Source organism: Mya arenaria, chromosome 12, assembly GCF_026914265.1.
Source record: "Mya arenaria isolate MELC-2E11 chromosome 12, ASM2691426v1".
Classification (NCBI taxonomy): domain Eukaryota; kingdom Metazoa; phylum Mollusca; class Bivalvia; order Myida; family Myidae; genus Mya; species Mya arenaria.
In genome coordinates, this window is record NC_069133.1 from 48,842,225 (window position 1) to 48,913,835 (window position 71,611).

Sequence of the window (71,611 nt, forward strand, 5' to 3'; positions counted from 1 at the left end):
TGAAAGATATGTACAATAAGTTGTTCAATATTGTGTTAAGCACAGGCATTATTCCAGATGATTGCACTGTCGGTGTCATTAATCCTATATATAAGAATTAAGGAGACGTGTCTGACCCGGCCAATTATCGCCCAATAACGCTGCTTAGTTGCTTCGGGGAGTTATTTACATTGATACTTAATAATAGACTTTTGAAATTTGTTGAAAAACATGATCTGATAAGTAAATTTCAAGCTGGTTTCAGACCTACGTTCTCGACAGTTGATAATATGTTCGTATTAAAAATGCTTATAGATTATCTGCATGTCTCACGCAAAAAGCTATTATGTGCGTGCATAGATCTGAAAGCTGCATTTGATTCTATTAATAGAAGTTTGTTATGGTTAAAATTAGAGAACTATTGTATTCATGGAAAGTTTTTTAATGTTGTAAAAAATATGTACGAAAAGGCCAAAAGTTGTGTTCGAGTAAATGGAACATGCTCGGACTTCTTCCCATGTTGTATAGGGGTCAGACAAGGAGAAAGTTTATCCCCCTTATTGTTTTCGTTTTTTGTAAATGATCTACATGACTATTTTCAAAATAGCACAGTTGTTAATGGCTTGATTATTACAAAACACGACGATGATCAAACATTAATAGATTTCTTAAAATTGTTTGTACTGCTGTATGCTGACGATACAATTATCATTTCAGAAAGTGCTGACGATTTACAAAATGCTCTACATGTATACGAAAATTATTGTAACGAAAATAAACTCAAAGTCAATACTTCAAAAACCAAAATTCTTATTTTTTCCAGAGGTAGATTGCCTAGATACAAGTTTACTCTTTGTAATGCTTAAATTGATGTAGTGTCTGAATATAAATATCTAGGAGTGATATTTGGTAGAAGTGGTTTCTTTTGTAAAGCTAAAGAACATATTGCAAAGCAAGCAACAAAGGCCATGTTTAGTCTATTAAAAAAAGCAAAAACATTATGTCTATTTATTGACCTACAGATTGATTTGTAAAACCAATTTTATTTTATGGATGTGAAGTGTGGGGCTAGGAAATAATCATATTTTAGAAAAAGTACAGTTGAAATTTTTGAAGTATGTACTAAATATTAAAAGCAGTACACCAAACTGTATGGTATATGGCGAAACCGGTGTAAAGCCATTGCAAATAGATATTGATACTCAAATGATCAGTTATTGGTCAAAGCTTATAGCCCCACACTGTACAAAACGTCCAGTATCTGTTTATTATGTTATGCTAAGTAGATATATGTATGACAATAGAATTCGAAACAATGAATTTCAATGGATAAAACATATACGAAACATATTTATTAAATGTGGTATGAATAATATTTGGGAAAGTCATGAGTTCCCAAACATATTTTGGCTTAAAGGATCCGTTCAAATGAAATTATTTGATCTTTTCAAAAACGAGTGGTATTCTACTTTAAATACGTCAAGAAAATGTTCTAGCTATAGACTGTTTAAAGAGAATTTTGAAGTCGAAGAATATTTAGTTAAAACGCCTGCTAAGTTTTTAAAATATTTAGTAAAATTCAGAACAAGAAATAATAGACTACCAATTGAAGTAGGAAGCTGGAACAATATAGAAGTGAATGATAGAAAATGCGAACTTTGTGATAAAAACAGTATTGGTGATGAATTTCATTATTTATTAGAATGTAGCTATTTTGCCGAATATAGAATAAGATTTATTGACAGACAATTATACCGATATCCTAATGTTTTAAAATTTAAAGATATTATGAATATCAATCCCAATGATTATATAAAATTCATAAAATTATGTAAATTCCTCAAGTGTATTGTTAACAAATTAGTATAAGAATGTAGCACTATGTTCTCTTCCACATATATTTATATATGTTTGATATTAAAGTTTCAATAACTTAAAAAATACTCATATTTAGAAAATCTGTATTATTATGTCCAGTATATTTTGTAATGCCTCATTATGTTGTATTGTATATGTACCCATGCTCTTTTTGTCATGTACTTAAACCATGAGTGATGTTAAATAAACTTGAAACTTGAAACTTGAATCTTGAAACTTGAAACTGTTCATCTGAACTAACAGATCAAATATATGAATATATATACATGTACCTAGGTAAGCAATACATTTCCATATTGAGGCATAGCATTATACATATTGCAAACATTATGCATAGTACGCATAAAATCAATATGTTTAAATTTAATATATTTAAATTCTCTCAACACAAGCATGTACTATAAAAAAATATTAAGGTAAATACCCGTGACAGTTTTCAAAATTATATATTAAAACCGAGCATGTACAGTCAAACAAATACATACTCATGGAGTAGTACAATATGTTACATTCTCGAAACTAAATTTATCAATAACTTTATTAAGAAGTTTACATAACGTTATGAATTTGCTATTATCGCTATGATGAGGTTTAATCTGTAATATTTAATTGAATTTTTAAATTTTTGAACAATTGGAGATCAATATTATTGCCTTGCATTAAATATTTTTTTCTATTATTTAAGTAAAATAACTGCATTCAAGTACATAATGTTATTTATCACCAAATAATTACAGTTTTTTTATCGCATTGTATTACAAGCAATATTATGCAGTTTCGCAAATTTGCAATTTCATAGCTTTGAATAACAAATTTAATAAATGTGTGGAATGTTAATTTTCACTTAATTATTCAAGTTCTGTTTATTTCTGTTTCAAACGTTTGCTAAAAAGTTTAGACTGTCCGTAACTTGAGCAATTTATATACGCATATTTTCCATTAATTTGAAAAAAAATATAATTCTTTGAAGGACATGCATACTTGGACAATTTTTGTTTTCTTAACCCATGACTCTAGACTTTATAATCAACCTCTTGTATAATCCCGTGTACAGGTGTTTATCAGGTAACCAGACCCAAACTTAGGTGTGTGCAGTAATGTCAAATGATTTGGCAATGTATAGAAAGCTGGGAGGCTGAATGCATCGATAGTTTCTAGAACGAGAGCTGTTATATTGGCCAAATCATACAATTCGATTTCGTTTTTATTTTCGTTTATCTAATTTTTAATTATAATAATTCAGAACGAGAATAAACGATAGTTTTCCAACATTTTTAGAACCAGGCAAAACGTAAGTGTCCTGATATTTTGTGTGGTGACCAGCACATTTTTTTTTATTTCAAACATTTCAATTGCAGCACAAGAAACAGTAAAACAATTCATATAAACCATTGAACATAACATAACATAACATAACATAACATAACATAACATATCATAACAAAACATACTGTTTATTCTGATGTAAGCATGTACAGCTTATTATTAATTATACTATACTTTCAAACACGCATGTTTGTAAATGGTATAATAACATAAATCATGAAACATAATAGAATGTCCTGCATGAGCCTCTATCTATGCCAATGTTTAACTCAAATAAAATGCTTTTATTGTCAATTAATGGTTACTAATGAGAGTAAATACCCTTAAAACGTGAATATGTGTAATAGTTATATGATATGAAGTAAATTCTTATTGATTAAGAATGGGCGGAGTGAGCGTACTTCAGGTAATCTAACTGACTTAGAATACAATCGCATTAGCTGATACATTCTGAACGCAAAATCTGACGCAGGGAGTGTGTCTCGGATAAGTGGCAGTATGCGTATCTTAAAACACTCATGGAAGATGAATTTCTTCTTGATCAAGCCGTATACATAATGATAGCTGTGTGAAGTTAGCTAAACATACGACATTGGACATTGGACATTCAAAATCGAATGTTGTGCTGGCACGACATTGGACATTGGACATTCAAAATCGAATGTTGTGCTGGCACGACATTGGACATTGGACATTCAAAAGTGAAAGTCGTGCTAGCACGACATTGGACATTCAAAATCGAATGTTGTGCTGGCACGACATTGGACATTGGACATTCAAAAGTGAAAGTCGTGCTAGCACGACATTGGACATTGGACATTCAAAATCGAATGTTGTGCTGGCACGACATTGGACATTGGACATTCAAAAGTGAAAGTCGTGCTAGCACGACATTGGACATTGGACATTCAAAATCGAATGTTGTGCTGGCACGACATTGGACATTGGACATTCAAAAGTGAAAGTCGTGCTAGCACGACATTGGACATTGGACATTCAAAATCGAATGTTGTGCTGGCACGACATTGGACATTGGACATTCAAAAGTGAAAGTCGTGCTAGCACGACATTGGACATTGGACATTCAAAATCGAATGTTGTGCTGGCACGACATTTGACATTGGACATTCAAAAGTGAAAGTCGTGCTAGCACGACATTGGACATTGGACATTCAAAATCGAATGTTGTGCTGGCACGACATTGGACATTGGACATTCAAAATCGAATGTTGTGCTGGCACGACATTGGACATTGGACATTCAAAAGTGAAAGTCGTGCTAGCACGACATTGGACATTGGACATTCAAAATCGAATGTTGTGCTGGCACGACATTGGACATTGGACATTCAAAAGTGAAAGTCGTGCTAGCACGACTTTGGACATTGGACATTCCAAATCGAATGTTGTGCTGGCACGACATTGGACATTGGACATTCAAAAACGATTGTCGTGCCGGCACGACATTGGACATTGGACATTCATGACCGAATGTTGTGCTGGTACGACATTGGACATTGGACATTCAAATGTGAAAGTCGTGCTAGCACGACATTGGACATTGGACATTCAAAATCGAATGTTGTGCTGGCACGACATTGGACATTGGACATTCAAAGGTGAAAGTCGTGCTAGCACGACATTAGACATTGGACAATCAAAATCGAATGTTGTGCTGGCACGACATTGGACATTGGACCTTAATAACGGTTTGAAATCATCCGCTGGACACTCATTCATTCTCTGAGGTTTACTTAGATCTGTTCACAAAATGGCCGATTCCTTTTTAATATCAGGTTTTTTGATTGGTCACCAAAAGTATGCAGACCTTGTAAAAGTCTTTGATGATTATAAAAGTAATAAAATGTGAAATGAAAGAGCTAGTTAAAGCGCTATTGTTTCTGCGGATTATATTGAGCAATTAAAATATAACACCTTTACTGAACATATTCCGGCTCTCAGCACGGTGTCCACCTTTGATGGATTAAAAATATCCAAATTGAAATAAGGCGTATGTTGTATATCAACAATTAAAGCAATAAACACAATTTATGAGTAAAAGAAAACACAATCGATTGCAAAATTGCGTCCCACCAAACAATAATTCATATTGAGGTTATACAATTACAATTGTAAAGGATCATTATTTAGTGATATATCTACTGCCTTTATGTATACAATGACTATATGTACAATTTGGATTTCAATTTATTGGGGCTAACATCTGCAACATTTTATAAATGTCGCACTCAATAAATGTTCAAATATAAAACAAGCAGTTCAATTCGACTACAATACTGGCCACATATTATTCAGCTAATGGACGCGTGAACTGCTCAAATCTATCTTAAAGGACCATTCGAAGTCTCTGTCTATCATGGGTCCAAAATTTATATTTATTACCAAGACAACTAGCCAGCACGACATATTATTTTGAATGCCCAATGTCGTGCTATTTCGATTTTGAATGTCCAATGTCCAATGTCGTGCCAGCACAACATTCGATTTTGAATGTCCAATGTCCAATGTCGTGCTAGCACGACTTTCACTTTTGAATGTCCAATGTCCAATGTCGTGCCAGCACAACATTCGATTTTGAATGTCCAATGTCCAATGTCGTGCTAGCACGACTTTCACTTTTGAATGTCCAATGTCCAATGTCGTGCCAGCACAACATTCGATTTTGAATGTCCAATGTCCTATGTCGTGCTAGCACGACTTTCACTTTTGAATGTCCAATGTCCAATGTCGTGCCAGCACAACATTCGATTTTGAATGTCCAATGTCCAATGTCGTGCTAGCACAACTTTCAATTTTGAATGTCCAATGTCCAATGTCGTGCCAGCACAACATTCGATTTTGAATGTCCAATGTCCAATGTCGTGCTAGCACGACTTTCACTTTTGAATGTCCAATGTCCAATGTCGTGCCAGCACAACATTCGATTTTGAATGTCCAATGTCCAATGTCGTGCTAGCACGACTTTCACTTTTGAATGTCCAATGTCCAATGTCGTGCCAGCACAACATTCGATTTTGAATGTCCAATGTCCAATGTCGTGCTAGCACGACTTTCACTTTTGAATGTCCAATGTCCAATGTCGTGCCAGCACAACATTCGATTTTGAATGTCCAATGTCCAATGTCGTGCCAGCACAACATTCGATTTTGAATGTCCAATGTCCAATGTCGTGCCAGCACAACATTCGATTTTGAATGTCCAATGTCCAATGTCGTATGTTTAGCTAACTTCACACAGCTCATAATGATTGGTTATCTGCAATTTCATTAACTGAAAATGTAGGTTGTATTCTAAACTGTGGTCTAAATTATGGCTAAATGATAAATGAATTTTACACCCCCCGCCCCAGAAGATATTAGAATGGATAACATTATATGATAGCCATATATTTAGTATGAAAAGTACAGTTTTACTTATAGAGGTAAGCAATACATTTTATAACTAGTCGTGCCCCGCGGCTTCGGCTATATTGAGCTGTGTTGTGTGACAAAACCGTTGATATATTCTGTTAAATGTTGTTAAAAAATATTCTTTCACTTTTGGCTTTGTCGAGCAACATATTAGCATGGTATATGCAGGAAACTGCGTAATGAATCATCCGATCTACTAATTGCAAGCTAGAATTGTTGGCAACATAAGGTTTAATGTAAGAATATTACAAATAAGACACGTTTAAGTTTGTTCTGAATCACACATATAACATCGTTACACGCACGCTTAAATATGTCCGACGCACCGATGTGGACCAATCGGAACTCTTCAGCCATTTTCCATTAAAAACAATTTCGGATGTGCATGGATAGATTACAACATCCGAATTCTTTACATTTAAATCTTTGAACTCTACTCTAATGACTGTTAATTATTTATGCAATAATACACTTCATTGGAAATAACTTTGAATGAAATAATACACTTTTAACGTTAAAACACTACAAATCATGAATATGATAAGTATTATCAATTTTAGGAACTTCTTCTAATGATGTACAGGCCTACATCCGAGAATGTTTCTATGAAAAATGACCGAGGAGCACCGATTGGTCGAGAGGCTGATTTGATTATTTGGAGCGAAATAACAATATTTTTACGGCAGACCGGGGACCAAATTGTAGCGGATTAAGCGTTGTAATTAAGAGGACCAAGTACAACTCAATGGTTGTGAGAAAATAGTTGATTCAAAGACAACGATTAAATAACGGGTGTATGTGCACTATTTGACAATAAAAGATTTATATGCGAATTAAGAAATATGAACCGTACAGGCAACCTCACATCCTTTTAAATATATCTCGTTACGTTTTTCCTTAATCCTTTCTTGGAATGAAACCTAGATAGCACGCAATAAAAAACTGATCAGACAAGATTTATATATGTATCGTTACGTTTTTCCATAATTCTTTCTTATAAAGAAATTAAACCCTACATAACGCGCCATGCGAAAACATACTGTGACAAAATTTAAGATAAATATGACAAAGTCTTGATTATCACTATTCAAATATTGGTTTACTTTGAATTTAAGCCATGGTGTTAAAGTAGAAAAAAACGCATTTAGTGACAAAAAGAAGAAAAAGAATTTGCAATTAATTCCCCCCAACCCGAAAATATTTAAATAATTTGCAATAATATTACCGATGAACTATTTACATATATGGATCAATTGGTATAATGTTCTTTTTAAATTACATAAAATGTTTTTACACGGATCGATGACGCAAATGTTTTCAAATGACTAAATGTCTGAAGAATATAGTTCCTGATTCTATTACATAGTGGTTTATATTTCAATTAAACTTAATGCAATATTTTCTTTACCAAGCTTTGTTTATGCAATCATGATAAGAAGTTTAAATATGCAAAAAAGAGGAAGTACAACGAAATTACTCGAGTTTATTTTTTTTTTCTAAAACAACATCTTATTTATTGACAAACGCATTGTATCAACATGTTTCATAAGAAATTTTATCTAACATATAACCATCCAGCCTGGCAATTATTAAATACAATCTAATAAATCAGTTTCTAATAAGATTTGAGAATGAAATTGGGGTCATATCTCTATTTTTGAGTCAATCTGATTTCTTTTTTTCTGTTTTAACAATTTAAAGTTTGTTTATGTTTTCTAAAAAGGTGTATAGATGCAAATAACGATGTCTCACATTCAAAGGCAGACAAAATATCCGGCAAAATGCAATTTAACAAAAAAATGTAATATATTTTTGATTGTTACCTAATTTCTCTATAGCATTTATAAATTATATGAGTATGATTACTGAGACAAATGGATGGCAACATGGACAAATCCCGCGTCGCCGCCCGTCTAGGTTTAAATCAAACACGAAAGTCATAGTCATATAATAATGCATGATACGGAGCAAAAATTGAGACATACCTATCACGTGATTTTCCTTATCATTCAGGTGTATATATGTGTGTGTCTGAGCTCTCTTCTTTGGGTGGAGAGGAATCAGTGTTTGAGGATATCGAAGGTAAACTTTTTTACACTGTTTATAGAGTTATATAGAGTTATAAATTCAATTTATGTTTTGCTTTCTGTGTATTTTAATTTACAATAAAAATGTAAAAAGCATACAGTTTTGTAAACTATTTTCTCGTCATAAAACAGAGAAGCCAAATAGAACAGTTAGCTTCATTTATTCAGATGTTCAGATTCACTCTTACTCCCAAATAAGATTTACCATATTTAACACAATTGTTTAAATTTACCAAAAAGGATGAATAGTTGCCAAAAAAATGGTTCTTATAAAGGATACCGAGTTTAATTTGAATGAAAGGCGCAGAAATCATGGTATTTCTACGTTATGAGACCAGAGAAGATCACAGTTAATCTTTTAGCACTCACCAATCATATAATATTTTGACGTTTTCAGCTATTAAAAACATGGTTACAATTGTATTATTGGTAATTGATAATTTCCATAAATACATTATTTAGTAGGAAGTTAAAGGTTTATCACTCCAAATTTATGTTTGTTATACATTGTGTATGTATTGATTTTTAATACGAGAGCAACTTTAATGTCTCTTAGTATACATTCCTGCTTAAGCAGCACGCTATCATAGTATGTTTGTTTTCCGGCGTTTTCGTTCTTTGTTGTTGTTTTTGTTTTTAAAATTGAAAATGAAAGCCATAAAAATGACGAGTTTAGTTGTTTATTCCTTATTTATTCATCCGTATGAGGACTTGAAATGTTAAACGCGAATAGGAAACTGCCCTATTCCGCTATTTGTTAAACTATTGTTTCACCCTCTTACACTTGTCACAGGTAACAACTGCCGGACCTCCACAAACCGGAATCCAATGCATGTTACTCCCTAGTTACGTGCATGTTACTCCCTAGTTACGTGCATGTTACTCCCTAGTTACGTGCATGTTACTCCCTAGTTACGTGCATGTTACACCCTAGTTACGTGCATGTTACACCCTAGGTACGTGCATGTTACACCCTAGTTACGTGCATGTTACACCCTAGTTACGTGCATGTTACACCCTAGTTACGTGCATGTTACTCCCTAGTTACGTGCATGTTACACCCTAGTTACGTGCATGTTACACCCTAGTTACGTGCATGTTACACCCTAGTTACGTGCATGTTACATGTGCAACAACAGGCAAAAATGTCGCAATTGTTATAATCTGTTACGCTTGAAACTTGTATTGTGGAAACCGCGGTTAGACGGGTTTCTTTTAACTTTTGTGAAAGCTACTTACAGGTTAAAGCTGCACTCTCACATGTTTACCGTTTTTACACTTTTTTTTGTCTTGAAAAAAGTAAATATCTGAAAAACCAATGATTAAATATTGCTGACAAAATATCAGGTAGCAGATTTGCATATTTCTGTTCGAAAATAAATGTTTTACGGCTTAAACGATTTAAGAAAAGTGCATAAAACATCATTTTTGTTCTTAAAAATAAAAATCTGCGATCTAAAATTTTGTCAACAGTCTTATATAAATTAATTGAATACTTTTTCGCAAAAATGGCTCGTTCTTAGACAAAATATAAAAAAAGTTGTCAAAACGTTCAATCTGCAGCTTAAATACATGACAAAGATGGGCCGTTGCCGGTCTGAGTGTCATATAACGACCCGAGATGTTTTCGAGGGACGTTATCGACACAAAAGCTAATTATCACGCAACGATCCGCTTTCGTCATGTTTAATATCTTAAATGCATACGTTTTTTTCGACCTTTCAGTGAACTATGTAACTTTACCTCCAGTCCATTTATATTTCTATCATGTTAACAATTGGTGGATGTGCGTAAACTTAGCCTCAAATCATGGATGCGAAACGGTGGCTCCAGCTCTTTTAGGAGCTTTGGCTCAAGCTCCCTGGCTTTTGACTCCAGCTCAACCAAAAAAAACCCAGTATAAACATGCTTATTCCGATAAACAGGCGGTCAATTTTATTTCCGACAAAATAAAAGCACTCGATAATTCTGATTTTATTTTAAATGTAAGCTTTTCGAGTGAAATTCAGATGAACATTGGTGAAATGTTCTTCTTTCGTTTGTAAACATGCATGTGTTTGATGGGAGAATCGGACTTATAACTCCATAAACAAAACAAAAGCTGGAGCCACTGTTTCGCACCCGTAGAATTGAACATAGTTTTTTTAAAGTAGGACAATCGGAAATAAATCAACACAATATTGTGATGACAATTCGTTTTTCCATCAATTAATTTTTTTTGGACATAAAACCCGTTTTCTGTTAGCTTTGAATTTTCATAAGCCCATAACGATTTGTTTGTCCTTGACGCTCTTTCTATGCATGTCTTGAATATCACAATACAGTATTATATTTTAGGTAATTGATATTATTAATGTCATACTGATATTTAATATCAAAAACATCTGGAAGATAATTAAATCTGTATGGCATGACTTATATCCCCCCTTATCATATCATTCATAGTGATATAATGGTTAACTTCTATTTTGGATGTGTTGATCGTTTCAAATTATTATTTTATTATGGTTTTGACAAATGTAGTAATTAATTCTTATGCAGTGGCATTTTTTCTGTAGGTTGTATTGTCTGCATAAAAAATGATTCATTGCTATATTATGTATGGTCAAACCTTCGATGTCTCATATGTTATGTTTATCTTTTGAAATAATAAATAAATAAAAGTATTGTTTTTTTCCCTCTTTGTACAAATGTAACGAAGCGTTCACTGTGCTGGGCTGAAAATGTTTTAAAATGACGTGACGACTATATTTACATCAGAAATTGTCAGATTAACGCCAACCAAAGGAACGTTTTATAATAGCTTTTGCATGATTTTTTGTTCTAATGTCGGTGTAAATTCGAAATTAATTCCCCTTGTGATCACGGAAAAGTATACTTTGACCATGTTTTGATCTTAAACCAAAATTCAACGACCATCTTTATATCTTCCAAAAGGCTTATACGTTGAAAACATATATATATTTAGATTACGCATCATCGCGTTTACAATATATTCTGTTATTTTTATAAGTGATTCACACGTTATCGTGACGTCATATGATAAACTGTTTCCTGTTACGATCGGGTCTTTCTATAAATTTACAGGATGGGTGAAAATAGGTCATTGCTAGGTTTGCCTTGAATGAAATTAACCATTTTTTAAACAATTTTGGAAAGAATATACATTTTTGGTGTAATTATGGTGTAATGATTGATGTCATGCTTATGGATATGAAAGAAGTTTGGCTAGAAAGATTACGCGTGGAGGATCCAGATAATGACACAATTCACGCAATTCATTCCTTAAATGATCTCACATGCGTTGCGTTAAAATAGGAAAACATATGGGGGTTTTGTAACGAGTTTCATATTTTTTAACTGTTGTTAAGTGGCAACTCATGTCCTGTTCACTGCATGACACATTCGTCGCCAAAAAGGAAGATTTTACCCATTTGAGGCGAAAATATTAATCGAAATAATTCCATCACACAAGTGTTTATAAATACAAGAAAATGTGTAATCTTTTAAACTTCGATTCAAAGGAACGTTGTGTGATAACCAGACCTTTTTATAATATCTAGATTAAAGGGAGAAATAGGTCATTTGTCTTCTGACACAATGTTCTCTTTTCTGATTTGTCTTTTAATCATTTATAAATGGATTAAACACATCAACAAACCATGTTCAATGATAAATGTTAAACCTGCGTTTGGTGATTTACTCTACGCGGAAGAATGTATATTATTATCATTTATTTGTACGAATAAGGTCAAATTATAGCTCTTCTATTAAACAACAAGACCAAAAATATTGGGGCTTTTTCATGCACGATATAACAAAAAAGAACATTTTATTAACACAATTTGGTTCGTTTGTTTCATTTACACACTTTCAAAGGCGTTAATGCAGATATGAAATTATTATTTTTCTTCACTGAAGATATATTTCGAGCGTAAAATATCATATCTCAACGGTAAAGCTGCCCAGACCATTAAAAAATGCATCAAATAAATGTCTGGACGATAATCTTGGACCTGCTACATTTACAACAATAAATGATCCTATTATGTTGAATTTTGTAAACTATATATTTGTGAACCCAAACTATTATATTGATTGTTACAGAAGTATGAACGAATATGTTTCATATCATTGTCAGGAACAACGCAATAAGAATAGGACTGGCGATAAACCCCTCGAGATGTGACACTGCAAGTTTATTTCTTACGCTTTCCGTGGTTGGAAGTAAACGCTGGAAGAATGTTTCTGATACGACTTTAAAAGGGGCCATACAATTACGTTCGACGTAATGTGTTTAACAGGTAAAATTCCTACCTAAAAACAAGAAAAAAGAAGGAAAGACGGTAAAAATAAAAGATTACTACTAGGTTCCTTTGAGTGTAAATGAAATATCATAACAATTTGTCTTTTGTAAACAATCTATTTCATTGACTGGAAAACAATTTACTAATTATTTGTTTTGTATTATTCTCAGGAACAAATTTAGATAACAGTTAAGACCGGCGTTAAACCTCAGCATAGTGATACTGCAAGTGTTTTTCTTACGCTTTCCGCGAAAGGAAAGAAGGCACCGGAAAAAAAGCTGGAAGCACGCTTTAAGAAGGATGTTGAAGGTGGGCAGACGGATACGATCGACATAGGAAACATCAAGGTATATTATTTTCCCAATGTTTTTATTTTTCATTTTTGATAAAAAACAACAACAAATACACCTCTTTATGTGTGTAGCCCTATACTTAAATAACTGGTTTGTAACCTGTAATTATTTGTTGCTGTGAAAAAAGCAAGTTTGTTTTTGTCACAGATATTATTACATGTATTTATAAGGGATAATTAATTGGTTCAGTTAAGTATCGTCACGTAATATATTTCGCCGAGTTACACAACTTTTGGTGTTCATGAGGTTAAATTAATCTCACACTCGATTTTTTTTTATTTTATGCCTAAACTTGGAATCAAAGTAGAATGAATTACATTATAATAGAAAAAAAAACCCACACGCTTCAATGCAAAGTAACGTCATTTTGGAAACAGTGACATATTTTAAACTGATACATTCACTGTTTGGAACACTTTAATATGATTTTTATTCTATTGATAAATTTCTATTAACCATCGAAAAGAATATGATTAAACGTTTATATCATTTAAACATACACGTATAACATGAACATTTTGCAGCGTTTACATAAACACCATTTGTTATTGTTTTCATTATAGTTACCTTCCGAAGCTGACACTATAGAACTGCGCAAGTGTAAGCCAGATGACAAAGATGACTGGTTTATTAACACAGTTAGAGTTGAGAATATGCAAACTGAATGGAGTAGGGAATTTGCAGTTTTTCGTAGAATAACGTCGAATGAAGCATGCATCAGTTTTTCGCATCATTCACGATTATGACACCTACCTACCAAATGACGAGATCTATGAAAACCTCCCAGAGAGGTTTGGTACGTTTTGAACAGTTTAAATATACACATGTTGAGTTGTTCTTGCCTACAAAACAATACAAATGCTTTACTACAATCATTAGCTGTGATCATTTGTTAAAGATTACTAAAATGAAGTTATCCTCTTATGAAGGGGAAAAGTAATATGAATAAGTTTATATTATAGAAAGTACGTAACAGATGAAATTATTATACATTTTAGAACAAAGACAGCGCGAATTAAGGGAAGCGAAGCAGGATTATGTGTATAAATATGAAGATGAGCTGCCGGTTGTTGTGAGGAAATTACCTTCCAAGGAAAGATTTCTTTACAAGTTTTTCCTAGAAGTAGTGCCTGTTTTTAGTCAAGTTTTTCCCTACTGCAGTCCTTAGCAGACAGTGGGGAAAAACCATTGAGGGCTTAAAGAAACTGTTTTGGTTAACAACACCGCCAAGCGATTTAGACAGGTTAGTTTGCTCATTAGTTTAGTCGAAATTTAATTCAAGTGCCTATGTTAACAGGTAATTTAGTTTACTCCGTAGTATAAGTCAATCGCGTGGAATCGAATTCACCTTCAGTGTTTATTTTCACTGCAATGGTAATCTCATATATTTGTTTCAGATGGATGAGCGACGAGAAATTTGGTATGCAACGCCTTCAAGGCGTTAATAGCGCCATTATTTGTCTGGTGAGGAATATGGACCAATTTAAAAATATTAAAGTAGATGAAAATGACGTGGTACTTGCTTCGGAGAAGCTCACATTCAAAGAGGCAGTCGCTGCAAACCGACTTTTCATCGTGGACCACAGAATTCTCAAAGACTGCCCGACGAGCGACGGCATCATTCTTTGTTCGCCAATAGCTCTTTTTGTCCGTAATGAAGATGATAAGATCATGCCGGTGGCGATTCAGCTTTTCCAGGGTAAAACAGAAAATAATCCAGTGTTTTTCCCGAATGATGACGAAATAACCTGGCCATTGGTCAAGATGTGGTTCAACAACGCCGACGCTCAAGTGCACCAATCAATATCCCATCTTGGGTATACGCATCTGATCATGGAAGGGTTTGCAGTCGCTGCACACCGTCATTTATCCACTTCTCATCCGATATTCAAACTACTGGCTCCCCATTTTCTTGACATGATGGCGATAAATAAGCAGGGCTTAAACTTGTTGCTTGGAGAAGGAAGAGTGTTTGATCAAGTAATATCGTCAGGTGGAGATGGCAGTAAACACCTTATAGCTAAATACAAGGAAAAATGGGAAATGGACATCAAAGGAACGCTTCCGAAAGATTTGGAAACTCGTGGGGTAAAGGACAAACATGTAATATCCTGTTATCCGTTCAGAGACGATGCTTTGCTCACGTACGACGTTATCAACCAGTATGTGCGAGACTACGTCAATCTGTACTACAAAGATGACGATGTCTTAAGTAGAGATGGCGAGGTACAGGCGTGGCGACGGGATATGGACCTTTCCGTAACATATGGTGGACTCGGGGTGACAGGTGTCCCAGGATCTGACGGAAAATTCCAAACCAAAGAACAATTGACTCTTGTTTTGACAAGTACCATTTACACATGTAACGTCGGGCATGCGGCTGTAAACTTTAAACAGTACGACGAGTACGCCTTCCCCTTGAACTACCCGTCGAAACTGATGGGAAAGCCTCCTACAGACAAGAGAGAGCGTCATGTCTGCGACATTCTATCAATTCTTCCTCCGAAATCTACGCATCACAAACTTATGACAGTAGCAATGTTTTTGAGTAAACGCTCAACGAAAGGTCTTGGGGATTTCGAAGAAGCCTACATTCAAGACCCCAATGCTTTGAAATTAGTCGAAAAGTTTCAGAACAAACTCAAAGAGTTGTCTGCAAGAATCGAGGACAGAAATAGCACATTACCTGAAGAATTGAAATACCTTTATCTGGATCCCAAACACATACCTAACCCCATCAGCATATAAACTCCATGACAGAAATACACCTGGCCGTTATTTGAACTCGTTTGTGTGTTTGTGTTGCCCTAGTTGTAGATTTTTCGAACAAAGGTGTCATAAAAATGAGAGGTTTATCACAAAATGAGTATCAATTTTAAGGAAAAATACTTTGTACAAATACGTGTTTAAAATGAAGTTTATTGTTTAGGTGTTCTATTTTTATCTAACCTTAGTTCATTTGAACATCTGCTTGTATCTGTAATTCTCGGAAGGAACAACACCTGACCAGTCTTTTGTTCTCCTTCAAACTGACAATTTAAACATTAAGCTTAATTTTAACCTTTTTTTCAATATATTCTTCTATATTCAAATTGGGTGTTACAATTAGTTTGTATATTTTTGTTTTAGTCAATGTACAAAATGACTTTGATTTGTCCGTGTATCGTCTCTCAGCAGCCAATCTAATTATTTTTTTTGATTTGGTACAAAGTAGCCAATTTTTTCATTTAACAAATACAACCAATGTTAATGTGTACAGTGGCGTTATATTATCGAAGAGTGATGCACTTGGCAGCATCTTTTAAATGTAGGCTAAATGTTATTATAAGCTTACACTTGTTTAATGCTTTGTTGTATCTCATAATATACAATCATCAGCGTGGATTATTTCTGTAATATATCATTGTTTTTGTCCATTTGTTTTGATATGCTGATGTAAAATCGATATAATTTATATAATTGTGCTCTGAAAATCAGTGTACAAAATGGCTTCAGGTTGCCTGTGTATTGTGATTTTGTATTTGAGTGTAAGTGTGATGTAATCGCTAACTCTTTCGAAAGGTATCCAACACACTACACTTATTAAATATATATTATTATGAGTAATGTTCTTCTATATTTAATTGGATGATTGCAGAATTTTTGTGTTATATTGTATAATCAGAATCATTACCATTTATGAGAAATCTTTGAAAATGATTTTTATTTGTTCACGTTTTGTAAAGACTTTTTAAAAGTGCGTATGACCTGCGTCATTGTTTTAACAAATATAGATTCAATAAAATCGATATAAAAATGAGGATAATATTACTACACATATGATAGTACGCACCATTTTTTGTTTGTTTTACATTTTATCTAGTATATACCACTTAATGATATATTGTTATATTCTGAATAGTATGTATACTCATTTTTAAGTTGTTTTTGTTTTAATTTGAATTATTCCTAATAACATGAACTATATCATTAACGTAATCGAGACTTACTAATATCTTTGCCCTTTTATGCAGTATCTGAACCAAGCGGTTTAAAAGGCAGAATTCAATCTTGCAAATGTTTGTTTTTAAGGAAGAAGATTTTCATACAGAATATTAACTAATACACTTGGTTTTAGGGGAAGAATTTAGATAAACAAGGCAGTATTTTAAAAAAGCCGGTTTAATGATATAATTCGAACTAAACCGCAAATTCAAAGACAGAAATGTTAGTCTACCAACATTATAATACAATCTTTTGTTTAAATTTTCATCACACGAGGTCTAATTCGTAGTATCTGTTTATTAACAGATATATCTTACTAAATTGTTTTTGAACTCTAAGTATTAATGTTCATCTTAATATTTCTTGGACCTGATTATACATAAAAATAGTCACAGACTATCTTCAAACTAATATGACATTTCAAACATTAGTAATTATGTTTTATCTGAAGAACGGTTTGCAATTGTTGATAAGAATGTCTTAATAAAAGCTTATTTTTTTATTAACGGATTGAATACTTATATTTTTCAAATTATTGCCAATGAAAACGTTTCAACTTTGTATCTTTTCTGAATAAAGTTAGTTTACAGACTTCAAATGTGTATGTGTTCTGCTTAGTCCCCTTCAGCTCGTGACGTGTGTGTCTTGTAGTTATTCATTTCGTTTCTTTCGATATGTTCAAATATATAAAGAATGGTTTACTGAAAGAAAACTAATGACGTGTAATTTCTTTCGGTGTCCATTTACAAGCCAATGCCTAAGTGACGGGCCGAACTTGTCCCTTGGTGTATCAGGCTTATCCATCTAATACACACTAAAAACTACAGGAAAGTAAGTGGTCATGATAACGTTCCTTGGCACATAATAAAAAAACAAAGAAAACAGACAGGAAACACACAATTCGCACAGTAAACAATAAATATGTTGATAAATCGTTGAATCGTGTGTCCCTAACGGAAAGGTGTCAAGGAAAGCACAGAGGGTCACACTGGAATACTGCATTTTAAAGTACTCAGCGTTACATGTATAAGAACCCTTTCAATAAAAGCACACATAAAATGGTTACATAGCATTATCGTTTTTTTTAACCAAGGGAATAAATAACATTGGCTAGGGCAATGCCATTCCTGTTTTTAAAGTCATGATTTTAGATGAAAGATCCCTTCCTGATGCTATGCATATACCCAACTGGCATTAACTTAGCGTAATACAAGGATAGTTTTTAGCCGTCTAATAAAGGGTTAAGAGCCCAGGGCGTGCTACTACCCGGATCACTGAAGCAAGTGAACATTGAGTAAGCTAACTATATTTTTATGTATATTAATAGTGTAACGAAACATATTGCAATAGCAAGGAGTAAAGAATTCAAACTGAATTACTGATAAATGACGATATGCCAATTCATTGCGTTTTCCTCTGTCATAATTATAGTGTGTATCGAAGTCTTAAAGACTTTGGACCTGCATTTTGAAAATATTCTTGGCGATGGCAGAGACTAGCCGGGGTCATCCCTTCAAATGACGGCAGAGAACGTAAGGATGAAATTAGTGAGATTGAGACTCAGCGCTTACAATATAATACATGTCTGCCTGCACCCATGCATAACCGGTGAGAACGGCGAATTAATACAATACATAAGGAACAAGAGATAATGTAAATGACGCCAAGGTTTGGCAAAATTATAACGTTAAGTTATAAGTTTAGGCTTCTCCAAGCTTTTGTGCCCTTACTCGGGTCAATAATATTTATAACACGTATTTGCGCTGTATGTTAATAGTGTGCCAAGGGCTACTCAGACGGATGTCAAATAGAAAGACAGAACTTCATGTTAAAAAGACGCGCAAGCGTTGGTTTCCTCGGCGTTTAACGGCATTGCCCCGCGGATGAAGTCTGTTGCCGAGCCCATACAATTAAATGTTGTTAGTCAGCCTTTTTGGGCACGCATACTACTAAAATAAAATATAGTGGCTAGAACTTCCTGATGCTGTCGAAATGATAAAGAATTAAGAGAGGCATTCCAAACAGGTTTTAAAAGAATGCTTTAAAATTACTACCTATAAGTCCGGAAGAATTTAAGCTACTAAGCTGTAAAGTCAAAGATATGTACTTAAACGCTTCTTAAAGAGGGAATCTATTCACTGTATTTCTTTTGAGCATGTCTCAACATTTCACCAATTGTATGTAAATGAAAACGTTGAGTCAAGAATGCTTATCCATGACCTCGACGATTGATTTGGCGGGGACAAAAATGACTGTTTATACATTACTTAGTGATCATATACCTAATTCAGGATCTAAAAACCTCCACTTGGCCCAGGACTTGTTTTGTTGGTCTGCAAATTAACTTTGATGAAATGGTAGTGAGCATCCCAAAGGTAAACATTAAGACAAATTTGAAAAGCATTTATTATATTATAGCCAAACAGTCTGCTACCCGAAAAGAAACGAGCAACAACTACGTCTCGGATCAATTCCGGGAAAAACGACGCCTTATTTAGGTATCACGTTGCTTGCCTCTAGAACCATTCAGCATGGCCTTTCGATTGCCATGAATGTACCTCGCGAAGAATCACACTCACGCCCGGTGGTATCGATGAAGGGATATTTGTCTCTTTAACAACATGGAACGACCGTCTCCGACGGCCTTCGCGTCGTTATTTAACAAGTAACCTCAGTATTGAAAAAATGACTTGCGCCCGTTGGAGGTGCTGCGGATCTTGCCATACGTTGATTACCACCAATATACATTAAGAAATTTGGTCGCTTGTCTTCTGATACAAGAAATTCATACCCATTCAGAATCATACTAGGGAATACGTGTATTTCAAATAACTTTTGAATCAACTGGCACATCCACATTTCATAAATAAAATATAACTAGGAATTATACAATTACCATTGATACCAAGTGTAAGCTTTCTCCACTACATGACGATAAAGAGCGTCTTGAATTACGTATTCTCGCTAAATGTCGGTATGTTTACCCCTCTATAGACATTTTGGTGTAAGTCAATTTATAACATAAGCGCGCTTGGAACTACGCACGAAATATAAGACTACCCAAACCTGCAGTTGTCATTGACATCGCGGTCGATGACGTCTTCCCATCTGCAATGGACAGCGTAATGAACATCGACAGCTTTAAAAAATCTACTAAAGTACTTACAAGAACAATGCTTAATCAAACCGTTTCAGAAATATAGTTAGGCTAATACTTCCCAGCAATTGGATGAATTAATGTAATGTTGCAAAAACCATCTGGCAGCAGTTTCATAACTTAACGAGGTTTATTCTCTCTCTCAATGAGGGTCGGGGAACTTCGGTTCAATTCCTTACGGGTGTTGCGCAAATCGCATTCCAGTTAATGTGTCATTGAATTTGTCGCGCCGTGCTGTGAAATGTTAAGTTAGTTCATGTTATGTTTGTAAGTACACTTGCAAATAAGTGCCGAATATCGGTGTGCATTAGCCAGACACATGTCAGATGGTATTGTGTAAGAACGCTGTCGGTGCTTGGGATTACAACATGTGTCAAGCTCGTTTGTGTTCAGTGTCACTCAAAAGACTTCCATGTGACCGACAGTTGTTCATTCACCATTCAAAACATATGGCAAGTAAGAGACGTTTGTTGTATACATGTACAGGTGTCATTGTTATGTTTTAATGGCAAACAATAGTATGTATGCACGGCAAACACTATTTTCCTAACGTTTATTATACGGTATCTCTATCGTGTTAGTCGGCCGCCGGGATTTAACGGAATTTCTATGCCATTCTTTAAAGTACATTTGACTACGCTACTGTTAAAGCGATATTTTAACGTTGCTTTTCATTTATATGTTTGTTGAATTTATTCGTATTCATTCTTCAGTTTGATAAATAGGTGCTTTATGTAACTTAGATAAACACAGATAAAATAATTTGTTATACATTTATTTTACAAATGCTTTTTGGAAAACAACAGAACTTTGTGATATAATATGTTTGCTGGTTATCATGGCTGCCTTTTATGCGAGAAAGGAACGCACGTTTTCACCAGTATCTATAAAACGTTCACCTGCACTACAAATGTCTTCTTATAGCGTGGATACGTACAAAGTTGAATGACTACAAGTTGTTAGTCGACGTACAAAGTTGAATGACTACAAGTTGTTAGTCGACGTACAAAGTTGAATGACTACAAGTTGTTAGTCGACGTACAAAGTTGAATGACTACAAGTTGTAAGTCGACGTACAAAGTTGAATGACTACAAGTTGTTAGTCGACGTACAAAGTTGAATGACTACAAGTTGTTAGTCGACGTACAAAGTTGAATGACTACATGTTGTAAGTCGACGTACAAAGTTGAATGACTACAAGTTGTTAGTCGACGTACAAAGTTGAATGACTACAAGTTGTAAGTCGACGTACAAAGTTGAATGACTACAAGTTGTAAGTCGACGTACAAAGTTGAATGACTACAAGTTGTTAGTCGACGTACAAAGTTGAATGACTACAAGTTGTTAGTCGACGTACAAAGTTGAATGACTACAAGTTGTAAGTCGACGTACAAAGTTGAATGACTACAAGTTGTAAGTCGACGTACAAAGTTGAATGAATACAAGTTGTTAGTCGACGTACAAAGTTGAATGACTACAAGTTGTTAGTCGAAAACGGATTTGAAACTTAATGTTACCAGAGACACCAAACCCAAACCCTTGCCATAAGCCTTATAGGCACAAATAGTGACCTCCGCCTCCTGAATGTCGCCTGATAAAGGCAATGTTTGGCACGTACAAGGCCTGAACTGAGCATACCTACTTGTAGGGAAAGCATAAACTTAACTGAACATATATTGACCTACGCCTACGGTTGTCGTGCCTGTAGACATATTATATGGGCATACTAATTTTATAGAGACCTAAAAGGCCTGATTTTAGCTGACTTCCCTCTCCTGGTTATCGTTTTATGATACACTTATAGAGAAAAACTACGTCCAGCTGAACAAATAGTGACCTTCAACTACTGGTTGTGGCCTAAGGATACCCAATACGGGAAATATCAGTCCTAAACTGAACATAAGGTGACTTCCGCCTCATGGTTGTCGCTTAGGGTACGCTAATATCGACACACAATGTCTATTGTTTAACATACTGACCTCCGCTCACTGATTGCTCCTTAAAGAAACACAAATGGAGATATATTAGGCCTAAAGTAAACATAGTACACACATTCAAGGAATATCATACCCCTGTGCTGGAGATAGTATGACATCCGCCTACTGGTTGTCGCCCTAATAGACCCTAATATCGCCCTAATAGACCGTTATATCGCCCTAATTTGCCCTAATAGACCCTAATATCGCCCTAATTCGCTCTAATATCGCCCTAATAGACCACAATATCGCCCTAATATCGCCCTAATTCGCCCTAATAGACCCCTATTCGCCCTAATATATCCTAATATCGCCCTAATATATTCTAATATCGCCCTAATATCGCCCTAATATCGCCTTAATAGACCCTAATATCGCCCTAATAGACCCTAATATCGCCCTAATTTGCCCTAATATACCCTAATATCGCCCTAATTCGCTTTAATATCGCCCTAATTCGCCCTAATAGACCACGATATCGCCCTAATATCGCCCTAATTCGCCCTAATAGACCCTAATTCGCCCTAATAGACCCTAATTCGCCCTAATATATCCTAATATCGCCCTAATATCGCCCTAATATCGCCTTAATAGACCCTAATATCGCCCTAATACACCCCAAATATCGCCCTAATAGATCATATTGTGACCTCTTCTTACTGGTTTCCACCTTAGGAGACTCTCATACTTTTCCTGAGCGGAGCATAAAATGACGAACGTCTTCTGCTAGTCACTTAATAAAGATACTTATTAGCGCAGAATGGGACTTACCTAAACATATAGCGACACTCACCTACTGAAAACACTTGATAGGGATATATTAGTCTCGAGTCGGACAAAATAGGGACATGATAGTCTTAGGCTGAATATTAAGGGACCTACGCCTACTGTTTGTCGGCCTTATGGACAAATGAAAGGGACACATTAGGCCGCAATAGATTTGAAATTGACCTCCACCTACTGCTCGAGACTTAGGGAAACACTAACATAGACGTATAATTGTAATTGTCTCCTGATGAGAACATACTAGTCTTTAGGTGAACATATAGTGGCATATGCCCACAAGTTGTCGCCCTAGCAGCAACAAGTACTATAAGGGAGTTGTGAAAAAATAAATATAATATTCATGGTTAAGGTATGCATTTGTAAATAATTTGATATTCAATTTAATTGTCTTGGCTTTGAATCTATTCCATTTACTGAGTTATGTATTTTAATCATCAGAGTTATACAGAAAACAACCCTAGACCACTTATAATAGTTGTATTTGCATGGATTGTAAACGTGCTGATTATGTCTGTTATCCTTATCATGTATTTATTAATCCTCAAAAATAATATTGTATTTATATTAGGCTTTAAAACGTGATGTGTGCCTGCACTCAAGTCAATAACCTAGTTGCTGGATGAAGTGATGATATTTATTGATATCGCTTTCGCCCCCGAAATGGCTGCCCGAGAGGAAATATTTGTTCAGTGGCTTGAACAGCTGTAATGAAAGTATGATAAAAATATCGCATTAATGAAAGTTTGTAAATTTCTTAAGAAATGATGTTAATGTTTGATGAAATTAATTTGAGATATGTAACATAATGTACTGTTCCATAACTATTTGGACGAGTCGTAAAAGGTCCAATATTACGGTCAAATGTGTACTCATTGTTTTAAAACATAATATGTGCAACGTAATACTTTTTTTTGTAATCTACATGTGCTATTGGACTGCATTCCGAGCTTTATTTCTACTAACTGTCCACTTTTTGAAGAATGGACTATTCATTATTTTAATAATGGACAGTTATTGTTAGAATAATGGACATTCAGTAGAAATAGTAGTATGGTATAATTAACATACAGTAGAATCAAGACGTGTGTTGACAAATATGTTTTTCTTGTAAATGCTATTAAAAATGTGTAAAACTATGCACTTATTGGATGAAAAATAACTTTAAAACCCCTTTTTTATCTAGGTTAGAACATTGATTATAAAATATTTTTTAATAAAATTCAAATTTTCAGGCTATATCAAATCAATGCCCAATGAAGTTGTGACTGAGGTTTGCGCAGCTGTTAGAGAAAAAGGAAAATGTTTAATATTTAGGATGTCCCTTAAAGAGAAGAAAAAGAAAACACTTGAACTTAAAGTTTCCGTATTAAGTGAATATGGTAACACATTATGTGCGATTATTAACCTTGAAGCAGCTGCTTTTGACTCTGTCTGGTGCACTTTGGTATTTGGTAATATCTATTTCATATATTATTTGGGGAACAAAATTCAAAGGTAATAAAACATGTATACCTCTACCTGTATCGAATCATGAAATAGGGTAAATGGTGAGTCGTCTAATTACTATGTAGGTAAGAAAAGGCTAGACAGGAAGGAATTTTATGATGCTATTTTCCCTGTTCCTTAACGCCTTTCCGAATTCTTATCAATGAAAATCTAAAGGCATCGAAAATGGTTATAATTTAGTTAAGTTATTGTTATATATGGAAATATATCTTTTATGCTAATGATACAGCCATGTCTGTAAAACTGCAGATGATTTACAAGATTGTTAAAATGTATATCATGACTTCTGTGTAATGCGCTACCCACTTTAAGTATACCAAACTAAAGTTATTGGTGTTCGAACATTCTATGTCAAAACGCAGGATTCAATAAAGTAGGGCTGTATCCAGAGTCTATTAATATTAATTATTTTAGTCCTATTTTAGAACTAGATGATTGGACGTATTTATTGGGCACTGGAATTCAAATTGATGTAAACACATTGAATTCACTTGTGTTATATAGAGAACTTCTATTCATATGTCTTCTTTAGATAAACTGTATAACTTAGAAATATTATCGCTAAGCTAAGATTGTCTTCTCACATGTTTAAAGTTGAAAGAGGTAGAAATGTAAATATTGAAAGAAATGAACGTAATTTTGTTTAATGTACTAAAACTGTTATTGAATATGAATACCATTTTGTTTTGATTTGTCCAAAATATATTGACACAAGAAAAGGATACATAGATAAAGGTTTATTTATCTTTTATTGTTCACGCTATTCTTCACTGTGCTCTGATGAGTCATATATTTAGATTTAGTAATTATTGATAAATGTTGGGACGAGTGTGTGGTTTTTGTCATGCTAACTAGTTTAAGCCCCCAGTACACTAGAGTTCCAGTAAACTCTTGTGTCACTGACCGTTCCAAAGCAATTTTGATGAGGGTGTGGTTTGTTTGAAGTGTTTGTATTTGTACATGTGATGTAAGTTCGTTTTTGGTCTTGATGTGTATGTGATGTTTATATGTTTGTGTCTGTAGGCCATTGGTGTTGATGTGTATGTGATGTTTATATGTTTGTGTCTGTAGGCCATTGGTGTTGATGTGTATGTGATGTTTATATGTTTGTGTCTGTAGGCCATTGGTGTTGATGTGTATGTGATGTTTATATGTTTGTGTCTGTAGGCCATTGGTGTTGATGTGTATGTGATGTTTATATGTTTGTGTCTGTAGGCCATTGATGTTGATGTGCATGTGATGTTATATGTTTGTGTCTGTAGGCCATTGGTGTTGATGTGTATGTGATGTTTATATGTTTGTGTCTGTAGGCCATTGGTGTTGATGTGTATGTGATGTTTATATGTTTGTGTCTGTAGGCCATTGGTGTTGATGTGTATGTGATGTTTATATGTTTGTGTCTGTAGGCCATTGGTATTGATGTGTATGTGATGTTTATATGTTTGTGTCTGTAGGCCATTGGTCTTGATGTGTATGTGATGTTTATATGTTTGTGTCTGTAGGCCATTGGTGTTGATGTGTATGTGATGTTTATATGTTTGTGTCTGTAGGCCATTGGTGTTGATGTGTATGTGATGTTTATATGTTTGTGTCTGTAGGCCATTGGTGTTGATGTGTATGTGATGTTTATATGTTTGTGTCTGTAGGCCATTGGTGTTGATGTGTATGAGATGTTTATATGTTTGTGTCTGTAGGCCATTGGTGTTGATGTGTATGTGATGTTTATATGTTTGTGTCTGTAGGCCATTGGTGTTGATGTGTATGTGATGTTTATATGTTTGTGTCTGAAGGCCATTGGTCTTGATGTGTATGTGATGTTTATATGTTTGTGTCTGTAGGCCATTGGTGTTGATGTGTATGTGATGTTTATATGTTTGTGTCTGTTGGCCATTGGTCTTGATGTGTATGTGATGTTTATATGTTTGTGTCTGTAGGCCATTGGTCTTGATGTGTATATGATGTTTATATGTTTGTGTCTGTAGGCCATTGGTGTTGATGTGTATGTGATGTTTATATGTTTGTGTCTGTAGGCCATTGGTCTTGATGTGTATATGATGTTTATATGTTTGTGTCTGTAGGCCATTGGTCTTGATGTGTTTGTGATGTTTATATGTTTGTGTCTGTAGGCCATTGTCATTTAGGCCCTTGCATTGTTCCCCTAATCAGGGTTTATGTTTGAATTTTCGATTACTTGGCCTGACCCTGTTTTTTCATTGTATTATTTAAAGTACGATATAACGTTGTAAATTATAATACTTTACTACGTTTATTTTTAACATGTGTTCAACTTTTGATTTTCGATATGTATATTGCACTCTTTCATTTGCTTGTTATTGCCTTGCCATGTGTTAATGTTATTGTAACAACGATGAACAGTACATGTTCAAGTTAACAATACATGTTCTGTTCTTTACTTTTTCTGTTCTGTTTTGTAAAATACAAGAATAGGCGAAAACATACAAAACCATAGGTATTAAATAAATCTGCGGTAAGCGCGCGAATTGCGCCAATTGAAATAGGGAATGAGTTGCCATGAAGCTATTAAAAACATTAATAAAATATTTTATTATCTGTACATAAATTATATGGTTTCATTTAAGTAAACTAAATTAAACATGCCTTTTGGTAATTAATCAAAAAAGTCGCATCAACCTACACTGCGCGCCTTTAAACGAAGTATTTGAGTGCGGTAGAGTAACATCCACAACAATACCGGAATTGCAAACGTTGCAACTGTACGCTGTTCTGTTTTGTAAAATACAAGAATAGGCGAAAACATACAAAACCATAGGTATTAAATAAATTTGCGGTTAGCGCGTATCCGACATGCGGGGGACGCGTCGTATCAGTAAAGTCGCATTAACCTACACTGCGCGCCTTTAAACGAAGTATTTGTGTGCAGTATTTGACAGTTTCATCCTCTTCATTTATGAAGAAATATGAGCCGCACATTTGACCTTAAATCCTTTTAAATGTATCTTGTTACGTTATTCCTTGAAATGAAACTTAAAAAAATCCTGTTACAAAATTTAAGCTATTTCATAACAATGATTACCGCTGTTCAAGTTTTGGTTTCATTGAAATCACGCCGCGATGCACAAGCTGGAAAGAATGCGTTCAGTGACAAAAATGTAAATGGGTGCAGTAAAATGTCTTACGATTATTGTCTGAAGTACAGTACAGATGAAATATTAACTTATGAGGGTCATGTAGTTTTTTTACTGTACTTTATCATGTCTTTAACCGGACCGATTGCCGATGAAGCCAAGCGATACTTAAACTGCTCTAATATAATAACTAAAACACATACGAAAACAAGAAAAAATATCCAAAATGGAACATCAATAATGAACAGTTATTCACATTCGGCTGTTATTCATCCAAACCCTACTGAGTGCACACTAAGCCTACTGCTGCGTATACTTTTGACAAACCACCTGTGGAAAGAGAAGCGCACATGTATTGAAATATCGTTGTATTTTATCCGTACGCAACCTTTTGCACAATAAGGGCTCTATTTTATGAATAACGTTTTAAAGTGAGAGAATCAATGCATAAATGTTATGCGAAAACCATGATAAAACAATAGATAATTATATGAATAAAATATCGTATTAATCTACTCTTCTTAATATATTTTTTATTTAAACTATATTTTTTTCTATTTTAGCTGAATTTACTGGCGCATTAAGATAATTGTAAAACTTCTTTAGAGCGCCGAAATCAAAGCATTGCCTTTTTTATTGGCTCCCTAATAAATTGCATTCCTTTTCAGTACGTTCACTTTTTGAACGTTGCTTATTTTTTCTACATGTGTATATCATTTATATATTTTATTAACAAAATAACTGAGGAAAATAGATGTACACAAGGACGAATCTCGCATCGCCGCTCATAAGTGTTGAAATCAAAATAAGCTAGACATAGTGATAAGAAAATGCGTGGGACGGTGCAAAGTCAAATGACATATCACGTGATTACTAATCAAGTATTTATGTCTGAGCGCTCTTCCTTGGGTTGGAGAATAGACGGAGCTATCACGGAGATCAAAGGTAAACTTTTATGAAATTAATTATTCAATAACGTCTGTGTATTTTAATTTACCATGAAATAAACAAAGACACATATAGTTTTATAAACAGTTTTATGTCACAAAACGGAAAAACAAAAATAGATCAAATTGTTTCATGTTAGGACAATGAACAACGGAAAGAAAATATCGTGGGGCTAGTGCAAGGAGGTTTCAGAATCTTTAATACTGCTTTTTATATTCATGCATTTATCCAATGTTTTGTTTGTCTACTCGCGTTTCTTCTTTTTCTTTTCTCTTTTAATATTTGAATAGAGAGCCAATGAAATAACCAGTTCATTTTACATAAATCATTCATTCATCAGCAGTCAATGTGTTTCATATCAAAATGTAGCCATTAACTAGGCAAATCCACTGTGTTTTTGTTTGGTCATAATTTGTTTTGGAAACGGCGTTCTCGGTTTTGGCACTTTTACTTATTGGCGCCTCGTTGATTTAAGGCATCTTCATGAAACGTTGGTTTGGAATGGCACATGAAAGGCCGAGTTATAAATTCAAAAATGTTTAATTAATTGTACAGCTTTTGAAAAAAAGTCGGTTTTTCCATTCGGCTTGAAGAGGATCTAATATCTGACCGCCCTGGTCAATACGTCACGATTAGTTGGACATTGGGATGAACCATAACGATGACGAGGACTACAATAATTGATGTTCATGGCTACACAGTCCTTAAGGCACGGTAACTAGGACATCATAACATTGCTACTACCGTAGGATGTCATCGCTGCTATAGCAGTTAGCAACATCGCTTGCCGCTGATGTATCTTTATGGGCTTAACTATAAAGGCAGTATCCACACATTGGTAGTCCTAAAAGTAGCTTTTGCAGTATACACCGAAAATATACACTGAAAATGAGACTACAACACAGCTTTTATGAAGTGGACATTTTAAATCCGAGCGCGAGTATAAAGAATTTTACATTACCTTGAAAATTGTGTTATCACGTTCGCTGAATATTTCATGCACATGCTACAATAACTACATGTATGTATTTTTTTGTGCGTTGTTTTAATTTGTGCGAAGTGGACTAATTCAAATCTTTCTAAAACTTCGTTAGAGTTGTTTTTTTATGATATTTACGACTTTTGTGAAAAAAGATCATTTCCGGACACAAAATCAAATATACTGACACAATTTGCTTGAACGTATCTTATTCTTTTTAATTATCCTAAAAAATCCATTATTTCATTAAACCTTGTCAGTTTTCATGCCTGCATTATACAACTATTGTGAAAATGGGCAAATCTTAAGACAATATTTTGCTTTAAAGGGGCAGGCTTTTGTTTTGGCACGGAGTTTTCCCGGTAATACAACTGAGATACACTTACGTTATAACTATTGTACTCTTTGATACCGAAATTACAGGGTTATTGCACGTTACAAGTAGAAACTAAAATCTGGTGTTAGTGGGGAGTGAGCCAATGCCGGTACATTCAATGAACAAATAGAAAACTGACAACAAAACAAGACGCCTTAAGGACTCATACACAAATATAAGGATAACGTAATCGTTCAGCCTTATGTAGGAAAGCGTTACCAACGCTATTCAAAATCGTGGACTCCAAAGACGACATTTGAGTAGATATTCACATTTGTTGAAATACTCCAGCCGTCAGTATCTGAGTTTTAACACACCTAATGATTTGCCACACTTTATTTAGTCATACGAAAAAAGGAGTGCATTTGACAAAAACATGACCGAGTCCTTTAATCATTATATAGTATCAGTTTTCATCCAATTTTTATAAAACTTTGTCAGAGTATTGAACTGCATGATATTGATCATTTTTTTAAAAAAAGTTAGCCTCGGATCATAATATGTGACGACACCTTTAAAGAGGCATCAAAGATGGCAATATGACACTTTTAACTTTTTAACTGAATTAGAAGCAGAACTAACTTGAGAGCATTTCAGTGCAAAGACAATCAGAATATCTCAAATGTTGGCGTTGCTATGGCAATTTTCGCTTAACTAGGGTACTTGCAAAGTTAACATTAAATTGCTTGTTAATTGAGGTAATTAAAAAGAAAGAGTCAAACGATGTTCCACATTTCATCACGAATACTTGTGAAGGAACAAAAATTGAATGACAACAAAAATATATGCCATGGCAACTGATTTCTAAATCCATCCTTCACCAACCAAAATCATTTTGTTTTCAAAATTATTAGTTACTTCAGTTTATCATATCATTTAATGGTAAACCAGCGTCTACGACAAATGTTATAAAAACCTGTACCAAAAAGATGTTTTGTGCTACATAAACTAACAATTTTCTCAAAAAAATCGAATAAACATCAAAAAAAAAAAAAAAAGCTTATGAAAACAAAAAAATTATAATAATGAGCAACATGAACTTCATATTTTATTCCATACAAACAATTTAACAAGTTAACATCATTAGATTTGTTCAATTAAACACATTAAGAGCTCTTTAAAATTATTGAATGGTTAAAAAGTGTTCGGTACAATATAAGAAATAAAACACACCACTTCAGGCCATATGGCATTATAAGTACCGGTCAGTCAGCCCCCGAAGGTGAATGGTGGAAGATAGTAATTACTGATAACACGATTGTAACCGTGTATTATAGCTGAAAACGCAAAATTATGAAATGATTGGTGAGTGTTAAAAGATTCACTGTAATCTTCTATTGTCTCATAAGGTAGAAATACCATGTTTTCTGTACATTTCTTTCAAATTTAACTCGGTAACCTTCATAAGAATAATTGTTTTCGACCTTAATTTATCCTTTTTGGTATATTAACACAATTGCATTAATTGTGGTAAATCTTATTTGCGAGTAAGATTGCATCTTTAAATCCTATCTTTTATCCACTTAACATACGTTAAACTCAAATACAGTAGCATTAACAATTAAGCTCAGGTAAAACACAAAACATATTAGTGATAGCATCATTAATTATGAGCTTTTTACTGATGTTAATTGTTTCAAAGTTAATATAGTACATTGTTGAGGTTATGTTAATTTTAAGATTTATTTTAACCACAAATAGGACGACAAAACATTAAACTGCATTGCAACTGCAGTAACTTACTGTCATCATAAATATAACATTCGAGTAATAAAAATAGACTGCTTTTTCCTCAGGTTGACTAGAAACTTTGAAATAAGATTTAGCATTCATATTTGTTTCTTTTCATTTGATCATGCAAATGACTCTATACACAAGAAGAATGAAGGGCGTATTATTTTTCACAGATTTTTTTGGTATTTCCATAAAAAGCATTATTTTGTATTTACTTCGCAATTACGGCTAGGTTATCTAAGCTTTATAAGTTTCAACAGCTCAGCCGATCGAAATGTAAGCACGATCTGAAAGGCTTTTGGCTCTTTTTGAAGATTTTACATATTTTCCAAACATAACATTATTAATATATTACATTATTATATTAATAATGTAATGTTTTAAATATATGTAAAAGTAGTAAGGACATTTGATTTTGATAATCTACTATACATTTTTAAGTCCTTTTATATGATGAATAAAATCAATCCGAGCCACTAAGTAAAACAACGTACCCTCGACATGTTATTTTACGTATTATTGTATTCATTTTTACTGTCACAGGTGCATACTAACAGTTATATTTCACGCCTTTTAACATCAATGTACCGAGGATTGACCGATTATGAATATAGGTAGTGAATTGACCGTGTTAGTAAGCATCCGTGAATAGGAAAACATCTAACAAAACCAGGTTTTCTGGTAGATAACAATTCAACGTCTTAAATCGGATATGCAAGCAACATATTATTGCATAAATTATCAATGCTCATATCTTTCTTTACTATCAAGTAGCTCATATGTACATGGCAAACTTCCGCGTACAATTGTAGCGTTGCATGACATGGGGATATTCCTTTTATTGCCTGCTGTACATAGTGCAACCAGCATTTTAAAAATATGAAACTGTTCTTACGTGATTTATCTATATAATAACCTGATATATATTAAAATGAATTAAAATTGTCAAATAAACTATTATTACAATTTGCTTATTTATTATTACAAACAAGTCTTTATGATGACATCGTGTGTTTATATTGATGCTGTATACAATTCCGCTTGTGCTAAAAACCCCGCCGACGTACCACTGTACAAAACACTTATTTCTTTGAGGGTTTTAACTGTTTTAAGTATTTCTTTATGGTTTTGCGTTAAACTACTTTAATAAGGGCGTTTTTGTTGATACCAAACCAGTTTCAGTTTTGGTTTCAATGGTTTCAGCAGTGACGAAACCGGTTTTGATAGTTTTGCTTGAAGTAACAAATGCATGGTTTTGTGTACATTTTCAACAATATGGCGGAGCTACTGTAGCTACTGAGCTACACAATTACTAATGTAACCCTTTTCATTTAGCTCATTTGCCCATTGTTAGGCATTGTTATAACAAAGATTGAGTTTCAACAAATGAAGTTGATCACTATCCGCCATGTTGTTTTCGAAGTAAACTAGTTTTCGGATGGAACGAACCGATGAAACCGCCTCCGGTAGGGGTTTCGATAGTTTCAAAAACCGGTTTCGGTTTCCGTTAAAAAACGATTGAAACTGGTTTTGGTTTTATTTGAAACTGTTACAACAAATACACAGTTCGTGAAACCGATATAAAACCGAAACCAGTTTATTACCAACAAAAACGCCCTAAATATATATTTGTTTCCCTGACGTACACGCAATCGATACAATTGATTTAACTTTAATAAAATGCATAACATTTGCATTTCTTAATTCCTTTTGTATAAATGTTTATACATACGTGTATATGTTTGTACTGATTGTAAATGAGAAGTAAGATGTATGTCCCTTGCTATTATCATAATCTAATTGAAAAATCAAAGGATACAAACTCTTCAGAAAATATCTTGAAACATCGTTATGTGGCCGTAGGTGAGAAATAATAAATAATGGACATGGAAACTGTACTTTTGGACCCTCGATCTCCAATTGTTTCCATATCCAAACATAACAGTATACATCAGCTGTGCACAGGGAGTAAACCGATAAGTTTTAATTAATCCTGATTGATTGGTTTTTGTTGCATAATATCCTTTTGCAAATCTGGCTGCACATAAACATGGATCTCTTTCAATAATTGACTTAAATTGCAATTTTTATTGCATCCCTAGCTAGATTTTTGTTTTCATTATGGCGGTCATATTTAGGTTTCAGTTTTATTTTCTTCTCTGGGCATATGTTGCTGTATTGGAAACAAAAGTCCCACATATCTTGGAGTAGTTTATTGAAGGCACTTCTATACTGAGTGTAAACTATTAAATATGCGTCCTTTGTTTTTGTAGCTGAAATGCAAATGGATTCGTTAGCTTGACATAACTTGCGGAACCCCAAAATTCACGAAACGTGTTCGCTCGTTCATCAGCACTGTTCTTTCTGGCTTTTTTAACATTTTTAACACAACCTTCTTTCCTTCAAAGTCAATTACGACGCCGTTTTATCTGCATTGTTTGTATCTAGTCACCAACATAGAAATGTTTAATCCAGTGGCCAGTCTGAGGCGTAATACCAGACTCGTCAACACAGCCTCCGACGGAGATAGGTTCATCCGAGTAAACAACTCTGCTGCGTAACACCAAACTCGTCACCACAGACACCAACACACATAGGTTCATCCCAATGACCAGTCTGTTGCGCAACACACGACTGGTAATCACAGCTTCAAAAAACATAGGTTCAACCAAGTTGCTAGTCTTCTGAGTAACACCATACTCGTCACCACAACCTACGACAGACATGGGTTCATCCGATTGACAAATATGTTGCGTAACAACAGACTCGTCACCTGATTCTCCAAAATACATAGGTTCATCCCAATGACAAGTCTGCTGCGTAACACAGACTGGTCATCACAGCCTCCAACATACATAGGTTCAACCGAGTGACAAGTCTGCTGCGTAACATCAGACTGGATACCACAACCTCCGACAGAGATATTTTCATTTTGTTGTGCAACACCAGACTATACACCACAGCCTCCAACACACATAGATTCAACAGAGTGACAAGTCTGCTGCTTAACACCAGACTGGTCGCCACAGCCTCATACAGAGATAGTTTCATTTTGCTGTGCAACACCAGACTATACACCACAGCCTTTGACATACATAGACTCATCCCAGTGACAAGTCTGCTGCGAAACACCAGACTGGTCACCACAACCTCCGACAGTGATAGTTTCATTTTGCTGTGCAACACCAGACTATACACCACAGCCTCCGACATATATTGTAAGCTTTTGATATCTATACAAAAATGTTTCGAAATATTAAATATTGTCATGCTGATATACTTGTTCAAAATAACCAGTATTGCTAAAGTTATTATACAATTCCGCGAACTTCTGGAACACGCCTCGTACATAGACTCATCCCAGTGACTAGTCTGCACCGTGACCCTAGATTGGTCATCACCGCCTCTGACACAGATAAATTCAACCGAGTGTCCAGTCTGCTGCTAAACACTGACACAACAGCCTCGAACTGACAGGTTCGTCCGATGGACCAGACTGCTGCGTAACATCAGACCGATCGTTACACCTCCAACAAACATAGGTTGAAATGAGTGACCAGTCTGCTGCCTAACACCAGACTGGTCACCACAACCTCCGACAGAGATAGGTTCATCTGAGTGACAAGTATGTTGAGTAACACCAAACTCGTCCACACAGCCTCCAACAGACATTGGTTCATCCGATTGTTCAGTCTGCTGCGTAACATAAGACTTCTCAACAAAGCCTCCAACATACATATAGGTTTATCATAGTAAGCAGTCTGCTGCGTAACACAGACTGGCTATCACACCCTCCAACATACAGAGGTTCATCCTAGTGACCAGTCTGCTGCGTTACACTACACTGGTCAGCACAGCCTCAGACAGAGATAGGTTCATCCGATTGACCAATCTGCTGCGTAGCACCAGACTGGTCACGATAGCTTTCAACACACATAGGCTCAATTCAACGACCAGTATGTTTTGTAACAAAAGACTGGGCAAGTATCAACAAGGACAGTGTTGGAGCCGTAAAGGCAGGTTTAAGAGTAATAATAATGTTTGATCCATCATTATATGATTTTTCAAAAGAATTAAAAGCATTAATGTTAATCGAATAAGAAAATAAATAAACAGTCACTCAAGTCTTTAATGGACACTATTATCAGAAATATTGTCCCTGTTACTCAGTGATGAAACTGCTTACATAAAGACACCATACACGCTGATAGGTGTTTATAAATAAACATAATGAATCAACGTCACGATGGACACTCAATGCACAACAGCCATTGAACATTGGCATTTTCGCTTGTCATTCGAGAGTTTGATTATATAAATATTAGCTGAATTGTTGTTTGGTTGTGAATATGCATGAAGATTCATACAATAGGATGCTTCACAAGGCCTTTTTAATGGTATAAAATGCATAATTGCTTTTCTGGCGATTCATGTTCATGCTAGCCATAACTGTGCCAAAGTAAAACGAATGATTAAATGCACCCAATCTTCCATCATCAATAACTCCTCAAATGAAACTGAGGTGTATAGTCCATCGCCCTTTTAATGAATATGGTCAAGGATCATAGTCAACCATTCTTTCACAGGAATAATGTTTGATTCTAGTACAACTGCAAGAGAATTGGCCATGCTTTGTCTCTCATTTGCTCGGAATTTTGAATCCCTAAGTGTGTGGATGCTCATATCATTTTACCTACAAAAACACGTCATTGTCATTATCTGTATTTGATGTTTGTTTATATTATTTAACATTAAAGAACAAATTTACAAGAGATTTTTAGTTTTCTAAAACTGACATGACCCTTTGTCCTATCAACTTTTTAAATATTTGAACGACAATAAAATATTATAAGGACTAATATACAAAATATAAATCAATATGTTAAATTTCAGAATAAGAGTGACTTTAGATAAAAATGTTTATTTTATTTTTTAATTGAATGAAGACTCTGAAAAATATTTTAAAATAGACATTAATTCAAACACATTATACAATATTATTTTTTCAACCACATTTCAATTTATTTTTCTTCTTGAAAATTAAAATATATACTCGTCTTGTTAGTTGAGTATATATTCTTAAATTAACTTTTTTAATGAGTCGTTTTAATATAACAAACCTGAAAGTTTACTACTTTTTTTCTTTTCATCTTAGACTAGTATTATGTGGTTCATAACCTATTAAGTATATATAATTATGTTAGTATGATTTGAAAAAAAGACATATTTGTTGTCATTGACTGTTTAAGTATTGTTTCAACCTGTTATTATCACATGCATACTATAAGCCTTGACATAAATACAAATATCAAAAGATCTAAGGACTCTTTTTAACGCATGCGCAGTTAAATGGTACTATTATAGTTAAACATAGAACACAATTATAGAAAATTACCCCCGCAAGTAAGGACATTTGTTTTTATGTAAAAAAATATATGATCCCAGAGGCGAAGTCGTTAGCCTGATTTTGCAATATAGTTCATTCTACATGTTCGAAGATTTATATAGCGTTTGAAAGGTCTTTTTGAGCTCTTTTTATGTTTTCCTAATACCTGTAGATCCCTTTAAATGGTTCCATCTTGTGTAATCGTTTTCCAAACGCCACTTTTAATCGGTGCTTTCATTTATTCCACCAGTCAATCAATATTTGTTTGTGTGAGTTGACCATTGATATTCCAGCACTGACGTTGTTTAAAGTATACAATGACAATGTTATCAAGTCTAAAGAATCAGTCAACTATCCTGGGTCAATTTTGGTTTCTGGATACATCAGGTTATTTATATCGTTTAGAGGGTTCACTCGAGGATAAAAAAAACTGTAATATGTTAGACATGGACTCCGTTGGGAATAAGGTCCTGCATTTGTGCAAGGCTTCATGGTTTATCCTGTGCATCAATTTTGTCAAATTGAATTTGTTGCTTATGTAAATAGCTTTTTCTTTCTTGCTCTTTGTTGAAATATGGAATTTTATCAGTGAAAGAACAACAGTGAAAATATCAGTTTTATATTTTCACTGCAAACAAAGGACCGAACATAAATACGACGTGAAATCATGGTTCAAACATCTATTTTAAACTATCTGTCATTGTTTTACGTGAAACGAACTTCCTGGAAAATTCACAAAACAATTAACATATTAACTGATGACTTTTACCCCATCCAAATATTTATGCAAAAAGCTACAGAAACAAGCTCAGTAGCAAAAAGTTTAAACATAAACCCGATTTAATAGCACTGGGTAAACGCCAAAGACATAGAACATAAAATTACAAACAAGAAACATAGAAGAACAGCACAAAACTCCACAAACAGCACAGTGCATACATACTATATATAAAAAATAGGTACGTTTATCAAGAATTGTTAGGTACCGCCTTGGAACGGTCAGTAAAACGTAAATTTACTGGGGGTTTAAACCAATTTATGTGTACAAGCCTCCAAATATCCTCACAATCCTTAATACAGATAAAACGCAAAAGGTAAAACTTATCAAAGTATGCATTAACTTGAAGAAACTTATCAATAAAACAAATAATAATAAACGTATGGGTAAAAAGCCTCAAAATTCGTAAACAACCCAGCGTGGTCTTTTCTCCTTTCCTGGGAAAAACATGTCGTCAAGCGAATCAGACTGACCGCTAAAAGTGAGGGATGACTGAAAGCATCATGGAAAAAATCTAAAACTAAGAAAACTGTTTTTATCTTATGATTATGAATGCATTTATAAAAGTACATTGAGTAAATTTCATTAAATGTTTGCACTAAAAAAGACTGATTGATATACTATAAACACATGATAACGGAGTACATTTTATAACCGAAACGGAAATAGTTAGCTTCGTCATCAGCATCACTCGTGATCATAGAAAAACTATAGAAAAATATGTTTCTCTTTGACACTCGGGGAACAAAATACGATCTTACACTTAAGTCAACAAATATTCTCCTTATCTTGAACATTTATTTGGCAGTTAATGATTATTAAACATAGGATTTTACATGAGCTTCCATTAACTACAAGAAATATGAAACGACTTCGGTGATTATTCAACGCTGAGGTTTTTCCATTAGAGGAAATTTCGAGGGGTGATCTTTAATACTTTAATTGAAACATGGGTCATGTTTTTGGAACATTATTCACGTATGCAAGGTTGATAACGTCATCTTTCTTAACTTTCAAATCTACTGCTCTTGAAATGTCAGTGATGCAATTGTGATCTGCAGAGTTTCTAACAAAAGTTGAAACATTTGTATCAGCTGTATTTTTATATCTAAATATATGAACACATCACATGTTAACATCCGTTCCAAGCACAAACTACATCCAAAAGTTGAAAATATAAATTTCGTACCCAGTGAACTCTTGTTCCGGTCAACTCGTGCTTCACTGACCTCTTCGAGGCATTAATCCAATAATTTATTATTATGGTTTGTTTAGGTGTGAGATCGTTTGTGTTTCTCGTTCAGTGTCGTTTTGGCCCTTACCATGTGCCACCATGAGAGTTTAACATCTGGGTTGGTCCCTATAGTTTTCATTATAGTATTTATTGAAACTGTCCATGTGCAACACTTTCAATGGTTTCTAGAACTAATATTAACAACGCAATCTTATTTATTGCCTATCAAAAGTTCGCAGTAAGGATCAAGACCATAGAACATGCCAAAAACACTTAAGGGCCTTCCACAGTGCAATAGTCGTTTGAAGTATCAAGCTAAAAGTGTTAAAAAATCGATTCTTATTTAGTTTTTAGGGGTCTGTGTTAAGCAAGCCTAATTCATATATCCGTTGCAACATGTGTAGCTGTAATTAGCAGTTGAGCAATTCTTACGAAAGAAGATTTGATCAGATATCAAATCAAAATGCATTTACATTTTTTTTAGAAATAAATTTTCAATCTTTGTCCTGAATCTAGTAGATAAAAACCTCCATCGGCCTCATCGGGCAAAGTGGTAAATTGTTGCATTTCGATCACGAATAGAGGCTGATTAAAGTCGTAAAAGTTGTCTTTAAGTGGCTGTGAAAAACATATAACCGGCACTGTAAAAAAATATAATAATTTGCTTTTCCGTTTTGAAATAAGATTACTTTCTTGAAATAACAAATCAAAAGACATGCCATACATCCCTTAACACAGAATTTTTTTTTTTTTCAGTTTCACACAATCCCATCAGTTTATGCAGAGACAGAACTTAACATTTGAATGAGACGATGTCTTAACTACAGACAAACTCAAGGTAAATCTATCTAAATCCACCAGTAAATGTTGCCCCACCCCTTCAACCCACCAACCCCACCAGACCACACCCCCCCCCCCAAAAAAAAACAACAGAAAGAAAAAAAACGCCCTAATGCGAAGCCCGGCCAATATTCATCAAAAATAGACGATCAAAACAAGCTGTATTTTGTAAACTATTTATTTCTAAAGTAACTATATCATTGATTTGAACATAATGAAGTTATATCCTATATGTTTCGTACATTTTCAGGGACAATGTGTTTAGGATAACAGTTAAGGCTGGGGATAAGCCCCTAGAGAGTGACACTGCAAGCGTATTTCTTACACTTTCCGCGGATGGAAATAAGGCACCGAAACTAAAGCTGGAAGCACGCTTCCAAAAAGATTTTTCACGTGGCCAAACATATACGTACAACGTACCAAACGTTCAGGTATAATTGATTTTCCGAGCTAAACCTTGTAACTTGTCTTTATTTGATAAAGAATCTTTCAAATACCTATAAATGAGTGTAGCCCTGTGAGTTTTCTGGCTTTTAAATCAGTTGTTTGTAGCATATAATTATTTTAAGTTGTGAAAATTGCATTTTTGTTTGTGTCACAATGTCAGTTTTCAGTACCTTGGCACACTTTACCATGACACTCCCGTGATGACCCCATTCCCTATTTCTGACATTTGAATAATGTAAGCATATAAGTATACCATGAGCATATTGTTTGGGGGTTAATACACCGTGTAGCAAGGCCGTTGCTTGATATTTTGCCCAAGTGACTCATAACGGTCCGAGAAGTAATCAATAATCGCGCAGAGGTCCGACAACGCCCTGCATCAACCTCAATTAATGCATATGTTTTTTTTCTTCTTTTGTTAGTTTTGTAAATATTCTTCTTACCTGCACTAGAAGACGATGCGTTAATTTATTCTCAATTTGATTTTAGATTTTTGAGAATTATCCAAGTTGGGGAAAAAGCAAACCACATTTGTTTGCAAATTCATTTTTCCCTTCAATTCTTTTTTATCTTGGCAATTCCGCAACACTTTTATCCGAAACTATTTTTTACGAATCACTGTCATCTTCCTTTTCATGTCTTGAATTTCAAAATTTAATTTAATAAGATTTAATTCGGAGCGAGTATATGAACTTTCCGTACTAAAATAAACAAATACCTCATTTTCTTGATGTCAACATGTGTATACAGTGTCGTTGTTTCTTCAAGTTGATATAGTTTGTCTGCTTTTCTCTTTGGTTTTTAATGTCAACGCTGATAAAGACGTCACCCTAATAGTCTTTATAGGTTATCGATCACCAACATATCTTTCTAAACTACGTATGCGTTCGCCTCGCTTAAAGATATTGATAATTAATCTGTTTTAGCGGCATGCGTTAACAGACACCAAATTAGATTTTTAGACGAAAATTAAGTTAACGTGCGAAGTTTCCACATGCGGACCGCAAAACGGTAACCGATAATGGACCCGGGCCGCAAAACGGATAATCGCTGAGTCAGACAAATAATCGCGGAAACCCTGCACACATATGTAACTATATAAAGTAACATTTGTATTCAAATTAACTAGCAAAATGTCATTGTTTGTCTTCATTATAGTTACCTTCCGAAGTTGACAGTATAGAACTGGTCAAGTGTGAAACAGATGACAAAGGAGACTGGTATATCGACACAGTAAAAGTTGAAAATATGCAAACTGAATGGAGTAAGGAATTTCCAGTTTTTCGTAGAATAACGTCGAATGAATCATACACCATTCACGGTCACGACACCTTCTTACCAAATGACGATTTCTACAAAACACATCCAGAGATGCTGGGTACGTTTTTAAATGTAACGATAAGAACACGTAAAGTTGAATTTGCAAACGATCGTCGCTCTTTACAACAAACATTAGTCGTGATCATTTGTTAAAGATTATATAAAATGGCATTATCATTGTATGAACACGAATATAAGTAAGTTCACATTTTACATTGAATTGACACATTTCGAATTGTTAATTGTAGAAAAAAGAAAGCGCAAACTAAAGGAGGCGAGGCAGGATTTCGTGTATAAACATGAAGATGGGCTGCCGGTAATGGTCAAGAAAATACCTTACCAAGAATGGTTTTCATTTGGTTACGCGATGGACCTTACTTGTGAACTTGTTAAACTATATTTTGTTGGACTTGACAACGACGATTGGGGGGATAAAATCGAGGATTTCAAGGACCTTTATACGCATCGTCCTTTAATTGCACCCAGCGATTTAGAAAGGTACGGAAGTTGAACCCGTAATATTTATCGACATCGGGTGTTTTGATTTAGATACAGTTTATATTTTCACTGGGATGGTATAACCATTTAATTGTTTCAGATGGACGAGCGACGAAAAGTTTGGGTTACAACGCCTACTAGGCGTTAACAGCAATGCTATTCGTCGGGTGAAAGACATGGCCGAACTGAAAAAGCTTCAAGTTCATGAACACGACTTGGTACTTGCTTCGGAGAAGCTCACAGTCAAGGATGCCTTCACTGCAAAGCGACTTTTTATCGTGGATCACGGCATTCTTCAAGACTGCCCAACTATCGCTGAGGTCATTCTCTGTTGTCCAATAGCTCTTTTTGTCCGACGAAGTGATGGCATGATCGTGCCGGTAGCGATACAGCTTTTTCAGAATAAAAGTAAAAATAATCCAGTATTTCTGCCCAGTGATGACGAGAAAACCTGGCAACTGGCCAAGATGTGGTTCAACAACGCAGATGCGCAAGTGCACCAATCTATTTCCCATCTTGGGTACACACATCTGATTATGGAAGGCTTCGCAGTCGCCGCACACCGTCATCTATCCACATCTCACCCGATATTCAAGCTACTGGCTCCCCATTTTCTTTATCTGATGAAGATAAACATGTTAAGCATCAAAAGGTTACTTGGAAAAGGGGAAGTTCTTGATGAAGTTATGTCTTCAGGCGCAGTTGGTGGTAAACATATGATAGCTAAATTCCACAACCAATGGCGTTTGAACGTTGAAGGTACCCTCCCGGCAGATTTGAAAGCTCGTGGGGTAGAAGACAAGGAAGTCATTCCCAATTATCCGTTCAGAGACGATGCTTTGCTTACTTACAACGCTATCAAACGGTATGTTGGTATGTACGTCAATCTGTATTACGCATCTGACAAAGTCTTACAGAATGACTACGAGGTACAGGACTGGCGACATGATATGGACCTCCCAATACCAAGCGGTGGACTCGGCGTTGCAGATGTCCCAGGAAACAACGGAATGTTTCAAACCAGACATGAATTGACACTTGTGGTGACAAGTATCATTTACACATGCAGCGTCGGGCATGCAGCCGTGAACTTCAAACAGTACGAAGAGTACGCCTTCCCCTTGAACTACCCGTCGAAACTGAATGGGACACCTCCGACAGACAAAAGGGAGCGCACTGAACGGGACATTATTGCAATTCTTCCTCCGAAACCTAAGCATTTCAAGCTTATGAAAGTCGCTAACATATTGAGCAATCGCGAAACAAAGGCTCTCGGAGATTTCGAAGTAGACTACATTCAAGACCCAGATGCTTTAGAGTTGGTTAACATGTTTCGGAAGGAACTCGAAACGGTGAGTCAAACGATCAAGGAGAGGAATAAACAAAGACCCCAAGAGTTACAGTACGCTTATCTGGACCCCCAAAGCATCCCTAACTCTATCAGCATATAGAAACCATGAAAGGAATATTGATCGCCATGATATGAGCTAGTTTATGTGTTTATGTTGATTTTGCTGTCGGTTTTTCGAACCGAATAGTCATGGAAAGTGTACCACAGAAATAAATAACCTTTTTAACTAATACACCTGTTTGGTCTAACTTAGTAGAACTAAAGTCTAATTTGAAGGTTTACTGTTCTCATCTGACTATACTTCAATTGTACACATATACTTGTATTAGTGTTCATCGGAAAGTGCAACATATTAGCTACATATTGCTTACTTTTAAGCTGACAATTTAAACAATTGTGACGCTTTGTTTTAACGTTTTATGTTATATATTTTTTTATATTCAAATTGGGTGTTTGCTGTTGTTTCTATAAGTGTGGTGTGTTGATCAATATGCTAAATAACTTTAGTGTGTCTGCGCTTCGTCACTCTGCATACATTTGTTTTAAACTGGTTATTTCTTTAGTGTGGTCAGAAGTTGGCCAAAATGTGTTACATATTTCATGCGTCAATATCTCTTCATAATTTATCTGAAGAAGTTAAATCATTTCATTGTGCAAATAAGCTCAGATAACTTGTCGACAACTTATCGATTTATATTCTAGGTTGCAATTTAATATATGTGAGTGGTAGGTTATTCTTAGATTACTGTTGTTAAATATTTTGATGTATCTAATTGATACACACATAGTTTTGTAAAAAAATCAGTGTATGTTTGAAGTGTGTTTCTGCTATGTATACGTAAAAAGTCAATACTAGGTTTCTTTAAAAGTCGTATTCTATGGCATATGTTTTTTCATGTAAGACGCTTATTCTTGCAAAGTGTTTTCCTTTATCAACGCACTATCATTTAATGCACACCCTTTTGTGTAATATTGCTTTCTAAGTTAATTCGGATGTTAGCAGTAGTGTTTATAACTGTGTTGTGAACATCATTGTAAAATGGCTTCATTTGTCGGTATCGTGTAATTTTAAATCTGACATTTTAAGGTGATGTAATTTGACGCCAACTTTTTAAAAAAATATCACCGCATACTAATTAAATATACATTTTCTGTGTAATACCTTTCTATATTAAGTTTGGTCAGGTTTGCAGTGCCATTCTGTCTATTATTTCATGAAATCAATTTCATTACCATAAATTTCAAGTATCGTTTAAAATGACTTGAATTTGTTAACGTTTTTTAAATACTTTTTAAACGTGTCTCTACAGGTTGTTAGTACCCTTACAGGATTTAAGCTTAATCCATCAATAAACCTATTATTAAAAATGAAGATCAGGGGCTATCTTATCAACGAGTGTTCTACATCATGTCATACGATCCAAAATGTAGCAGGATCCAAATTTCGTAGGATCATGATTTTCCATTGAATACAAAGCGAGTGTCAGAAATCAAAATTAAATATTAACTTTTAAATCTAAACAAGCATTGAATGATATTTCCAGTCAAATTGTTTATTTCAAAATTTACTTCATTACAACCAAGAGTTAAGGATACACAAATTCAGTCATACGTACGATCGTTCAAAAGATGGTTCCTACATTACTGCACAAATGGAAATACTCATAGTGATTTTAATAATGAGGGGTACATATTGTTATACTTATTCAACTTCTACATACCAACTAATGTCATCTTGCTAAATTGGGACTTGTACGTATCATCATTTATTTTGTGTCGTTGTTTTTTCTACCTTCGCATCTTTGCTTTTTTAATGCAAAATATTATCTAACATGCGATCTAAGAAAGCAGATCTTAAATTGCAGAGCTGAGAAGCGGATTTTAAAGATTGTTTTTGAATTGTCAACCTACGTGGTGTCGCATCTGCCTTGTGATTTAACGCACACTCTTTCGAAATATGTTAAGCTCCAATGTGTTCAGTGTCAATCCTAAGACTTCCATGTGACCTACAGTTTTGTTTCTGCACATTCAAAACATGTGGCAAGTCAAAGACGTTTGATGTATTACATGTATACGTGTCATTGTTATGTTAGCAGGGCAAACAATATAAGGTATGCACGGCAAACTATTATTTCCTAACGTTTATTATACCGATATCTATAACGTGTTAGTCGGCCATCGAGAGTTAACGTCATTTCTGCACTCTTTAAAGAACACTTGAACACGCTATTGCCAAAGCGTATATTTGGTGTTGCTTTTCTTAAACAATAATAAACAATAAGTCGATGCATTTGTTTGTTGAATTTATTCTTGCTCACTCTATAGTTTATATATAAATGTATAAATAGGTTATATATGTTACTTAAATGAAAACAGATATATTACATAATTGTTATGAATGTTTAAACAAATTCGGTGTGGAAAATCAACAGAACTTAGTGCCATTATATGATTTCTAGTCATCATGGCGACCTTTTATGCGAAAAAGGAAATCACATTTTCACCATTTATATAAAACATTCACATGCACTACAAATGACATCTAATAGCACGGGTACTTAGAATGTTTAATGTTTATAACTTATTAGTCGAAAATGGATTTGCAGCTCAACGTAACCAGAGACGCAAAACCCTAACCCTTACCTTAAGCCTTACAGTGACACTAATAAGGACATATTAAGCCTGAGCTGAACATGCTGGTGCTGGGGCTCAATTGAACATTATAGTGATCCTCACCTACATGTTGTCGCTTTGTATAATTACTATACTAGACGTTCTATGCCTGAGCGTAACATATCGTGACCTCCGCCTCCTGAATGTCTCCTAATAATGACACTGATCGTGACATACAAGGCCTGAACTGAGCATGCTTAGTGGTTGTCACCCAAATGAACACATAATGGGGAAAAAATATTCTTTACTGAACATATAGTGACCTACGCCCTACGGTTATCGTGCTGGTAGACAATTATACGGACATACTAAGGTTAACATAGAATGGACTTCTTCTACTGGCTATCGCCTAATGAGACACTACCAGAAACATACTAGGCCTGAAAAGATCATAGTGACCTCCGCCCACTGGTTGTTTCCAGAATACAAACTTATAGGGACAGAATTGGCCGGAGCTAAATTAAAAGTAACCACCGTCTTCAGAGTGTCGAACTAGTTGACACATATTAGGAACGTAAAAGCCCTTAGCAGAAGATATAGTAATATTCGCCTCCTGGTTATACCCTAGGGACGTACACGATTTGCGCTGATCATAATGTGACATCCACTCACTGGTTTTAACCTAATAGGGACATACTAGTCCTAAGGTGAACATAAAGTGACAAACGTCTTCTGCTTGTCGCCTTATTAGAGCATTGTAGGACTTACGTAAACATAAAATGACCATCACCTACTTAATGTCACCAAAGAAAACCCATAATAGGTAAATATTAGTCCTGAGTCGAACATCATAAAGACATACTAGTCATTGGCTGAATATCGGCCTAATAGACACACAAAAGGAACAAATTAGGCCAAAACCTAATCAATAGTGAACACAAAATAGGGACATACATCTGTGTATAAATAATGAATAGATGAAACGTGTATGTATAGATACTGACAACTACATACGAAAATGTCAAGAAATATAGTATGTCAGCATTTGTCCCGAAACTTTCCGGACACCCCTCGAACTAGTCTCGAGTTGAAAATATAGTGACTTCTGCCTACTTTTCGACGCCTAGGGATACACCTACATGGACCTAATAGTCCTGCAAATTATATAGTGATCACCGTCCACTGTTCGTCGACTTAGAAATCACGCATGGGTTCATACTACAGTGTGGACATACCACGTGGTTTGTGACGTCACATTTAGTTATAACGTGAAGTAAAATACCGCTCGACTCAAAAAGGATTATCGCTGTGTGTTATTTTTATATCAATTTTTATAAAACCTAGCGGAGGCTATGCGGAAAAATGTACACTACACTCGGTTACTAAGCGACATGTTGAGTAATTTATAGTTTTTTCAAAAATCGTGGGCAAATGCTGAAAATGGACAAAATGTTGTTTGTTATGACGAGAAGCAAATTACGTTTCTGGTCCAAAAAGTTGTTTATATATATATATATTCACCATGTTTGCCTTAAAACGGAAGTCTCGGAATGCATATTCTATCCTCAGGATATATACATACCTACAAATAAGGCATACAGTATATAGAAATATCAAATGTTTGTATTATGTTATGACGAAAAGCAAAACCTATTTGGTTATGACGAAAAGCAGTTTTTTTAGGAACAATTGCCGACCTCTCTTCATCTTGCAATGAGCCCACTTTGAACCTGTTTTGCAATGAGCATCGGTTATGTTTTACAGCAATTAAAAGACATATACATATATGACAAATGCATGTCACTGCTAAGTATGTCACTCAATTTATTGATCAGAAAACTTCATGATTCCAACAACACGTTGCATGTTCTTCATAAACTTGTCTGGTATTTTTTTTACAAATATGGAGTTTATGTGTCGTCGGTAGGTTAGAAGTGCACCTACATGTAGTTCACATAATTGTGTTTCAATTAAAACCCTTAAAACAATTGAATGTAACTTAAACAAACGTTCATTGAAGTAAACGTTGCCATTTCGTCTATTTTCATTATCAAACTTGATTAAATGCATATTGAAGACATATGTTAAAGTGGATACTTCAGTGATAAATTTTGATGTCGAACAACTGAAGCAAAACCATGTTTATCGGCACAATAAAGAGGGTCAATGATGAGCCAGAGCGGGACATATAATGACATCCGTCTTCTGGTTGTATCCTGAGGAGAAATTTAAAGGGACGAATTATGTCTGAGCTAAACATAAAATGAACTCAACCGTTAAGTTGTCGAACTACTAGACACATAACATGGATATACTAGTCCCTACCTGAACATGAAGTGGAATATGCCTACTGGTGTTACCTTAAAAGACACGTATATTATAACGCAGTTGTAAAAAAAACAACATACAATTTTAATGGTTTACGGTATGCATTTGTAATAACTTTGAGATTCCTTTAAATTGTCTCGGCCTTAAATCATTTGTTTCATTTTAACCAGTAATATAATTGTCCTTAATGCAGGATTATTCAAATTTGTTCAGAAACTACCCTTGACCACTTATATTGGTTGTATTTGCATGGATAGTGAACGTGCCGATTTTGTTTGGTAGCATCCTAATCATGTATTTTTTTAATTCTTAAAAATAATTTTGTATTTATATTAGGCTTCAAATCGTGACCCGTGTCGAAATTAAAAAAAAATAACCTCGGACTATCTATGAATAAGTCGTAATTTCCAACTGATTACTGCGAGATCGCTTATAAAACATCTGAACCGCTGTATCTTGGACCTTCGCTGTTTACTGCAGGGTTCGATAATTGATAGAGTCGCGACCGCTGTGGTAGGGACCTTTATAATAAGGAATGAGACAATAAACAACTAGTTTAGACTATTTCTTAACTTTATTGGCACACACATATGTTGTTATACGTGTTTTATAGTCAGGTACAAGTATAATTCATTAACAATAATTACAAATAAAAACAGCGTTTTCAATCAATTAAATTGACAATCTTGAATAATCGTATCTGTTTACTTGAAAAGCGGACTGCCATGGACACAGCTTCAATAAGATGTTTGCAGTACTTTATATACCTAACACCTACTAAAACAAAAGCTGAGAACTATCTAAAAGTTTCATGCCTGTCAGTCTTTTTATACTTTACATCTTTTGTATGATATGCCTTCCCATTTCAATGTTTTCTTTTCGGGTTTCCAGGTGATACCAGTTTTTTTGCATTGTGAATTATTGTCATATTAATTGGACATGTCTTACTGTTTGATTTTCCTGTCGCCATCGTGTTCACGGCGTCTAACTGCGTTATCTAAAAACTTGCAGCCTGTTGCCACGCTCCAAACAAATTATGTAGCTCACCATCTCTTTCGGTGACGCCAACCGCTCGAGGGAGCCTTTTTAAACAGTGTGAGGGGAGCAAACCCACGTGTTTTGTAATTCAAATATCAACGTGCCTGCTTTCCCCCAGATTGATATGAATGCTTTATCTAGACACTTGAGAGGTAAGGTTGAACAGGAGGCTGCATTTTAAGAAAAAGGTTTTGAGTATGTCAAAGTATGGAATACCAGGGGCCAATATAAACTATAGAGGCTAACATTCTTAAATCTGTCAAAGAACGACCGATATTGTACTTTATAAACTTGATAAAGGTATTGTCGCCGGACGAACGGCTTGGTCATTTATCGCGTTACCTTTTCGGGACATGACTGTCTCATCCATAGGCCTGGTGCCTATAAACAAATGTAACGAACTTAGAATGATACATCTACTTTCTTACCCTGTCGACTCACTTGTCAACGACCAGGTTACTATGCTATAAATCCAAATATTGGTACTTTATTTTTTTATATCTTTTATCGAATTTTGTGTAAAAGCATGCGCTGAGTCCGAAATGTTCTTGGTGGAGACATTTATTACATAGCATAGAATAAATGCTAGAAACTAAACGCCACCTGTCCCATGAAAAAACCCAAACTCTGAGGGTCCTTTAGGGTTTTTGATTTTCCTCCTTGTGGACTCTGACTCGAAATAAATGGTACTGTGCAAACTCTTAGATAACATAGAACAATTGGTGGGCAATCGTTGACCGGGATACTTGTTTTTTGTTGTAGATTTATTGTCCGATAGGACGCCACCTTTGTAGGAGACTGATTTACCCACCATGTGGTCTGGTCACGCTATAGCGTCTCATTCCTGACGGTAAAGCTCGACCAATAAAGTTGGCTCAGTTTTCTTGGAAGATTGAATGATGTATCAGTATTTTATAATCAATTTTGGCTTACAAGCTATGACATTGAGCTTTACACAGACAGTGGCGCAGTTCCGTGTTAGGTCTCCGTTTATACTTTCAGGAACACAGGGCATTTTTTATATGGCATGAGCCTGAATAAATAAGATATTCCCTATTATGTTTATTTATTTGGGATAAGGAAAGAGGAGAGATACTGAGTTTAAATTTATTTCTTTTTACAACGATTGAGCAACAAGTTAATACACATTACATCAATCATTATTTTGGCACGATGTTTACGCGAGAGTGTGGTTTTGTATTATGGGGGAATCCGGAAAGTGCGATTTAACTGCTCTAATTTCAGCATAATGCACATTCAAAATTCTTTGTCATTTATTGAATAAAGTAATGGTTGTCATTCGATTACTGACATTGAAATGCCTTCAGTTTAACATAATTATGCGTGCGTCACACGTGCCTGGCATGTAGTGATCTTTTACGTTTAAATATGGCGTGGTCCAGGCAACTGGAACCGACAACGGACGTGGGACTTCACACAGATCCTTCCCATTTTTTGGGAAATCTCCAACATCGAGGTGACTCATTATTACAATAGTCCTTAGCAGGAACGCAAGAAAGACAAATAACACCGACAAACGCAATTTTAGACTTTCTTTTTAATAGTAGCCTCAACCAAAACATGCCGATCCCTGGACAGCATCTAGTATGGTAAGGAGCCCAATGTTTCAAGATAGACGTACACTATTCGTGGTAAATGGACAAGTTGAAGGATGTGCTTCATCCTAAGGTCATGAATCGGTCACCGGGCGTCAACTTACGATGAACAAAAATTACCAAAGTCTTCAAAGTTTTGCGTAATGCATTTTGTGACGAATATAAAGAAAAGGTTTTTTAGGCAATATTTTCAATTGCGTAAATTTCGCTCATTCACATTCGCTGAACTTAGCGATTGTTCGAATAAAATCTATAAGGCAGATGCATGAATTATTTGCATAAATCGACACAAGGAACGACCGCATTTAGCCATAGTAACGGCCTCATGGTCATTACATTACACGACCTCAATCTTGAACAAATTTCTAGCGCTCGTTGGCAGAGGCAACCAATGTCTAAAACCCTATATTTTCCGCATCTGGTTTACTATCGATCGAGCGACGATTATAAGGCGACCTACAGCCTAAATACGAATACGAGTACATCACTACGGGCGAAGTTGAAGTGCACGACACACTTTCTAAATATGTCGATGCCGACTTATCAGGCTTATTCACGGCCGACGGCGTCCATCTGTCCGCAGTGTACATCTGCGCGCTGAAGAAACCGCCTGAAACATACTCATTTACCCGCCTACCCCGCCGCCAGGGTCAATAGCTAATTTAACCCTCTCCAAAATATAATTATGGTTATGTTTCCGAGAACTTTGGTTAATAAATTTAAAAAGATGTATTGTTGCATAAATTCTGGCATTAATGAGCATGAAATCTTCTAAAAGTCTAATATAAATAATGTGTCTTATAAAAGATCTGCTGTCTCACACAGCGAGAAGAGAAAAGTCGGCTTTATTGTTCTAAATTTAGTGCTTTAATTGTATCCCAATGAAAGTTTTATTAAGTAAGTTGTGCCGTGCTTGAAGGCTTTTACATAATATGTAAATTACGCGTGTATGCAGGTGCTGGGGCTTTAGTTAAGTGGCCAGACATTTATCAATGTCGTTTTAGGTAAGTGTGCGTGCATGCAGGTGCCAATGCGTTGGTTCAGCAGCCAAAAATGTGTCAAGCTTGTGTGTTTTCCGCTCGTAAGTACGCTTGTATGCAGGCGCTGATGCTTAAGTTCAGTGGCCAGACATCTATAAAGGTCATTTTATGTAAGTGTGCATGCACGCAGGTACTGATGCTTGGGTTAATTGGACAGCCATGTGGCAAGCTTTGTTGCGTTCCATGTAGAGACGCTTGTTTGCAGGTGTCGATGGTTTAGTTCACCGACCATACATGTGTAAAGCTCGTTTATGCTAATACGTTTGCGTGCAAGTGACGGTGCACCAAAGCACATGTCAAACATGTGTCAAGCTCGATTTAAAAAAAAATTGGAATGCAGGTGGCGGTGCTTATATATATGCCGGCAATAACACCGTTCACCAGTTCATCTTTTTAACTAAGTGCCTTTTTGAGTACGGGCCATTTTTCTGCTGCCCCTTTGTCGCGTTATAAATAAGGCCCTGAACTTGAAGCTGAAATTTCCTGAAAACAATGTGTCCTTAAAAGCCTACATATATGCTTTACATAAATTACTGGATGTGATGCAATTTAAATACGTTTTAGAACGCTTTAGTACTGAGCTCAGCATTCGGCACTTGTCAATGAACAAATGATAACACCGTCTTTATTCATATCCATTTTATGTATGTCAAATTGGTTTGGATACCACGGTTGTATGAATTTTAACATGTTAACGTTTCCTGAAAGTTAAATTAAGTGCGACCATGTTTTGTTATGGCTGCATGTGAATGTTTCAGTTTACACTTCTGAAGGTTAATCCTATTGTTACCAAGCCGTATAGACTTAGGCAGATGTTGCAAAATGTTATAGGAGAATAATGACTTGAATGATATTCCCATAAAAGTATCATATTAAGATAAGAAATGTCTACATCCTGCCAGTAGATTGATGTTGTCTAATGTTTGCAAGGGTTGCGAAAATGAGTTATTCGGATGAGAATGACGTTTATTTTTGCAACTATGTTAAAATATATTTGAAAATAATAATATTATTAATGTAAAACTTAATATTGCGATAATTCCGTTTGTTTGATTCATTCCTTTCGCTGATGCTGTCACGTTCGTATCTGGTAATATTACCAGACATGAGCCAAAATTATAATGGTAACAAGTTGTTAACTTTAACAAGAGATCAAACGCCTCGGTAAAATAAATGGTCAAAGTTCAGCTCTTGTTTCTATAGCCAATGAGTTCTGTGCCTGGAAACCTGTTAAACATGTTCTATTGTGCTCAGTTCTTCCAAATCAGGCTAGATTTACCTGCCCATCCTTGACGATCTCTGATTATTATTGTTATCTTAGGTAATTATGATGTCAACATTCCCCTCATTGAAGTTTGAAATACCATTGTAGTCGCTCTTGTAAGTTTCAATATAGATTATAGCTTTTGATCATGAGTATGATACTGTAATGACCCTGTCATTATGCAGGTTACTCACCTGGACATGTACTTGCCATCTTTCTGTGGAACTAATATACAATACTGAGAGATATTTAAAGACTATGATATGTTTTATAAAGTTGCACTTACCTTAGGTCATGTCTGTTTAAATTCCATCCAATCATATAATTCCTGTTGCTATGTACATACAAGGGGGGTTCTCCACCCACCTTACATATACGTGTCGAATGTATTTGAACTGATAAGTATAACTGTTTCATCATCTTCGTAATTAGATAAACATTATTTATTAGTAGTTGTCCTATAATAATCATTTATATTTTGAGCCACTTCGCTACTGCTTGATTTTATGTCTTGAATTTGTATTTTTAATATTTTAAACAAACTGTCATGGCTGCCGGACCGCCCGGTGGGCACTGTGAGTACCGCCCTATCGGTCCTTCTGTTCTGTCAGGGCGGTCCTCCGGTCCTTTGGTGATTGGTCAGCGTTCCTTCGGTCCTCCGGTGATTGGTTGGATGTTTGACCGGTCCGGCCGCCATTGGTCAGTTTAGATCACGTGGGCATATCTGGTTCTCTATATAAACAGCGTTCCTTTCGGGATCAACAGCTTGATCTTTGACGTCGGATAGCTCGTTTTGGGTAAGGTTACGCTCGTATGTTTGAGCTGGGTTTTTGATGTCAAATAGCTCGTTTGGGTTAGAAAACACCCGTAAATCTGATCTATTAGTCTAGTACTTTGACATTACTTTAATATTTATAACAAGTTGACAAATATAGAAAACTAGAGAGCCCATGCAACTTAAACTGATATCTATTGACTACACATGTGTTTAATATTTATGATTCAAAGTTAAAGAATACACTATAAACCGTTAAACATTCAACTCGGTGTTCGTTGTATTTCAACATCTTCCCTGACTTGAAAGAAGTTTTGCCTTGACTTCGTAGGTCGTTACAATACTAAGGGCCAGGGATTACTGGCCGAGGAGGGTAAACCTTACTACTGTTTTTGCTGACATAAGTGTGCGAGTTGATGATTTAGTTGTTGAATTTTGCCTTTGCTATTGGGAAGAAGTCACGACAGGGTTTCAAAGCATCCTTATCGATAAAGAAAAGCAGATGAAAAGCTGCAGGTTTGCATCAGTAAAGTTTATCCATTATCCGTCATGGACGTGATCATTATTTGTTGTATATATCCCGCAAGTTCTAGAACCTAATATAAACAGATAGCTGATATTGATATATGAGATAATGCTGATCCTGTTCATTAGTTATGTAATTATTTGAAGTCACTGTTTATAAGTTATATTGTAATATAGTGACAATGCAATGGAAACTACAGCGTAGAGGCAAGCATAGTAGCCAGGACTTTTACTATAACCGTGTTTAACGGCATTGAACACTGCTAGTATTAATGGACAACATAATACACATGTTACTAGATATAGTAACATATTACATTTGAAATTCGTTCACGCATTAATAATGATCGTTTCCGCCTGTGAGATTATCCCCTGCATTTGAGGTGATATTGGCGTAATTGCCCCTGGAAGAGGATCATTTGTACAATTACGAGTACGTCATTTTCACGAAAAATAAATGGCCGACGTTTACCTGCACATAAGTGTAGTGGGTAAATAATAAATATCGTAGCTATGTTAGGAGAGTTTTACCATTAACACCACCTTCCTTGTTTAAGTAACGAGTACTACCTGGAACCGTACCGGATGTTTACATTCAGTTGGAATCCAGTTTAATGCACAAAATAGCAAACGGTGTGTGTTAAGTTAAAACCTCCTGTTATTAAACATGAATGCGAACATACATGAATACCAGTGCGTGCATTTCTAAAGCAGATTAAAATAATCATCAACTTGTCGATTTCGAAGAAAAACAACACTATTTGTACATCCACAATACGATTAGCAGGTCCATATTCTATACATAACTATCAATTGTATTATCATAAGTATACCGAGCCTAAAACAGACTTTGTACAAATATTGAATATTTGCTCTCAGCTAAGGTAAGATGGTTTGGTAATATAGTTCTAAGTCGCTAATTATCAAATAATTACTCTCAGACGCCTTAAGCGTCTCGGCCATAAACGTAGCCAGAAACTGAATATTTGCATCATACATATCAGGGACGTATCACAATCAGTTTCCTGAATTGGATTGCTATTGATGAACCTAAGTAACAAACTACAGCGACGCGCGCGTCACCCACTTAACTGATGAATTTCTGTAGCCTTGGTAACCTGGTAGCGTAATCTGCCGATGGTTCAAGTAAATATTGGCTATTGTGCCCATCAATCTTCCTCTCTGCAGAATAAATTGAGAATTTAATAACCTTTTGTTGAGTACGATAAAATGGATTTGCTTCCTGGGAATTAGTTATCGTGCAATAATGCGTCTTTTAAACAATTGTTTCACAGAATATAATACCCAGATGAAGAATGTCAGTTTAAGTCACAAATTAAATGTTTACAAGCAATTAAAAAATTGTGTTTCGTATGTGACCGATAAAAACTTCAAAACGATAACTTTACTATCTAAAATAATCAATTCGAAAAAGTGATTGTAATATATGATCGTTTACATTTCAATTTCGCAAGCAAATAATCATTCACTCCCACTTGCCATAATCTTTTATTTAACAGATATGTCATATAAAACGGAAATGAACACAACTTCTAAACAAATTATAACATTTTTGAAAGTTGAAAGCATTTATTTAACATAATCATACTTGAAAATCAGATGTCTATTAATAGGATACAAAACAATCCCGTAACTATTTGATCGTAGCTTTTGGAATCTCTGCTTAAAAACAAAATACTCGTCCCTTCGGTGATTATTGCAATAACCAATTCCAGTGCTTGATACGCACCAAAATTAAATGAGACTGACAGAGTTTTGTCTGCAAAAAGAATCTGATGCCGGAGCAACGGGATTGATACGTTTCTATAATGGTATAATGCAGTTATTTAAGAACATGGTAGACCTAATGGAATCGCTTTTTTTCTTGCAGAACGGAAAATGTAAGACGCACGCTTTTCTTTCAAAGCAACACGTTTAAGAATAGAATGAATACACATACAATGAACGTCAATACTACTTACTTTTATTCGTATCAAATTGGACGCCTTAGGAAATCCTTTTCTGGTATTAAAAATAATGTACTTCAAATGAGGTTCACATATTAGGGATTATTTATACATTAGTAATGTTTAAAATATGCTACTCGTGAGCACAAAATGTGATATCAAATGATGATACAGTCATATTTCCCAGAAAATATCGATCAATCCACAAAGCATTTACGTCTTTAATCGTGACAATTGTAATACAGAGATGATATTTCGAGCCAGAAAAGGTCGGAAACGTGTTTGTTCTGGGATGATGATGTTTATACATCATATTGAATGACATATTCGTGTTTTGTTATTAATATTCGTGTATTTCAGTCGTTCAGGACACAACGTCGGAAGGAATTATTTCTAAAAGTCAAGCCAACATCGTATTTGAAAGTTTATTTCCCCTTTTAGATATAATTTTCATCAACATATATCAGTTTGTCCAAAAAAATGTTATTCAACAGCTTTCTTTAAAACACCCGAACACACTTCTTTTAATATCAAAATCACAATTTTAATAAACTTACAACAAAATGACATTAACAGATTTTAATTTCATCCATCACTTCAATTCTGATTTACCGACGGTGGCTACATTGGCAAAAATCAGATGGAATTTTCTTTGATTCTTTAGCCAACTTCTGCAAGTAAATATCATAAATTCACTCGAGGGGGTATTTATCATTTAGTTATTCGTGAGATTCTGAAACTGCTATTTTGCCAATACCTTCATCGATAGGAATTGTTATAAATACGTATTAAAATGTTCAATTGAAATATTATATAAAAACAATATGTTTTGCATTCATTGCCTTTAATTCAAAATTAAATTATGTAGTTTTAATCAAATTATATTAAATATGTAAAAATTGCAATTAATGTAAGGTTCCGAACCGGATTAAAACTAGAGAACAAGTGAGAAAGGCGTCAAAATAAAGAAGGGCGGACAATTAAACATTCGGCGCTGAGAAAGAGTTCCCTCCCTTGATAATTATTAAATTTTCTCAAAATTGGTTAAATTATGTAGTTTTAATCAAATTATATTAAATATGTAAAAAATGCAATTAATGTAAGGTAAATGGCATTGCACCTAATTTTTAAAAAATAAAGACACATGGAGTTTTCGATATTTGATTTAATTTCATTTTTTATTATTAATTGTTTAAAAAATATTGTGGTTGCAGTGTAGATGGGACTTTCATTATCAAGTAATTTGTAAATTTCAAAACAGAAACACTTTTTCTCCCACCTCAGATAAGTAGATCCAAAAATGTAACCTTGCCCACGGGGAAAGATAAAACGCCCGTATGGAACTCCTTTTTTGATGGTCATCACATTGTAATTACCGTCTTTGTTGAAGAATGTCGTCTGTAGCATCATAGAAACCTTGCTTTGGTGCAATATTTAGAAACCTTTTTAGTTATTTCTCGCTTCAAATGTCACCATAAAAAGATTTTCACGAACCTTTTAAATAATATTGCTTCACTCTCCTTAGAACTATTTAAATACCGATTTCACTATTAACATAATTTGAATCACTGCGCGCATATCCGTGACAACCACGAATTATCACATATCCATACGCATTTATTTCCACTACGCACAATAGAGTTCCAGCAAAAACAATACATTTTTACTTAATTTTGTTTAACTGAGGTGGGGAAATAAAGCATCTACCATAGCCGCTCGTGTAAGATATGTTCATCCCAACCCTCGCGTAGAGTGTTTTTCCGCAAAACAGCCTACGCTCGGGTCGGGATGAAACTATCTGACACTCTCGGCCATGGAAGGTACTTATAATCTTTGAGAAAGGCATTGAAAGAAAAAATGTGAAAGCAAAAATTTTCAAAAATAATTTATGTATTTTTAAATAAACTTATACACACATATATAACTCCTTTACTTTCATACATTCCGAAATGCATTTGGCAGCTAACAACATTAAATATTCTCTTAACTCAAAGCTTATGGACAAGTTTGGTAACTACACAAAACAACAACATCGGTTTAATTCATGCTGTGTATAACCTTAGTCGATCTCCGCCCATTGACACCGGCTTTCCTGTATACCTGTTACCTTTCTAGAATCATCGAGTCATACCAAGTGACCCCAGAAAATGAACTGCTGCTATATACCTAAATGTATACCATCATTTAAATCGCAAATTGTTACTGTTAACAGTAATTTATGAGTATAAGGCAATGGAATTAAGAGGGAAATGTTTATTGTATTCCGGTAATATTGTCATCATTAACTACATCGAGCTTGAATGTAACTATATTTATGATTTGTCATTTGGTCACAAGATTTGCTGTAGATATCATTTTGTACAGTTGCTTATATGATAGTATTGTACCATGATTACGTTTAGAAAAATGTTTCGTAATAATACTGTGTATACGCATGGACATTATTCTCTAGATGTCTTTGATAAAAAAATTCCTTAAACCATATACAATGGACAATTTCAATCCTTACAAACATTCTACAATTTTTAATCGGATTATCCGATATGTACCGTCGGAAATCACATGACCTGGATTTCATCTATAAAGCTCATACACCTGAAGCTCTTTCAAAATAGAGTTATACCATTTCGAAATCCGAATTCGTTTTAATTTGGCTGTCATTTTGAGAATTATTTGTCTTTTCAGCTGCAACGTTTGTTCCCTTAAGCATTAATTTAAATTTAAGCATTGCAGCTCTCGAACTAAAAGGAATACCGATATTTTCTGCAGCAATATGAAATGAGTTTTAAATAGGGTTTCCGGGTTGCTGGTAAAATGTATGTCAGTGGATTTCTTATACAGTGTCTTGTAAGGCATAACTAAGTATCAAGTCCTTCTGCGACGTTTTCTTCAAACATCATAAACAAAAAAAGAAACGAAATAAAAAAAACAATGACGTTTAAGAAAGTGGTGGCAACATATACTTATGTTTTCTAAAATTGAAAGCGAATTATTACAGAACCATGCTAACAAAACCAAATATTGACTACAACCCTTTAATAACGCAGTCAAAAACTAGTTGGATCAAAAAGTTACAACATTACAAAAGCAAGGAATAAATTTGGGCTGATAAAACAAAATACCATATACCGTTTTTCCATCAAGAAATTTTGCACGTTCTGTCTTTCACTTAACAACAGGTTAATGTAAATACTCATATGTTTTATATACATATATGAAGTCTGTTATTTATATATAGGTAATTAACAATAATAAAATTAAGTAATGAATCATAGGGTCAAAATTTCAAAAAAATATAATGAAGAAAGTCCCGATCTTATACAATACCTACCGAATTGTGGAATAAAATGAACCTTTACTGTCTTCAACGACATTTCATTAGCAATCGCCTACAGGCACTCCAGGAAAAGAAGACAAAACTTTAGTCCTATCTCCCTATGTGTAATAGATTAATGTGACTACCAAATGTGTTCCGCCTCTCTAGGACTACTGTATGGATTGTTTTTTTCCAATGAGTTGATTTGAGATCAAGACGTCTTAAGGTAGAACAGTTATGTGTAGTAGATGAAGGATACATATTTGGTTCACCGTAAGATCTCTCTATATGTAACGATATTTAACACTGAAACTATCATTATTTTCAAGTGCATATCTCATGTTTTATTCAGACACTGCGACGTCGTTTTTGGTCAAATAAATGTTCAAAGTAATAAAACAGTTCAAAATATTAAAGGTTTTTTTCAGAGACACTATATCAAATTGATATATCACCAGGAAAATTTAACAAAAACTCAGAGCATCTGAGAGAAATTGATGGATCTATATAAATAATCGGGAATCATCTAATACTAAATTATCTGTTCTGTCTCATTTTTCGATTTAGCATTTGATTAAGCATCGTAAGTTACATCAAGTTTCTGAAAAGTGCAAACATAATATTGAACCAATACAAATTTATATGTTTACTTTCATTGAATAAAATACACACAAAACACATTTCCTCTTTGCCCGATACCCTGGTTTGATTTTACTGTAAAAAATATGATGCCATCAAAACCAAGAATGATTCTAGAGCATCTACTTCGCAAATCTTTCCAAAAATCCACCGTAAACGACTCCACAATGAAAGAATTGTGACCATTTATGCCGTCCGGTTTTCTTCCATACCCTCAGGAACATTGGTACTGTAGAGATAATTGGCCTCTTTTTACCAGAGTAGCATTATGGATCCCACAATCCCTTAATTGACTACCGCTAATGACTGGTGTCTAATTCAGGCTCTACATGACAGATTCGCAATAAGGCTGGCTAGGTCCGGCCATAGCTACTCATAAAGACCATGTTATTTATTTGATTCTTATAATGGTTGTATGATTTTCAATATTGCAGTTCAAAGTTAAAAATAATGTACTTTCGTTGTAAATAGACACAATCAGCCAATTATTTGAAACTTGATATTTCATTGGTTTAATAAAAGTAAGCCAAAGTTTGTATTAACTAGTTAATATCTATGCAATAATTACCATTAGCCAAATTCAATTGCCTTTTTGAGCAAAGAGAAAAAAGATAAGTTTATATCTCTTACCCATCATGATATAATCGGCTGCAGTAGTGAAACAAATACGGTATTGCCAAGTAAAAAGTCCACATCATAGTGCGTCACACCATTAGACCATTTTGGTTGATAATCTGGTGCCTGTATATGGCGCTGAATTATTGGTACTACAATAATATATGTTTATTGCTTCAAAATGTTGCCTCCTTTTACCAAAATCTTATGTTCGTTTTCTTTTTCATTACTCAGCATACCAGTGGTAACTAGTAAAATACCACTATAGTACAAGAGAAATGGCGTCCCCCAGTCTGGTTTAAAAGCTATGGGCAATCGATCAATTGGTACCATTTCTTGTCTATATATGTCTGATTCTCGTATGACCCTAACTGCTAAGTAACGTTAGAGAGAGAGAGCGAAAAGACAGTAAAATCATTTCAGCACTGATTAGTGGTTAACACCAAAATATCCACAAGGGAGGTAATTTGAAACTCCTTGTGAAGACATATCATATTCCATTTTTCGTAGCTTTTCTTATTTAATCGTTATATTTAGAAGTCTGAAAGATGAAAGCCAGAAAAACAACTGAAAAAAGCCAAACGCTTTTTATGGTATTTTATCTACTTATCTAGTTTATACTTTTTACATTCTAGCTGGATTGTGAAGCCCCGCTATTCTGTGTAACCCAGTACTGGTGTCCTTTTAAAGGACCAACAAAACATTACGTTGGAATTGCTTGAACACAAAACCACTTTGGAGAGTGGCGAAATCTGTTTTCACTAGTGCACTCGATACATAACCAGGCACTCTATGTAGGATATACTATTTGATATCTTTATTGGCCCTACAGTGCTATATGTACGGACAAACTGTAGTATTACACTGTGTTTCCTATATATGCGTAATTGTAAATGGTTCAACTAATGGTATGGGTTCCATTTGCAATCATAAAACAATGACATATATTGTCATAGCCGCAACATTAATGTTTGCTCCCATCATCTATATTGTCATTAAAAATTAACTATATAGTTAAAGCATATTTTATTCATCAGCGTAAACACACAGGACATAGAGACAAACAGAAAATACATGTACAATCTAGAGAAAAAGATGATAACGAAAACTGAATATAGAGGTAAATTTATCTTAAAATGTTCTTTTCCAAACACCTTGCAAAAGTACATAGTCAGTTAGTTGTACAGCTTACAATGTAGATGATATAGTAGTAGTGGTATTTAGGTTAACTGTAAAACATAATTTGGCTTTATTTAATATTATTTTATATTTAAAGAGAATTTATTTACAGACAACGTACACTGACAATATAGTAGTTAAATGTTGAACAACTTTGTGTAATTAGCAATGCTAAAGCAATCTTAGTTTATTTACACTAATCAAATTCAACAATAGAGACTTGCCGTTTCTTTAATTTAGATAGAATCTTATTTATATTTTATCCCCGTGATTTGATTTAAGGTTTAAAATCACGTTATTAAATAAAACTACAGGATTTTTTTTAAATCTATAAACCAGACACATCTGCCTTCAACTTGATAATGCAGCGCGCGAGTCCAACTTTTATTTTATCTCTATAATTAGTGTTTTACAATGAAGTGTTGCACTTTATCAAATTCAAATAGTTTAGCATACGGTGGGCTTGATTCCCTTTCGAATTTATTGGCTAATAAAGAGAGAAATAATCAAATTATTGCTCGAACAAGTTTGAATTTTCCAATGAGTGATTTTTGGTGCGTTCTTTTTGTGGCAAAACAGGCACTTAAACATAAAGCACATGGCTTGCTGGTTTTGAGGTATACTAAATGACAATATCGAAATAAACGTTTGTGTATTTGACTAATACTGTAATAAATTGAAAAGTTGTATTTTTTTTATTCAAAGTGAATTTTATGTTCTGTATTGTACCATTTGATATGGCCATTGTTGAAGCTACAGGAATAAAATCAGTAACCAAACATGGTTTTCAAAATATCAGTTAATAATTTGGGATGTATTTTTATGTTGTATCAATAAATATTTTTCAAGTATACTTGTTTCCCACCAATTTTGAAAATTTACTTAATTTTATCAAATTAAAAAGGAAGAAAAACTTAGACGATTTCTGTTCTAGTAGATTTTATTTATTTATTTAAACTCCCCTGGTTGTTTACATTTGATGACTTTAATGGATAGTTTGCTGAAAGACTGTACACATTTATACTACTTATTGGACACTTTTAAAACCAACAATATTTGTATTTATAATATAAAATAAACAAACATACTATTCATTTGCAAAGAAAATGGCGTCCTAGTTTTAATCGTAATTGCCATATTGCCAACTGTACTGTCAACCTAGCTAAAACTACCACACGTACGCACAAATATGTAACAAAACGTTCTGTACGGACACATCTACGTACTTATATTAAGAGTTTTACGCATGGAGAAGCCGGGCCGTTGGGTGATTCTTGACCCATGTATGATGCGTCTCATAACGGCCAGTGCCGTAGTCAAGTAACGTTATGAGCACGTGGGATGCTTTATTAACTACACTTTTCAGACAACGGTTATTGATAACATGCATACGTACCCTAATTGCATTCGCGTTGGCATCCCTTAAATATAATTATTATCTGAACAGATCAATAAATTGTTATATAATAGTTAAACTTCACCCCCTGATTTCGCAGGTCACCATTTTGATTTTAAAACGAAATAGAAATGTACTTGCGATTCTTCTATAGTTGGGCCATAAATCGATAATCAATAATATGTCTGGGCCGCAGAACTGATAGTCGCCGATCCATGCAAATATTCGCCAAAACCATGAATGAAGGTGTTACTATGATTATTATTAATAAATATATGTAGTTATGTTATGTAAACAAATGTTTGTTTTCATGGTCGTATTTATCTAAAACAACAGGGGTATACTAGTCCTCATGGCCATTTTGTTCCCTTTATTACTTGGACTATTTCTTTTCATAACAGTATTGTTCTTTTAACACTGGATCTATTTGTTACTGCGGTCGTTTGCTTTTCATCAACACTGTCAAGTGTCTATTTTGGCTGATATGTTCCATTAATCGCTGGAAGTGTATTTATTAAAGTACAGTATTGTTCTGTAAACTCTGGAACAATTTGCTGTCATGACTGTTTTATTTCAATTAACAGTAGGAAGATTCGCTTTCATGGCTTTTTTATTTCAATTTACATTGGAACGATTCATTTCCATGGCTGTTTTATTTCAATTAACAGTAGAACGATTCGCTCTCATGACTGTTATATTTTAATTAACAATAGAAAGATTCGTTCGCATGGCTGTTTCATTTCAATTAACCGTGGGACGATTTGCTCTCGACATAGCATATCGTTCTGTAAAATTTGTCACAATAAGTTTTCATGCTTGGATTCTTCTTCTTAATATTTAAATTGCGTATTGTTTTGTTCAGTCTATAATGACGTTTTTATGACCGTATTATTCTTGATAACAAGGACAAAATTAATTTCTAATGGCTTTCATATTTAAATGAGTAATAATGTTATTCCTATGATGATAATTTGTTTAATCGTCAGCGAAACACACATTATACATTATGACATTCATAACATTCCAACATGCAATTCAGTTCGTATTTTACATTTTATAATTGCATTGTCGCTGTTTTTCTCTTTTTGAATTATTTAATATGCTGTTATTAAATTATTTTATTGTTGAAGTTACTAGAGCTCTTTAAGAAATATGCAAATATTCAATTTGTTCTTCAATTCAAAGGTTGTAAACATGCAAAAACTGAATAAGATGTTTAATTTTCTAGTTTTCTAATCTTCTTTCTTTTAATATTTGAAACTACTTTCCAAAATTTATTTGATGCACTTTGTATTCGTACAGTATTTCAATATGTTTTTATAAGTTCATAGCCATTTCAGCCGAATACGGAAATTGTTTATTATATATTCGAAACATCAGCTTGCATATCACACTCAGAGTTTCAAAGTGTAATTCGCAATAAAGTTGATTTGTGCGCTAGAATTTGCACTTTGATCAACGGGGGATAACTGGTATTTTTTTTTTAAAAAACTCCCTGAACTTGTGTTGACAAATCTTGACTCTACGAAAACTAATCCGATCAATGTACAACAAATGATATGGAAATAGGAAGGAATTGATTCTTTAGATCATTGCCGTATGTAGGATGTTCGATCGTCAATTACATGTGCATTGTAAACGGGACCAATGATCAGTTTAGCGAGGCTGCCGTTTTTTCCTAAACTTTGGCTAAATATTTTATGTTTTTTTTTGATAATTGTAAATTCGGACACTCGGCCATATGACATTCACATGTCTCACGTAAACAAGCCAGTTGTGTATGTGGTAGTAGCTCATGCATATATTCTGATGATTCAACGGTGAAAATATAGATGCATTGTAGAAGCATAACGAGAAGTTTAATACAGGGGAAAATTCTGATATTATTATTTCAACTCGGCGATAAAAAGGTTTTGCGGCCTGGGCCAATTATCGGCTATAATTTGCAGCCCGCAGAACGTTCGCAAGTGAATTTAATTTTCGCCTTCAAATTAGATTTGGCAAGTATGAATTAATGTTATCACTATTTCACAATTTAAATATCTACTTGAATAGATAATAATAAAAATCGTACAAGGAGGCAAACGCGAACGGACTATAGGAAAGAACGCTAGTGTTCGAAAACTAGTGAAGACTTATAGGGTTGCGTTTTCTATTCAGTGGTGACATTCAAAATATAAAACAAACGAAGCGGCAAAGTCTTATTTACTTAAAAAACACCACTAATATACATGTTGACGTCAAGAATATTTTAGTTCTGAAAACTGTTCTACTTGCTACGATTTTTATTTTATTGCATTCTGAAATTCAAGATATAAAAAGCAAGGTGTCGGATAGACGTGTTGCTGAAAAATTGAAACTGATGAGAAAATGCAACAAAATGTTTTTGCCTTCTTTACAAACGTGGCTTAATCTCAAAAACTAACTTAAATTTGATTTCATAGTACGTTTACTAATCATTGTCAAGCCTTAAGAAGATGAGAATATAAGAACATATTAAACAGAAGAAGAAAACACGTATTTATTCATGAGGTTAGTCCGTGGCGGAGCCGGGCCGTTGGGTGATAATTGACCCTCGTTCTGATAACGTCTCTCGACTACGTCTCGTGCCGTTAAAACACTCGGTCAATTTATCAATCAACGGCCAGGCTACACATATTTGTGTTTTGCTACTTATAGTTACTGATTTTCTTCTAAATCTATTCTTAATTTATAAATTAAATAATTTAAACGTAATAATTTGTTTTATGTATATCTATGAAACGGGACTTTGTTCTCAGAGCAAAATATTGGGACCGCGAGGGTAAGACAGAATAATGTCATAGAAAACACGTAAGAACCCCACATTTGATTTATATTGTAATTAGGAAATTCATAAAGCGCTGTTTTTTTATATGAACACTCTTACAATTTGATCGACATAAAACATATTTCTTCTTGGAAATACCATTTCGAAAAAGGCGACCGTAACATACGATCGTTAATAAAAGGGTTCAAATTATATATTTACGCATACATTTCAATCGCTTAAGTAAAGGTATTTCATTCAACAAACTTGAAAATTAACATAACATTTACCAGCATGATGTCAACGTTTTAACTGAAGCTCGTGACCCACTTGGTAATTGTATTTTCACAATTGCCAATGATTGACACATAGCGGGATTTAATAAGAATAAATGCGTTTTTTCTCCAAACACAATCTGATCATTTGATTTAACCTTTTTACCGAGGATTGATTAATTTCCCGAAAGAATAACGAAGACGATCTTTTTGCAACAAAAAAAATATACACTGCTTAAACTGGAAGCGATATTTTATATAATGGAATTAGATGTAACATTCAATCGTTAAATTAGCATTAAAACTGCATAATGCTATTGGTTTGTATGTTTTCATGTGTGGCGAAACCATATTTAACAAATTAAATTATACTACCTTAAAATAAAACTTGATTACTTAGTTATTTATATTGAAGTATTCAAATACAAATATATGGTTTCCAAGACTCCAACTTAAACTTGATTTTTTTCCTCTTCTTCCAATCAACTCATCTAATTATTTTCAAAAACCTACGTACTAATTTAGAAAAAATAATGTTATTGAAACTATTTTTATCTGCCTCAGATGATTACTTCCGTTATAACCACTGACATATTGTTTTTTCTACGAGTAATGCAATTGATACAACCCTCAAACTTCATTACCCTGTATTTAATTTCGGTAAAATATTACACTGTTTACACTGTCGACTTTAAACAGTTTGTTTTCTTTGAGAGAAACATAATCAAATAAAATTACGACTTTCCATGATAAAGTTTTGACAACAGATAAAAAAGACGTTTAATCAGATTGTTTAATTGACTGTATAGGGGATATTTATTCCGACCCTTTTCCTGCCTGATTTGAAATCTGTTGTTACGGATTGATATTATAAAATATTATAAGACGAATGTTGATGTAAGGCATCAAAGACGCGGCGAAAGCATTTCCCTCATTTAGTATACAGTCTACATCGACAGTTGTTAATGAGGACATGTGGTTGTGTTCGTAACTAAAAACAGCCAATAATGCAACCAAAGCCATAGCGGTACATTGCATGCCATTGTATGGAGAAAACAAAGTTTGCCCTTGGTGAAAATGTCCTAAAACACCTCTTACCATAGTGAGTTTTCGCGTTTTCTTTCCCCGCAAAAAGATGGAGGAGGATGCTGAATCGTTGTGTCACATAAAAATATCGATACCCAATTGGCTCAATAAAGTCATGTGACAATATATACAATTGTTAACCTTCAGACTAAACACGGACAAAGCCGAACTATGACGGTTTAATCAACTTTCTAGATCGTAGTTACTCGGTCGTCTCCGGCATGCGTTAATTATTTTACCTTGCATTATCACCAATAAAATTATTGGTGTCGGGTCGATTCGGCCGAGATATCATTTCGGGATACTTTTATTTATTAATGTTTGTTTTAAATCGTGTGAATTACGCTTTGAACTTTCATTTTATATCAGTTAAATTTAAATTGTGTTAATTTCGTTATTGCGACTTATATTTGTTAGTAAAATCGTGTGAATTAAGCTTTGTACTTCCTTTTTTTATCACTTAAATTTAAAATAGTCAATTGATGTCGTGTTAAGGCACTTATATTTATTATCAAATGCATAATTTAAACTATTACTAGTATTCACAATATGCCCGTAAATTCTCACATGCTTATTTACTACCACAGCGTGTATATAAATCGTTTTCACAGGAAATAAATTCTAAAATAACGAACTTGTATGACCGGCGACCAGTCAATACAAAAACACAGAGAATAACTTTTTTTAATTTTCTGTTTTAAACATTACGCTTTTTCGTTTTATATGACGTTTTTGAAGTTTTACACGCATCAAAACGATTATTGACGACAAATTTTAAGTAAAGTTGAATAAGAGTTGATATCATTAACAAATCTTCTTTTTTTTCGTAACTATATTTATCCGTATATACTTCCCCATTGACAATTGCAAACATGTATCCCTAATCACATACAATCGGATCAACTATAAGTCGGTAGAAGTGATGCACATGAAAGACGGGATTCGGTGCCAGCTTCAACATAACATTCTTTATGAATGACAGTCATCATCACAAAACGTGGACGTCATCGGTCTTTTTCGGCATTTCTATTTCTGTATCAGCGTTGTCATTAACATATACGGCATGGCTACGCTTACTAAGTGTTTTTTTTTATCTTTTTTCTGGGTAATATGGCTTTATCCACATTTTACAAAATATCTATTACTGATGCGTTTTACAAATTTTGACAATCACTTAAATACTTTATTTTTGTAATTTATTGTTGGTGTTTTTAGCAAAGACATAAATTACATACATGATAAGTAAGGATTGAGGAGACACATTAGAGCTAAAAGATATACCTCTCTCGTTATCGGTCATATTATAAAGTCAACAGTGTAAACAGTGCAATATTTTACTAATATTAAATACTGGGCCATTTATTTTGAGGGTAGTCGCAGTGCATGGTCTACGAAGCCATGCTTTTCGTTTGGTAATCGCTCGTTCAGAGCGCGCTGAAAATGACGTGAGACAACCGATACAACATTGCGCAGAAGAAGTTCTGATACACTTAGAACATCGGCATCGACTTGGGTGTGCTGAAACTAAAATGACCGAGCCGATAGAAACACCAAGACAATATGGCGTGGCAGCTTCATGGCATAGGCCAAGCTACGGATATCTTGTCAAAAATATATAGCTCCTTGAAATGACCATTTAGAGAAAGTGATCGTAATATATGGTCGTTTATAAACGGGCCCAAATTGTATTTTAAGTTGTATATATCAATCACTTAAATAAAGGTGCGTTTACTCCTACTTACCGAGATATTTCTTTATTTCAAACATGTAATATGAGACGTATCTAAAAATATATTTTTTATGATATCGGTTTTCTCGTTAGACATACCAGTTTTGAAAGTAATCACATTAACTAAACATTCTTAAAAAAAACCCACATGATTATTACTAGTAAGAGCATTACACTGGTAGTCGTGATTATTATCGTTATGACGAAAATAATCACGTAATTATATAGTCATATCTCTTGGAATGTCTGCAAAAATACATAGGACTCCTGACCCCTTGGTGAGTTTATTGTCACAACCAATGGCTGTGTTTGACACGTTCCAAGATATATGAGAATAAGTGCCTTTTTATTCCCAACGGAATCTTATCTCGCAGCAACTTTATTTGTTTTCAACTTTTCCCCTGAGGATTGATTTATTTCTCTGAAATAACAAAATATAATGTTTTTGTTAAACATGGTAGACAAATGCAAACCATTTTCTTTCACATAAAAAAATTGCCGCAACCATAGGTCGTAAAATGAATTTGATTAAAAAATAGTAAACTTTGCATGAACACTCCATTATGCATCTGGTTTATATGTATGCATGTGCGGCGAACTCATATTCAACAAACTTTAATACTACTGCTTTCTTCCATAGGTAACACCTGACTCCAAAATAATTTGCATTGGGATATTAAGTCAGTTTCAGTATGCACGTAAATAATTTGCATAGGGGTATTTAGATAGTTTACGTATGCACATAATAATTTTGGTTTCAAGATTATAGCAGTATGTAATAAAAGCACTACCTGCACAAAAAATTGTCTTTTAAGCCCTTCTGTTCTATTGCTGAGAAAACAGTTGCATTTTACTGGCTGACATACATTTTCACACATGGAAGATAAAAATGTATTGCCCCGACATTTTCAATTAACAGACATAGTTTTCGTTCTTTGATTTAATTAAGGTTTCAACCTGAAGCTACATTTCAGTAGAGAAGGAAACTAGTTATAAATACCACGTTTATATGAGAGACATTCACCCTACAATATCGTCTTTCGCGTTTACATTCCAATGCAAAATGAATATTTATTTATAAGTGACTTATGACAGATTTTTTTTTAATGTAATTATTTTATAAATGTGTCGCTTGTTTTATATACTCTTTGTTGATACAGTTACAGACCAATGTAAATGGTCCTTTTTAATGCTTACACAAATATTCAAATTACACTGATATCAACAATAAGGCATCACATGGCCCGGTTTACAACGTACCCTAAGACATTTTACGAATCATAAGGATTACTATATTTATAGAGAGCTGAAGCAGGTTTTGTCAATAAAGCATATTCGAGTTCTACAAACTTGAAGACACAATCTTAATTCTATTGACATGTCAATTCGTCTAATACTTATTCTGTCAGCTAAAAATAATTTTAACTGAAAATGAATTGAAATTGTCTTCATATCTAATCAAGATTTTAAGTTCCAAAACTTTAAAGTCGTTCTTACAACTGAAACAGTTTCTGTTGCAATGCAATTGTAAGTTTGAGAAAGTTCAGCGATAAGGATATCATGAAGATAGAAGTTATTTATATAAATTGGAGAACCCACGCGACTTATGGATCTAGTGCTCGGCAACAAGTCTCCATTTAGGTAACGTTTTAAAG

At 34.4% G+C, this 71,611-nt stretch overlaps 2 protein-coding genes across 2 annotated transcripts; both read left to right on the forward strand.

Annotated features, from left to right (window-relative positions):
- Positions 1–8,644: 8,644 nt before the first annotated feature.
- LOC128211146 (allene oxide synthase-lipoxygenase protein-like) lies at positions 8,645–17,871 on the forward strand. The gene is made up of 6 exons (XM_052915590.1): positions 8,645–8,695; positions 12,842–13,004; positions 13,178–13,354; positions 13,924–14,156; positions 14,359–14,603; positions 14,758–17,871. Exon 6 carries the CDS (start codon positions 14,762–14,764, stop codon positions 16,106–16,108), a length of 1,347 nt encoding a protein of 448 aa, XP_052771550.1. The 5' UTR covers positions 8,645–8,695; positions 12,842–13,004; positions 13,178–13,354; positions 13,924–14,156; positions 14,359–14,603; positions 14,758–14,761; the 3' UTR covers positions 16,109–17,871.
- Positions 17,872–28,789: 10,918 nt separating this feature from the next.
- Positions 28,790–46,019, forward strand: LOC128212062 (polyunsaturated fatty acid 5-lipoxygenase-like). Its single transcript, XM_052917307.1, has 6 exons — positions 28,790–28,821; positions 40,068–40,149; positions 40,402–40,582; positions 41,757–41,976; positions 42,167–42,416; positions 42,517–46,019. Exons 4-6 carry the CDS (start codon positions 41,847–41,849, stop codon positions 43,865–43,867), a joined length of 1,731 nt encoding a protein of 576 aa, XP_052773267.1. The 5' UTR covers positions 28,790–28,821; positions 40,068–40,149; positions 40,402–40,582; positions 41,757–41,846; the 3' UTR covers positions 43,868–46,019.
- Positions 46,020–71,611: the final 25,592 nt, after the last annotated feature.

Bases quoted from the DNA above. Each gene is read 5' to 3' on its own strand.
- LOC128212062 (XM_052917307.1), top strand. From the start codon at position 41,847: ATGCAAACTGAATGGAGTAAGGAATTTCCAGTTTTTCGTAGAATAACG. The intron at 41,977-42,166 runs GTACGTTTTTAA...TGTTAATTGTAG, and splicing joins AACACATCCAGAGATGCTGG to AAAAAAGAAAGCGCAAACTA. The intron at 42,417-42,516 runs GTACGGAAGTTG...TAATTGTTTCAG, and splicing joins GCACCCAGCGATTTAGAAAG to ATGGACGAGCGACGAAAAGT.
- LOC128211146 (XM_052915590.1), top strand. From the start codon at position 14,762: ATGAGCGACGAGAAATTTGGTATGCAACGCCTTCAAGGCGTTAATAGC.